This window comes from Mesoplodon densirostris, chromosome 3 (genome assembly GCF_025265405.1).
Source record: "Mesoplodon densirostris isolate mMesDen1 chromosome 3, mMesDen1 primary haplotype, whole genome shotgun sequence".
NCBI classification, from domain to species: domain Eukaryota; kingdom Metazoa; phylum Chordata; class Mammalia; order Artiodactyla; family Ziphiidae; genus Mesoplodon; species Mesoplodon densirostris.
This window is the reverse complement of record NC_082663.1, coordinates 138,651,091-138,723,179: the sequence shown is the minus strand read 5'-3', so window position 1 is coordinate 138,723,179 and position 72,089 is coordinate 138,651,091. Positions and strand designations below refer to the sequence as shown.

General features: G+C 44.8%; 1 protein-coding gene and 1 pseudogene across 5 annotated transcripts; both read right to left on the bottom strand.

Moving 5' to 3' along the window:
* Positions 1-16,610: 16,610 nt before the first annotated feature.
* Positions 16,611-57,745, bottom strand: ZNF496 (zinc finger protein 496). 5 transcript variants are annotated; one of them, XM_060093760.1, is made up of 12 exons: positions 57,499-57,745; positions 57,156-57,381; positions 55,599-55,715; positions 54,824-55,250; positions 54,214-54,397; positions 48,029-48,105; positions 28,728-28,860; positions 28,075-28,182; positions 26,862-26,975; positions 24,272-24,322; positions 23,927-24,006; positions 19,944-20,027 (listed from the first exon to the last, which is right to left on the bottom strand). In XM_060093760.1, exons 4-11 carry the CDS (start codon positions 55,211-55,213, stop codon positions 23,939-23,941), a joined length of 1,125 nt encoding a protein of 374 aa, XP_059949743.1. In that variant the 5' UTR covers positions 55,214-55,250; positions 55,599-55,715; positions 57,156-57,381; positions 57,499-57,745; the 3' UTR covers positions 19,944-20,027; positions 23,927-23,938. The 5 variants fall into 5 exon arrangements, with proteins under 5 accessions (XP_059949740.1, XP_059949742.1, XP_059949741.1 ...); XM_060093761.1 differs by lacking the exon at positions 24,272-24,322; XM_060093757.1 differs by lacking the exons at positions 23,927-24,006; positions 24,272-24,322 and having other exon boundaries at positions 16,611-20,027.
* A 10,943-nt stretch (positions 57,746-68,688) lies between these two features.
* Positions 68,689-69,072, bottom strand: LOC132486504 (nuclear transport factor 2-like; annotated as a pseudogene).
* Positions 69,073-72,089: the final 3,017 nt, after the last annotated feature.

The following is a 72,089-nucleotide window of genomic DNA, read 5'->3' as shown; positions in this document are numbered from 1 at the left end:
TATAATGATAAATGGGTCAATACATCAAAAAGATACAAGAGGGGCCTCCCTGGTGGCGCAAGTGGTTGAGAGTCCGCCTGCCGATGCAGGGGATACGGGTTCGTGCCCCGGTCTGGGAGGATCCCATATGCCGCGGAGCGGCTGGGCCCGTGAGCCATGGCCGCTGAGCCTGCGCGTCCGGAGCCTGTGCGTCCGGAGCCTGTGCTCCGCAACGGGGGAGGCCACAACAGTGAGAGGCCCGCATACCACAAAAAAAAAAAAAAAAAAAAAAAAGATACAAGAGTTATGAATACATACACACCCTATCTGAAGGGAGAAATGGACAACAATACAGTAATAGCAGAGGGCTTCAATACCCCACTATCGACTGGATAGATCATGAGACAGAAAATCAACAAGGAAACATTGGAATTGAACCCTCCTTTAGACCAAATAGGATCAACAGACATATATAGAATATTCCATCCAACAGCAACAGAATATACATTCTTATCAAGTCCACATGGAATATTCTCCAGGATAGATCGTATGATAGGACATAAAACAAGACTCAGCAAATTTAAGAAAATTGAAATCATACCAACAATCTTTTCTGACTACAATAGTATGAAGCTAGACATCAAAAACAAGAGGAAAGAAGGAAAAAATCTACAAATATATGGAAATTAAACAACACAATATTGAACAACATATGAGTCAAAGAATTCAAATAGAAAAAAATTTAAATATCTTGGAAAAACACAAAGGAAGCACAGTATATCAAAATATATGGGATGCAGCAAAAGCAATTCTAAGAGGAAAGTTTATAGTGATAAAGATCTTCCTTAAGAAAAAAGAAAGATCTCAAATAACCTAACTTTACACTTCAAGGAACTAGAAAAACAAGAAAAAGTAAGACCAAAGTTAGCTGAAGGAAAGAGATAACAAAGATCAAAGCAGAAATAAATGAAAAGAGGGGAGAAAGCAATAGAAAATATCAATCTAATTATGAGTTGGTTTTTTTTTTAAAAGAAAGTATCAGAAGTTTAGCTAGACTTACCAAGAAGAAAAAGAGAGAGAGAGAGAGAGAGAGAGAAGACTCAGATGAAATCAGAAATGAGAGAGGAGACACTCCAACTGACACCAAAGAAATACAAAGGATCACAAGAAACTACTGTAAACAATTATACACCAACAACAGGACAACCTAGAAGAAATGGATAAATTCCTAGAATCATACAACCTACCAAGACGTAAGCATGATTTTTAAAGTTGGGTATTCATAAACAGACACAGCATAGTTAATAGGAACACCAATGCTTAGAGAAAAAATGAATTTAGTCAAAACAAAGGAAAGCAAGCTACCTAAAAAAATATCGTGAGTTTCAGTACAACTTACAAAATCTCTAATGGAAGCCAAGAGAAAAGAAAATATTATCTTAAAACTGTAAGAAATTTTAAACATAAAACTATATATAGGGCTTCCCTGGTGGTGCAGTGGTTGAGAGTCCGCCTGCTGATGCAGGGAACACGGGTTTGTGCCCTGGTCCGGGAGGATCCCACGTGGCGTGGAGCGGCTGGGCCCATGAGCCATGGCCGCTGAGCCTGTGAGTCCGCAACGGGAGAGGCCACAACAGTGAGAGGCCCGTGTGCCGCAAAGGAGAAAAAAAAAAAAAAAACTATATATAGCAAACCTCTTTAACTGTGTATTCATATTTGTAATTTTACTTATTAAAATTTATTTATAACCCCCAAAACAATATTCACAGTATTTCCGTAATGACTCAGAAATGTGCATAGAAAAGCAAAAAACTTGAGCCATCTGATATGCACATTCCCCACAAAAGTCAACAAGGCAATGCTCCGTCTTCTTGTTTCAGCTTTTATACAGTAAACAAGGTCATTTTTGTGAAATATTTAGAGCCACAATTTTGCATTTTGGTGATTTTCCTGTTTAAGATCACCCCCAAGTGTAGTGCTGATGTGCTGTCTAGTGTGACTAAGCATGGAAGTCTGTGATGTGCCTTACCAAAAACATTGTATGTTACACTCACCCTGAGGCATGAGTTACAGTGCTGTTGGCCATGAGTTCAATGTTAATTAATAATAAATATTAAATAATAAAGAAAATAAATACAAAAAATAAACATATTAAAGACAATAAGTTGTCTTTAAACAGAAATACACATAAAACAGGTTATGTATTAATCAATTGATAAAAATGTTGTGACTCCAGGACCACACTAACGTAACCTTGCATTTTTTCTAGGAACAATGAATCAGTATCTTCTAATTCAGTGGTTTAAGTAACATTGTAGAACATAACTTCCACAAATAATGAGAATCAACTATACTTTTTGACTTTAAAAAATCAAGAAAAGAGACTTCCCTGGAGGTCCAGTGTTTAAGACTCTGCACTTCCACTGCAGGGGGCATGGGCTCGACCCCTGGTGGGTGAAATAAGATCCTCCATGCTGCAGTTCCCCATGCTGCGTGACATGGCCAAAAAAAACCAAAAACCAAAACCAAAAACAAAAACAAAAAACCAAGAAAAGTTAGACACTTTAGATCAAGAGGGAGCATTTATCTGTAATCAATGTTTAATAAAATACTTTCCAATAATTTAATTGAAGAAAAAGACAAAGGTTCCAGAAGTCTAGTCTGAGATGCAGAAATGAATGAAAAGCAAAAAATTAAAAGCCTATAGATATAATTGGTGTGTACAATTGACTCAATTGTATTTGCCAACCACATTACAAAGGTTAATATAACAAATATAACAGAGAATTTGTAATAATTCTCAACGAATTTATTCAGAAAAATAACCTGTAAAATTATCTGGGGACTGCAAATTATATTAGTTGTAAATTTCCATTAATTTTTTTAAAATTTTATTACTTCTTCCCCCAAAGAGTTTGCAAAATCTTTTTTTATCTTTAATTTTATTTATTTTTTTATACAGCATGTTCTTATCAGTCATCAGTTTTATATACATCAGTGTATACATGTCAATCCCAATCGCCCAATTCATCACCCCCCCACCCCCCCATGGCTTTCTCCACTTGGTGTGCATACATATGTTCTCTACATCTGTGTCTCAATTTCTGCCCTGAAAACTGATTCATCTGTACCATTTTTCTAGGTTCTAAATACCTGGGTTAACGTACGATATTTGTTTTTCTCTTTCTGACTTACTTCACTCTGTATGACAGTCTCTAGATCTATCCACGTCTCAACAAATGACCCAATTTTGTTCCTTTTTATGGCTGGGTAATATTCCATTGTATATATGTACAACATCTTCTTTATCCATTCATCTGTCAATGGGCATTTAGGTTGCTTCCATGACCTGGCTATTGTAAATAGTGCTGCAATGAACACTGGGGTGCATGTGTCTTTTTTTTTTTTTTTTACATCTTTATTGGCATATAATTGCTTTACAATGGTGTGTTAGTTTCTGCTTTATAACAAAGTGAATTAATTATACATATACATATGTTCCCATATCTCTTCTCTCTTGTGTCTCCCTCCCTCCTGCCCTCCCTATCCCACCCCTCTAGGTGGTCACAAAGCACCGAGCTTATCTCCCTGTGCTATGTGGCTGCTTCCCACTAGCTATCTATTTTACGTTTGGTAGTGTATATATGTCCATGCCTCTCTCTTGCTTTGTCACAGCTTACCCTTCCCCCTCCCCATATCCTCAAGTCTATGCTCTAGTAGGTCTGTGTCTTTATTCCTGTCTTACCCCTAGGTTCTTCATGACATTTTTTTTCTTAAATTCCATATATATGTGTTAGCATATGGTATTTGTCTTTCTCTTTCTGACTTACTTCACTCTGTATGACAGACTCTAGGTCTATCCACCTCATTACAAATAGCTCAATTTCTTTTCTTTTTATGGCTGAGTAATATTCCATTGTATATATGTGCCACATCTTCTTCATCCATTCATCCGATGATGGACATTTAGGTTGTTTCCATCTCTGGTCTATTGTAAATAGAGCTGCAATGAACATTTTGGAACATGACTCTTTTTGAATTATGGTTTTCTCAGGGTATATGCCCAGTAGTGGGATTGTTGGATCATATGGTAATTCTATTTTTAGTTTTTTAAGGAACCTCCATACTGTTCTCCATAGTGGCTGTATCAGTTTACATTCCCACCAACAGTGCAAGAGGGTTCCCTTTTCTCCACACCCTCTCCAGCATTTATTGTTTGTAGATTTTCTGATGAAGTCCATTCTAACTGGTGTGAGGTGATACCTCATTGTAGTTTTGATGTGCATTTCTCTAATAATTAGTGATGTTGAGCAGCTTTTCATGTGTTTCTTGGCCATCTGTATATCTTCTTTGGAGAAATGTCATTTAGGTCTTCTGCCCATTTTTGGATTAGGTTGTTTGTTTTTTAATATTGAGCTGCATGAGCTGTTTATATATTTTGGAGATTAATCCTTTGCCCATTGATTCATTTGTAAATATTTTCTCCCATTCTGAGGGCTGTCTTTTCATTTTGTTTATGGTTTCCTTTGCTGTGCAAAAGCTTTTAAGTGTCATTAGGTCCCACTTGTTTATTTTTGTTTTTATTTCCATTACTCTACGGGGTGGATCATAAAAGATCTTGCTGTGGTTTATGTCAAAGAGTGTTCTTCCTATATTTCCCCTAAGGGTTTTATAGTGTTCAGTCTTACGTTTAGGTGTCTAATCATCTTGAGTTTATTTTTGTGTATGGTGTTAGGGAGTGTTTGGATTTCACTCTTTAGCTGTCCAGTTTTCCCAGCACCACTTATTGAAGAGACTGTCTTTTCTCCATTGTATATCCTTGTCTCCTTTGTCATAGATTAGTTGACCATAGGTGCGTGGGTTTACCTCTGGGCTTTCTATTTTGTTCCATTGATCTATGTTTCTGTTTCTGTGCCAGTACCATATTGTCTTTTTTTTTGTGTGTGTGGTACGTGGACCTCTCACTGTTGTGGCCTCTCCCGTTGTGGTGCACAGGCTCCGGACGTGCAGGCTCAGCAGCCCACGGGCCCAGCCGCTCCGCGGCATGTGGGATCTTCCCAGACCAGGGCACGAACCCGTGTCCCCTGCATTGGCAGGCAGACTCTCAACCACTGCGCCACCAGGGAAGCCCCCATATTGTCTTGATTACTGTAGCTTTGTAGTATAGTTTGAAGTCAGGGAGTCTGATTCCTATAACTCCGTTTTTTTCCCCTCAAGACTGCTTTGGCTATTCTGGGTCTTTTGTGTCTCCATACAAGTTTTAAGATTTATTGTTCTAGCTCTGTAAAAAATGCCATTGGTAATTTGATAGGGATTGCATTGAATCTGTAGATTGCTTTGGGTAGTATAGTCATTTTCACAATATTGATTCTTCCAATCCAAGAACATGGTATATCTCTCCATCTGTTGGTGTCATCTTTAATTTCTTTCATCAGTGTCTTATAGTGTTCTGCACACAGTTCTTTTGCCTCCCTAGGTAGGTTTATTCCTAGGTATTCTTTTTGTTGCAATGGTAAATGGGAGTGTTTCCTTAATTTCTCTTTCAGATTTTTCATTATTAGTGTATAGGAATGCAAGAGATTTCTGTGCATTAATTTTGTATCCTGCAACTTTACTAAACTCACTGAGTAGCTCTAGTAGTTTTCTGGTGGCATCTTTAGGATTCTCTATGTATAGTATCATGTCATCTGCAAACAGTGACAGCTTTACTTCTTCTTTTCTGACTTGGATTCCTTTTATTTCTTTTTCTTCTCTGATTGCTATGGCTAGGACTTCCAAAACTATGTTGAATAATAGTGGTGAGAGTGGACATCCTTGTCTTGTTCCTGATCTTAGAGGAAATGCTTTCAGTTTTCCACCATTGAGAATGATGTTTGCTGTGGGTTTGTCATATATAGCCTTTATTATGTTGAGGGAGGCTCCCTCTATGCCCACTTTCCAGAGAGTTTTTATCATAAATGGATGTTGAATTTTGTCAAAAGTTTTTTCTGTATGTATTGAGATGATCATATGGTTTTTATTCTTCAGTTTGTTAATATGGTGTATCACATTGATTGATTTGCGTATACTGAAGAATCCTTGCATCCCTGGGATAAATCCCACTTTATCATGGTGTATGATCCTTTTAATGTGCTGTTAGATTCTGTTTGCTAGTATTTTGTTGAGGATTTTTGCATCTATATTCATCAGTGATATTGGTCTGTAATTTTCTTTTTTGTAGTATCTTTGTCTGGGTTTGGTATCAGGGAGATGGTGGCCTCATAGAATGAGCTTGGGAGTGTTCCTTCCTCTGCAATGTTTTGGAAGAGTTTGAGAAGGATGGGTGTTAGCTCTTCTCTAAATGTTTGATAGAATTCACCTGTGAAGCCATCTGGTCCTGGACTTTTCTTTGCTGGAAGATTTTTAACCACAGTTTCAATTTCATCTCTTGTGATTGGTCTGTTCATATTTTCTATTTCTTCCTGGTTCAGTCATGGAAATTTATACCTTTCTAAGAATTTGTCCATTTCTTCCCGGTTGTCCATTTTATTGGCATAGAGTTGCTTGTAGTAGTCTCTTAGGATGCTTTGTATTTCTGCAGTGTCTGTTGTCTCCTTTTCCATTTCTAATTTTAGTGTTTTGAGTCCTCTCCCTCTTTTTCTTGATGAGTCTGGCTAATGGTTTATCAATTTTGTTTATCTCCTCAAAGAACTAGCTTTTAGTTTTATTGATCTTTGTTATTGTTTTCTTTGTTTCTATTTCATTTATTTCTGCTCTGATCTTTATGATTTCTTTCCTTCTGCTAACTTTGGGTTTTGTTTGTTCTTCTTTCTCTAGTTCCTTTAGGTGTAAGGTTAGGTTGTTTATTTGAGATTTTTCTTGTTTCTCGAGGTAGGCATGTATAGCTATAAACTTCCCTCTTAGAACTGCTTTTGCTAAATTCCATAGGTTTTGGCTTGTCGTGTTTTCATTGTCATTTGTCTCTACGTATTTTTTGATTCCCCTTTGATTTCTTCAGTGATCTCTTGGTTATTTAGTAACGTAGAGTTTAGCCTCCATGTGTCTCTGTTTTTTATGTTTTTCCCCTGTAATTCATTTCTAATCTCATAGTGTTGTGGTCAGAAAAGATACTTGATATGATTTCAATTTTTTAAAATTTACTGAGGCTTGATTTGTGACCCAAGATATGATCTATCCTGGAGAATATTCTGTGCGCACTTGAGGAGAAAGTGTAATCTGCTGCTTTTGGATGGAATGTCCTATAAATATCAGTTAAATCTATCTGGTCTATTGTGCCATTTAAACCTTCTGTTTCCTTATTTATTTTCATTTTGGATGATCTGTCCATTGGTGTAAGTGAGATGTTAAAGTCCCCCACTATTATTGTGTTGCTGTCAATTTCCTCTTTTACAGCTGTTTGCAGTTGCCTTATGTATTGAGGTGCTCCTATATTGGGTGCATATATATTTATAATTGTTAAATCATCTTCTTGGATTGATCTTTTGATCACTATGTAGTGTCCTTCCTTGTCTCTTGTAACAGTCTTTATTTTAAAGTCTATTTTATCTGATATGAGAATTGCTACCCTAGCTTCCTTTTGATTTCCATTTACATGGAATATCTTTTTCCATCCCCTAACTTTCAGTCTGTATGTGTCCCTAAGTCTGAAGTGGACCTCTTGTAGACAATATATATATGGGTCTTGCTTTTGTGTCCATTCAGCAAGCCTGTGTCTTTTGGTTGGAGCATTTAATCCATTCACGTTTAAGGTAATTATCGATATGTATGTTCCTATGACCATTTTCTTAATTGTTTTGGGTTTGTTTTTGTAGGTCCTTTTCTTTTCTTGTGTTTCCCACTTAGAGAAGTTCCTTTAGCATTTGTTGTAGAGCTGATTTGGTGGTGCTGAATCCTCTTAGTTTTTGCTTGTCTGTAAAGCTTTTGATTTCTCCATCGAATCTGAATGAGATCCTTGCTGGGTAGAGTAATCTCGGTTGTAGGTTTTTCCCTTTCATCATTTTAAATATAACCTGCCACTCCCTTCTAGGCTGCAGAGTTTCTGCTGAATAATCAGCTGATAACCTTATGGGAGTTCCCTTGTATGTTATTTGTCATTTTTCCCTTGTTGCTTTTAATATTTTTTCTTTGTCTTTAATTTTTGTCAATTTGATTACTGTCTGTCTTGGTGTGTTCCTTCTTGGCTTTATCATGCCTGGGACTCTCTGGGTGACTGTTTCCTTTCCCATATTAGGGAAGTTTTCAGCTATTATTTCTTCAAATATTTTCTCAGGTCCTTTCTCTGTGTCTTCTCCTTTTGGGACCCCTATAATGTGAATGTTGGTGCATTTAATGTTGTTCCAGAGGTCTCTTAGACTGTTTTCATTTCTTTTCATTCTTTTGTCTTTATTCTGTTCAATGGCAGTGTTTTCCACCATTCTGTCTTCCAGGTCACTTATCCATTCTTCTGCCTCAGTTATTCTGCTATTGATTCCTTCTAGTGTATTTTTCATTTCATTTATTGTACTGTTCATCTCTCTTTGCTCTTTAGTACTTCTAGGTCTTTGTGAAACATTTTTTGCATTTTCTCAATCCTTGCCTCCATTCTTTTTCTGAGATCCTGGATCATCTTCATTATCAGTATTCTGAATTCTTTTTCCAGAGAGTTGCCTACCTTCACTTCACTTAGTTGCTTTTCTGGGGTTTTATCTTGTTCCTTCATCTGGTACATAACCCTCTGCTGTTTCATTTTGTCTAACTTTCTGTGATTGTGGTTTTCATTCCACAGACTGAAGGATTGTAGTTCTTACTTCTGGTGTTCACCCTTTGGTGGATGTGGCTATCTAAGAAGCTTGTGCAAGCTTCCTGATGGGAGGGACTAGTGGTGGGTAGAGCTGGGTCTTGTCCCTCTGGTGGGCAATGCCATGCTCAGTAAAGCATTAATCTACTTCTCTGATGATGGGTGGGGCTGCGTTCCCTCCCTGTTGGTTGTTTGACCTAAGGCTACATAGCTCTGGAGCCTATAGGCTGTTTTGTGGGGCTAATGGCAGTCTCCAGGAAGGCTCACACCAATGAGTACTTCCCAGAATTGTTGTTCCCAGTGTCTTTGTCCCTGCAGTGAGCCACAGCCCCCCACACCCCCACACCCCGCCTCTGCAGGAGACCCTCCAATACTAGCAGGTAGGTCTGGCCAGTCACTTGTGGGGTCACTTCTTTTTTCCCCTGGGTCCTGGTGCTCACAAGACTTTGTGTGTGCCCCCCCAAGAGTTGAGTTTTTGTCTCCCCCAGTCCTGTGGAAGTCTTGCAAATGAATCCCACTGGCCTTCAAAGCCAGATTCTCTGGGGATTCCTCCTTCTATTGCCAGACCCCCAGGCTGGGAAGCCTGACATGGGCCTCAGAACTTCCACTCTAGTGGGAGAATTTCTGTTGTATAATTGTTTTCCAGTCTGTGTGTCACCCACCTGGCGGGTATGTGATTATACCATGATTGTGCCCCTCCTACCTCCTCATTGTGGCTTCTCCTTTGTCTTTGAATGTAGGGTGTCTTTTTTGGTAGGTTCCAGTTTTTGTTTTTGTTTTTGTTTTTATGGTTGTTCAGCCATTAGTTGTGATTCGGGTGTTTTCATAAGAGGTGGTGAGCACATGTCCTTCTACTCCACCATCTTTAGCTAACCCATCAAATATTTTCTTTCTTGTATCAGAGTTAATCATAATTCTTACCAGACAACTTTAACAGCTCTGTGGCTTTTGCCTTTATAAGCCACTGACTCTTTCTTTTCCAGAAAATTATTTGGGTTTTACCTGAATCTGTCTCCTGAATTGCAATTTCTAAGACTCCAAATAAACTCTTTTCTAATTTGCAGCCTTCTGCATTTTTCTTGGTTGATGGTATGGACTGAGGTTTTTAAATATAGATGTTTCCTAGGACTCTCCATCCAGGGTCTCTTGCCCTTATGTGCTTTCTCCCATGGCCATCTCATTTACTCTCACACCTTTAATTACAGTGACAAGTGTTTCCCCTGCAGCCTGAGGTTCTCCCTGATTTCCAGATGTTCATATCCTGCTGCCCCTTCCTGTGGCTACCCTGAGACTCAGCAAGTCTCACACCGAACTCATGCAGAAATATTCCTTCCTCCTCAAAATATCACCCTTCTGTTCAAGTCAGAAACTGGGAAGTTCTCCCCTGCTTACTTCCCACATATTTCTCAGATCTCTGTACTTCTCTGCACCCTCTGTTGCTGTTACCAGCTCCTGATTGGTATCTCAGTTGTCCTAGCTCAACAGCTTTGAAACTCACCTCCCCCAAATCCCCAGCACTGCCCGCTTCCCCTGACTTCACTGTCCTTACCGTAAATAAAACTCACTGCCCCTACAACGTACCCCACTGCCCCTCCTCTGCACCCCACTGCCCCACTGTTTCTCTCCTAAATCTCACTACCACTCCTCTGCACTCCTAAAACTCACTGCCCTTCCTGTGTACTGTCCTGCCTTACACTGATGCACTGCCCCTCCCCTATACCTCACTATCTCCCCTGTACCTGCTGTCCCTCTCCAGTAGCCCCAGTACTCCTTCCCCTTCACCCCACTGCAGCAGAAACATCTTAGAAAACACATCCTTGTCCAAATGGACTCTCAAAGTAAAGTACAAGGTCTGGTGCTACTCTGGCCTATTCCCCTCTGTCCTACCAGATGTGGAAATTCCTGTCCCCTCCCTTTTTCCTGCTACTTTTTATTCATCTGCCACATCTCACTTTCAAAGTTACTTCTCATGGAAGCCTTTCCTGACTTCATAGACTAAGGAATACCTCCCTGTATCTTCTCTCTGCATTTCTTGTCTGTAGCCTTTATCACAGCAGTAATTTAAAAATCATTTGTGGAATTTGTTGCTTAATGCCTTAGTGAGCAGTAACTCAGCACACTATGAAAAGCCCAGACTACCTATACAGGCTGCCTGAATTGGAATCTTGGGTCAGCTGTGTGTCCCTAATCAAATTCCTTAACCACTCCATGCCTCATCCATAAAATGAGGGTAATAATTGTGCCTATTTTGCTAAATAATTGTGAAGATTAAATGAGTTAACATGGGCAAAGCTCTTCCAAGCTCTTCCAATTGCCATAAGAGGTAAATACACAAGTTTCTTCCAGTTATAGGGAAATTCCTGAGCCTTTTTTCCTGCTTCTTGGGTTACCATCTACCAAAGGGAGGGGCATGTCAAGGTTCATATAAAATCTTGCACAACTTATGTGTGTACCTTTCCCTTTCTAGGTCAGATGATGCAGGGGTGAGCTCAGGTTACAAGCTTGGCAGGCACAGCTGTGCCTCTGCCCATGCAGGTCAAGGGGACTGTCACTGAGCAGACTCCTGAGGCTCAGAGCAGTTAAAAGACTCCCAGGAAAATGCTCAGGGTTATGCAGAATGGTGAGACCAGAATCCAGTCAGGTCTCCTCCCTAGGTCTCTCTGTTGCACTCACATGCCTTTCTGGAAAACAGACAGACAAGACAGAAAGACAGACAGAGGTTAGGGAGGGGCAGGAGATTATAGTTGGGAGAGCTGGGTACCTCCAAGATATCAGTGTTTCCATGGCTGTTGGAGGTTTGGTCTGATCATCAAGACAAAAATGCACTAGGATACACAATACCCAGAAATGGACCACCCCTGCCTCCACCCCACCCCACCATGGAGCTTCTGCTGTAGCCTTGTTGGAATAAACCAGTCCCCAAAGTGATACTTTGGGGTCCCAAAGAGAGTTGCCCCTCTGAGGAATAGATAGGTGGCACCCAAGAATTAATGTCATCTATTGCCCACAGCTGCCAAGCCAAAGGCATCTGGACTTTTATAAGTCCCTCACAGCCACCAAGGGAGCAAAGGAGAGGGATGAGCAGTGAAGGCAACTCCTAGGTGTTTCCAGGTAAAAGAAGTCCTCTTCTCATGAAGTCTCTTCCCCATGTTCTAGGAAAAATGGGACACAAGAAAATGGTCATGTCCCTGGTCTCGAGTGAGTCCCTGGGACGGGTCACCAAGTGAGAGTCCTTGGCTTCACACAGGAAAGAATTCAGGAGGGAGCCAAAGTAAAGTTAAAGCAGGTTTATTTAGAGAGATACGCACTCCATAGACAGAGTATGGGCCATCTCAGAAGGCAAGAGAGGTGACCCCAGGGCATGAGGTCAGGGTCTTGGAAAGTGAGAGTGGCCCCGAGATGTGGGAGTGGTTAGCTTTTATGAGTTGGGTAATTTCATAGGCTAATGAGTGGGAGGATTATTCCAACTATTTTGGGGAAAGGGCAGAGATTCCCAGGAGCTGGGCCACCACCCACGTTTTGGCCTTTTATGGTCGGCCTCTTATGGTCAGCCTCGGAACTGTCATGGTACCGGTGGGTGTGTCATTTAGATGCTAATGTATTACAATGAGCATATAATGAGGCTCAAGGTCTACTGGAAGTTGAATCTTCCGCCATCTTGGACCTAGTAAGTTCTAACCTGTTTTTGTGGTATCCTGTTCTTCTTAATGGTTGTGTCATTCTTTTAATGGTTGTGCCATGCCCCCTTCCTTTATGTGTCACCCTTAACCTATTTCAAAGCCAACCAGCACCTTTTCATTAAAAATGATTTTTTTTTCTTCCCTGGATTTATCATGACTTTGTTACTGAACAAAGTTTGTGTGCCTGATGCACACTGACGCCAAATAAACTGAAACATCAGTTTGGAGCAGAGAAAGGTTTATTGCACGGTCAAGCAAAGAGAATGGGTAGCCTATGCTCAAAAACCTTGAGCTCCTCAATGGTTTAGGAGGAAAAGTTGTTTTGTCTTTTTTTGTTTTCTGTTTTTTTCTGGGGGGGGGGATGTTTTCATAGGCAAAATTTGGGGTGAGGGCTGCAGGGTGTGTGACTTTCTTCTGATTGATTGGTGCTGAGGAAACTGGGCAGTATTCCAGGAATCTTGTGCTCAGCATGAACTTACCATCCTCCACCTGGGTTGGAGCCTTAGCTCCAGCAGAAGAACTCAAAGATATTGTTATGTATATTCCTTGAGGAGGAACTAGAACCCTGCCCCAACACTGCACTATTGTTTATTGACAGCTCCTTCCTTGTTTCGGCATTCTTCTCCTTTCCCTTGATTAGCAACTGTTTAGATCTACCCTTTTGACTCAGGGAAGGTCAAGGAGGCTGAATGAAGCCTATTTCCTACAAACAAGAAACGGGGGGCACAGAAAGGCTTTTGTGCCCAGGAGGGACCCACAGGGTCCTGCTCAGTTTCAACTTCACCTTTGCTATCCAGAGCCTGAAACTCAGCCAGGGTTGTGGTTATGTCTTCTTCAGCCACATCTTGTGGCTCAAACATGGGTGGGGAAGGGGTGTGGAGCACATGGGCTAGAGCACTGATATCCCCTGGAGGGCCCTTTCTCAAGGCTGAAGGAGATCAGCTCAGGTTTAGGGAGAAAGAGTCTGTCTGGCTTCAGACAATCTTTTGTCTCAGACTTCTCTTTCCCAAGTGACCAAGAAAAGTTGCAAAAAAGGAATTTGCTTCCCTCTGCCACTTAAAACCCAGCTCAGAAAAATCTCACCTTCGCCCAAAAGAGTAACAAAACCAAAAATCATGTGTTCCATATTCTCAGATTGTCCGTCCTAGTGGGAGAGTGACTGCATTTATTACTGCTAATCACAAAAACAGACACCTCAAGTTAATGATTTTAGCACTTTTCTCTGTAAGGGAAGATGCAAGAATCTGGTCATTGAAATTATTCCTTAGATAAGCATCTTAACTATATAGGGCCAGTATCCAAAGCACATAATGCTTCCTGTTTTTCTCTGTCCTTGGCATGTGGGATTCTAGCTCCCCAACCAGGGATCAAACCCACACCCCCTGTGTTGGAAGTGCGGAGTCTTAACCACTGGACTGCCAGGGAAGTCCCTGTTTTTCTCTATCCTGTATTCCCCTCGGGGTGCACAGTCGGGGAGGGAGGGGCAGGGCTGCCGTGGCTGATGGCTTGATCCTTGTTTACTGGAATGGCAGGCAACATTCCCTGTCCACAGAGAACAACCAGTTGGCATCAGAGAATTGGCGTTATGATAGCAGCAGGCTCTTCTCAGCACCTGGAAAAGCTGGTTTCCAAGCTCCTGCTCCAATAGGAGTCCAGTCTCTCTTGGGAGGGCAGAATTGACAAGGTGCACCTTATACCACACATTATCAATATCCCATTTTGATTCAGATACTGAGCTGACAACGTAAACAGGTAAACACAATGAGGTCTCAGTTCTTGGTGGGTGATTAGCAGTGGAGAAAACATTGAGAGAATATACCAGTGTCTGTCCACCCTCTCCTTCCCAACTACAGTGTGGGTCTATGCCTACCCTCTCCGAACCCCAAGACTGCCCACCTGCCTAGCACCTTCTCAAAGGACAGAGAGTGTGCCTGAGCCAAAGTTCTCTGCTGTCACCAAAGGCAGCTACATGAAAATCTCCACAGGTACAGGAGGCAGCCTTAAGGATGCTGAGGCCCCTGGATCTCTCATCTCAGTGGCCATCTTTGCTGGTGCACCTGGTTCTCCTTCTATAAGTTTGGTGAGTGCACATCTGTTAGACTTTGGGCTTCTTGAGCAGATGGTTAAAGAAAGTTGCTAGTGAAATTTTTAGATCACGACCACAGAATATCATCTGGACATCAGCCAAGCCATTTTAGAAAAATATGAGTTGTAAAAAAGGAGACCAAGATAAATTTGGTCCAGCCACTCTTAGCAACCCCACCCGCTACCTGCAACTTGAGGAGTCATTGTTTGCTGAAGATGCTGTGTTGATATGATTTCAATATGAGCTTATACTCTTTTCCACTCCAAATCTTCTTTTTCAAAATATTTACTCAGAGAAACACTTAAAAATATCTAGGGCTTCCCTGCTGGCACAGTGGTTAAGAATCTGCCTGTCAGTGCAGGGGACACGGGTTTGAGCCCTGGTCCGGGAAGATCCCACATGCCGCGGAGCAACTAAGCCCGTGCACCACAGCTACTGAGCCTGTGCTCTAGAGCCCGCGAGCCACAACTACTGAGGCCCGGGCACCTAGACTCCGTGCTCAGCAACAACGAGAAGCCACCACAATGAGAAGCCCGCACACCGCAACGAAGAGTAGCCCCCACTCACTGAAACAAGAGAAAGCCCGCGTGCAGCAACGAAGACCCAACACAGCCAAAAAAAAATAAATAAAATAAATAAAAAATAAATAAATTTATTTTTAAAAAATCTAGAAATCACTCTGAATTTACCTTCAGTGGGTTGGAAGCAGGCCCCCATCTCTTCTCAGAGCACACAGACACTTTCAAAGGTGATCCAGCTTGATTTGGGTGGGATTGATTTACCCCGACTATTAAGTCTGCACCTTTTCTGACCTGCAACGTTTTCAGAGCAGGTATCCTGGCCCCTTTACATTTTGACAAGATGTAGCAAGATCTGTACATAATAGGCTAGTACAGACATGACTTGTACCAAACCGTTTTTTAGCGGGTGATGGGAAAAGGGCAATCCCCTGCCATTTATTTGTGTGCTGAGGAGACAGCCCTTTGTCTTGAGGGGGTTACCAATCTGCTTGTGATCTCCTTGGCTACAGCCAAGATACACGAGTGAAGACTGGCCCTTCCCATTAATGTGTTTCTCTTCCATTTCTTAAAAGAGTTCTGCATCTTATGGGGAATTGATAATACTGCAGTGTACTTTGGTGATTATATGCACATTAATCATGGTGCTCTGGTGGTTGGCTATGGTTTAGAGGGAGGACAAAATTCCTAATCTGTATGGGATGGTCAAAAAGTATGGATGGAACCCCAGGGCTTTGCCCTTGATGAACTTAGGATCCCTAATAACCAGCCTGCAGATGCTGGGTCCCTTAGGTGTGGGGCAGGGCTGCAGGAGAGCCTGGTCATCCAGTCTTCCTCCCAATGCTCCTTTGCCGGCTAAGCTGCCTTCTTATTCATGTTACCTAATCTGTAGACTTGTTTGCATTGGAGCACTGGTAGGCATTGACCATTCCTTATAAGACAAAACAGTATCAACTTTTGTTACTAATAGAAAATGCACCTGGGTTTATTTGATGGAACTGGGGGGTTGACAAAAATGTCATCAAATTCCCTCCATTATGCTGCAAGCAGAAGTGTTTGTGCCTGATCAAAACTCTGCTTTTGGTAGAGAAGGGAAACTATCTCATAGGAGAAAAGCAACCAGGACCAATCTCCAAGTCCAAGGTAGGCACAGACTGGTGTCTTCTCTTCCACTTGTGCCATGATTTGACTTAAGAATAGCAAAGGACCTTCCCACCACTGGCTTTATCTTTGTTTTTCCCAGCTGTGGCAAGAGTTCAGGAGACAGAGGCTATATGAAAATGGCAGAGGTTGGGTGAAACAGCTATGGTGTTACCAGGAGTTCATCCCATCCCTGGTGTAAAGAAGCAGTTACTTCCTCTCTCCTCTAGAGCAGTCAGATCAGGTGACCAGAACTATCTATCTGAGGCCCAGAAGTTTCACAAGGTGATGCCTGACAGCCAGAGGGCCATTTTCAGCATCCTCCCACCTCAACTTGTCTTTGTCAGGCCAACTGACCATTTCTCTCAGCTGTGCTACTTGTTACTTTTTAAACTAAAATGAAAAGTCAAACGAAAATATTAATTCAGTGAGTCGAATTTTATTATGCACCTGTGAATTCATGGGGACAATGCCAAGGGATCAGATGAACAGGGAGGACAGATGTTCTTCAGATGTGGGGTCTCTGAACATCCATGGCAAGGTAGAAACATAGCTCACCTGTCTGCCCAGCTACCCAGGGAGGGTGGGAAGGGACTAAGTCGGTCAGTTCTCCCATCTTCTGGAGGAGCTTTCTCCAGAGCAGGTAACCGCATTGGTTCTTCTGCATGGAAAGAACCTGGGATTTGAGTTGCATCACCCAGTAGGGTGTCTGAATCCAGGGGGAAGGTAACCTTCTGATTAGCTAAGTACCTTGGTCAGGTTTGCGTAAGTGAATGGGGGACTCCCTCACAATATTTGATGGGTACTGAACAGATGCACAGCATCCCCAAAGGTTTCAATTCTGTCACATTCCCTTTCTTTCTTACTTAAGATTTTCAGATAAAATACACTGAGTAGTGTTCCTCTTGGGATCATAACCTCCCCTCTTAATGGAATCCTTGGGCAAGACCGCACAGGTGGGTGGGGTAAATGTACACAGAATCTGGGTTCTATTTGGAATTTTCCCCTCCCTTGGCCTTCAAGATTCACATTTTTCCCTTCTCCTGGCAGATCAATCCAAGAGGCAAACTATGTAGAAAACAAAGAGCCTCAATAGTTTATTTCTTGTTCAGGGTACGACCAAATTATTTTATTGCATTTACTGTTCCTGGGTATGTAGATGAATCTACACAGGCACAGTAACCATAACTATAAAACCTTGTAACTCTTTCACTGAGTTTGTGGTAGCAGTGTCTCTCAACATGACAATGAAGTGGCTGACAAGGAACAAAGGGCCTTGCATTCATTTGCCCAGCCTTACTGCCTGCTAATGGGACCTGACATACAAATACGAAACACATGCCTGATGGCTGGCTTTCTGATTTAGTCACTGATACTCTATAGCCTCTGTGCTTTCTCATCACTGAGCTGAGCCAACCTGGTCAGTCTGCCAGGAACATGACCATGGTTTTCATTGCTTGCGGTTTCACTACCAGTGGTCACTCCCAGCCCAGAACCCCAGGCAATGAAATTTAAAGGCTATATGCAGAGGACATCCACCCTGGGAGCAGAAGCTTGGATCTGAATCCTGCTTCCAATAGGACTGAGAGCAAGCTAACCCAAGTTTGTATTGACTCACCTGTCATTGACTCAGCAATGACAGCAGAACCTCAGGATTATCTAGTTTTATGGGTTAAACTGTGTCTCCCCATCCCCCCCAAATTCATGTTGAAGTCCTAACCCCAGTACCTCAGAATGTGACCCTATTTAGAAATAGGGTCATTGCAGATACAATGAGTTAAGATGGGAACATACTGGAAACAGTAGGGTAGGCCCTAATCCGATATGACTAGTGTCTTTATAAAAAGGGAAAATTTGGAGACAGACACATACACAGGAACACCATGTAAAGATGAAGGTAGAGATGGGGTGATGCTTCAACAAGACAAAGAATATCAACAATTGTCAGTAACCATTGAAGCTAGAGGAGAGGCATGGAGCAGATCCTTCCTTTACAAGAAACCAACCCTGCTGACACCCTGATCTTGGACTTCTGGCCTCCAGAACTGAGATGATGAATTTCTGTTGTTCTAAGCCATCCAGTTTTTGGTGCTTTGTTACAGCAGCCCTAATGAACTAATACAACTGGAACACTAAGTTAATACATATGTAGAGAATGACTTCACCAAAGGTTCTGTTGTTTCCCCTGCTCAACTCACCCAGTCAAAGAACCTCTCATTCACTGGAGCTGAGCTCCCCTTTCCTAGACACGACCCAATGGGAAAGGAAACTTATGTGCCTTTCAAATGATGATGACTTCACTTCTAACCCCCAGGCATATACCAAGGACCTTCAGGGTACAAAGAAAGGACACTTTGGGGAGAGTGTGCCAACATACAATTTAAAATGTGGGCTTTGCCTTAAATGAGCTCACAATCCCTAATAACCAGCCACCATCACAAATAAAAGGTTTCCATTTGGCAAGAAGCTATAAAGCCCCCCATCAAGGTTTCTGAGCCTGAAAGGGCCATCTCCTAATTTTGAGTGTTCTTGTGGACCAGATGGTGACCAGGACTCAGCCTTCTGATGACATGGCATGGTTTGGTGTGCTTGGCCCTACTGCCCTTGTGCCCACGGGTCCCACCCCACCTTCCTGCCTTCCTCCTAACCCATCACCTCATCTGCAGCTTCTTGCTGTCAGGTAGAAAGTACAGTTACCTCCAGACCTCAGGATGGGGTGGGCATTCAGACAGCACAGGATGGGAGTATATTGAAAGTTAGTTGGTAAGGGACAGACACCCCCCCCCACAAGGGGTCACTGCAGTAGGGGGCGCCCCAGTCCCTCCACCGCTTGGGAAGCACTGGACAGGGTTCCCCTAGACCCGAAAACACTGGGCAAGTCAAAGCTGGTGGTGACACGCCCTCCCGGCTTCTGGCACAGCAGAGACAGAACAAATGCTCAACTGGCCACGATCTCATTTGTACCTGAGAGTAAAGGTCGGGAGGATGTGGTCTCTGTCCTGGGGAAGAGTCTGGAAACAGTCAGTACCGAGCATGAGCGGGATGTGCTCTACCCAGGCTGGAGCTGCACCCAACAACGTGTGCGCCCTTGACTCAGTAGGAGTTCAGCGCCTGCTTGGACCGGCGCTTCATGTGCAGGCGCTGGTGGCGGAGAAGGTCAGAGTTCTGGGAAAAGCTTTTGACGCAGTACCGGCACTGAAAGGGCCGGGACTTGTCCGCGTGAATGCTACTGCGGTGCCGGGCCAGGTGGTCGGGACGCTGGAACACCTTCCCGCAGTCACAGCACTGGAAGCGCAGCTTGGCCTTGCCCTCTGCCAGTAGGGCGTCGGAAGCCCCGCCCACAGCCCCCGATGCCTCCTGCTCTCTCTTCTTCAGTAGCTCGAGTCTGTCTGGCTGCAAGTGTATCCGCCTGTGGGAGAGCAGGTGGGAGTTGAGGCGGAAGCTCTTCCCACAGGCACCGCACCTAAAAGGTTTCTGGACCTCGTGGGTCTCCAGGTGCCCGTCTAGGTCCTCGCTGTCACTGAACAGCTCCCCGCACACCGAGCATTCGTGTGGCTTCTGCTCCCTGCGACTCCGCAGGTGCCGGATGAAGTTGACCCTCCAGCGGAAGATTTTGCCACAGTTCGGGCACACATAGGACTTTTTGGAGGAGGTCTGCACCTCGCCCCCTGACTCAGGGCCGCTCCGGTGGGAGGTAGGGAGGCTGTGCTGCTTCTCCGTGGGGCTCTGCAGCTCGTCTGTGCAGTAGGGGCCGAGCTGGGAGTCCTCGTCCCCAGAGCTGGAAAGAACAATCTCGATGGTCACCTCCTCATCCAGGCTGTTGTCGGGAAATGGTGCATCACCTCCGGCTACCAGAAAGCAACATGGAGGTCAGCGGTGCTGCCCAGGCCACACTCTAGCCCCTACGAGCCCTACCCAGGAAGGTTCAGCGTGGGTCCAGGAACCCACATTTTTGCAAGGGATCTTCCGGTTGCAGATACCTCTGGTGTATCTAGGGGCAAGGAAACCCTTAGCCACACTGTGCCAACATATCCTCGGTACCTCTTTCTTCTCTCTCCCGCTTCCCTACCTTTTTCTCCTAAGCCCCCAGACCCAATCTTTTTTTTTTTTTTTCCTAGCCACTGAGACCCCCTCCAAGCTCTAAGAGTTTGTATCTATCCATGTAAGTCTTGAGCATTTACACATCACTTAACCTTGACTTCCTTAACCAGGCATGGGGAAAAATCTGTCAGGGTACATTAAAAGCCTTGAGAGAGAGGAAGACCCTATATTCTATAAACAGACTGCCAGGAAGCTGCCAGCTACCATACTCTGAGCACTTAAATGACCCAGGGATTGCGCAAGACTTCTGACGTGCCCAGTCCCGTCCCGTTTGCTCCCAGACACACCCAGTGATACCTGATTTGCCACATTATAAACATAGGCAAACTCGGGTGATGTGCCCAAGGGCTCAGGGCTGAAGGGGAATTGAGCCCTGCTGGGATGTCAGAGCTGTTCAATGGTCCCAGACCGCCCAAGATCACCTCTCCCTCTCAGTGTCGTATCAGAGGCCCACCAACAGCCACTAGTGGTGATGCGTAGAGATGTCCTGGACTTTACAAACTGAGTAGAAGCAGCTCGTTCAATGGATCCCAAGCCTGTGATGTTGGAAAGCTGTACCGTGGGGAGGAAGTGGGTGGGTACTGGGGAACCTGGTATGAAGTCCTGGCCTGCAGCCCAGAGCCCACTGCGCAGCTCCCCTCAGGACTGTTTCCTCACTTTTGTGCAATGTGGGGCTCAGGTCTAAAACAGAGGTGGGGGGCAGTGGTGCCAGGCCCTTCAAGATATTAGTAGGAATATGGTTATTCTGGACTTAATTGCTGGAGTGAGTAGAGTTCTGGCAGCTTAGGGAAAGTGAGAACAGGTGAAACCGGACAGAGCACAGCAGGAAGACCCAAAGCCACAGAGAGCAGGAGAGACAATGGGAGGGGCAGAGTCCACGGGGATATCTGTCCATACATCCTAAGACAAGTGTGAGGGGGACTGGGTAGAACGTGAGACTGGGGAGTGGGAAGGGAAGACTTGAAGATTTAGAAAATTTTCCGTCTACCTGTACTGCAAAAAATGAGAAAGTATATTCTGGGGAGAACACCGAGGGTGTGGCCGGACAACCTTGGATCCAATCAACCTTCTCGGAAGCCAGGAATGGAGGTGAGATAATCCAGGAATGGTCTGTAGAGGACCCTCTTGTCTGACGGTCTGAACTACTGTCAATTGCATGGGAGGCCTACAGTGTTTCTAAGAACATTATATGAGCCGAAACACTGCCACCGTGGAGTAAAAAGGAAGGAGACAGGATGAACTGAAGGAAGGCTCTCAGACTTCTAGAGCAAACGAATAGAGCTATCTGGCTGCAAACATGCATCAACCTTGAAGGAAAAGGAAGACCAGCCCCAAAGGCAGTTCAGAGGTCGACAGGACTGCCACTGCATCCACAGGCCCCGAGTGTGGACACAGCCCTGAGCCAAAGATGACTCTCAAGCCCGAAAATCTAACGGAATTTGCCCTGCTAGGATTCAGACTTGCTTGGGAGCCATCAGCCTTTCTTCTTTTCGATCTCTCCCTTTAGGAATGAGAGTGTCTGCTCTCTGGCTGACTTACCATTGCATTTTGGAAGGCACATAACTTGATGTTTGGATTCACAGGTTCACAGCTGGAAGTGAGTACACCTTGAATTTCACCCAAACCTGATTTAGATTAAATCTTGATGATGCTGGAATAGGTTAAGGAATGTTGGGATAGGGTGAATGTATTTTGCATATGAGAAGCATCATTCATGGGGGAACAGAGGGTGAAGTGTTATAGGCTGAACTGCAGCCTCTTCCTCTTAAAAATACGTTATGTTGAAGTCTTAACCCCTAGCACCTCAGAATGTGACTATATTTGGAGATAAGGTCTTTCAAGAGGTAATTAAGTGGGGGCTTCCCTGGTGGCGCAGTGGTTAAGAATCTGCCTGCCAATGTGGGGGACATGGGATCGAGCCCTGGTCTGGGAAGATCCCACATGCCGTGGAGCAACTAAGCCCGTGTGTCACAACTACCGAGCCTGCGCTCTAGATCCTGTGAGCCACAACTACTGGGCCCGCATGCTGCAACAAAGAGTAGCCCCCACTCTCAGCAACTAGAGAAAACCCGCATGCAGCAGCGAAGACCCAATGCAGCCAAATATTAAATAAATGAATAAATAATTAAAAAAAAAGAGGTAATTAAGTTAAAATGAAGTCAACAGGGCAGGACTTAATCCAACAGGTATCCTTGTAAGAAGAGGAGGTTAGGACACAGACATGCAGAGAGATGAGCATGTGAAAACACAGGGAGAAAACAGCTATCTACAAGCCAAGAAGAGAGGCCTCAGGAGAAGCCTACTCTACTGAAACCTTGATCTCAATCTTCTAAGCTGCCAGAATGTTGAGAAAACCAATTTCTGTTGTTCAAGCCTCCCAGTCTGTGGTACTTTATTACAGCTGTCCTAGGAGACTAATACAGTGCATATAGGATGACATCCCCTTAAATCAGATGAAGTGACCAAAAATAGATGCACAGTTTCTAAAAAGGGGGAAATAAATCAACAATAGTGCTGTGTGCCATTGACACAACAGTGTAAAGAATTCCTAGCAGATGAGATGAAACTCATAGATGTGCTGCCCAAAACACCACAGAGAAAGAGTAACACCAGGGTTGTCTCAGCTCAGCACTGATGAATGCAAGGGGTGTGCGGGGCGGAGAGAAGGGGAGATGGAGGCTGAATTGGCTGTGAGGATAATGGTAGAGAAAACAGGGAAGTTATTGGTGTAAGTGCTTTTACATGTATTAAATCATTTAATCCTGGGCTTCCCTGGTGGCGCAGTGGTTGAGAGTCCGCCTGCTGATGCAGGGGACATGGGTTCGTGCCCCGGTCTGGGAAGATCCCACATGCCACGGAGCGGCTGGGCCCGTGAGCCATGGCTGAGCCTGTGCGTCCGGAGCCTGTGCTCCGCAACGGGAGAGGCCACAACAGTGAGAGGCCCGCGTAACGCAAAAAAAAAAAAAAAAGAAAAAGAAAAATCATTTAATCCTCAACAATAACAACTCCACAAGGTAGCTATGACTATTATCTCTGTCTTACAGAAGAAAAATTTAAAACCGAGAGATAAAGTAGACCAAGGTTCAGGGGAACTGAGCTCAGCTGGGGGTGGGGGTGGGTGTGCTGCATACCAAAGCCTCTGGCTATGCTGTTCCATGGCCAGGGAACAACCAGGCTGCTGTGTGTTTTCAGGGGGAAAAAGCCCATGACCAGGTTGATGGCTAACTCCTCAAGAAGGGCAATCTGTGGCCTGGGAACGAATCATTCCCTGTCAGCTGGGGGTGCTAAGGAGAGAAGCAGGGAGGACAGGAAGCTAGATTTTAAAAAATAAATAAATAAACGCATTATAACTAATATATTCTTATAATGTTAGGATGGGAGGCTTTCTTAAGACACAAAATCAAAAAAGAGACGAATAGCTGCATTTACATATTAAGAACGTTTTTAGAAAACCATTTATGTCCTAAAAGACACATAAACAAAGTTAAAAAACAGGAGGAATTATGTACAAATACTAAGAGGCAACAGGTTGAGACCCACAATTTTGAGTTTCTACTAATTCATGGAAAAGGCAAGTGAATGTGGAATTAAGAGCACGGGCCTGGAGCCCTATAACATGGGTTCAGATCCTCAGCCTGATACTCACAGCCTGTGAGTGTCAGATGCTGCCTGGGCAAGAGACTTCAGCTTGGGGGTCCCAGCTGCAGAATGGAGACATCACAGTACCTGTTACGGGCCAAGAGTTTGTGTCACCCCCAGAATTTGTATGTTGAAGCACTAACTCCCAATGTGATGGTATGGGAGGTGGGGCCTTTGGAAGGTAATTAGGTTTATATGAGGTCTCGAAGGTGGGACCTTTGTGATGGGATTAGTACCTTTATAAGAAGAGGAAGAGACAAGAGTTCTGTCTCCATGAGCATGCACCAAGGAAAGGGCATACAAGCACACAGGGAGAAGGCAGTCAACCACAACCCAGGAAGAGAGCCCTCACCATACAATGAATCTGCTGTTGACTTGATCTCAGACTTCTCAATCTCCAGAACTGTGAGAAATAAATTTCTGTTGTTTAATAGAAAATAGCTCTATGGTATTTTGCTATAGTAGCCTGTGCTGGCTGAGACAGTATCTATCTCAGAAGGTTCGGTAAGGATATAATGCACAAATCATGTAAAGACCTTACACTGGTGCAGTGCTTTGGACATAAAGACATAGAGCTTACCAAATGTGAAGGGGGAAGGGGCAAAAAAGAAAAAAAGGACTAAAGAATATCAACTAGGCAATTCACAGAGAAAACACAATAAACAAGAAAAGATATTCTGAGCTTCCTGGTGGCGCAGTGGTTAAGAATCCACCTGCCAATGTAGGGGACATGGGTTCGAGCCCTGGTCTGGGAAGATCCCACATGCCGCGGAGCAACTAAGCCCGTGCGTCACAACTACTGGGCCTGCATGCCACAACTACTGAGCCCGTGTGCCACAACTACTGAAGCCCGCGCGCCTAGAGCCCGTGCTCCGCAACAAGAGAAGCCGCTGCAGTGGGAAGCCCGCGCACCAAAATGAAGAGTAGCCCCTGCTCGCCGCAACTAGAGAAAGCCCGTGTGCAGCAACGAAGACCCAATGCAGTACCCACCCCCCAAAAAAGAATAAAATAAATAAATTAAAAAAAAGATATTCCATCACAGTGGCAGCTTTACAATGTGCTGGTTGGACTGACACGAATGGAACCAGTTGGGAGGGTCCCTCATGAGCATGGATGTGGGGATGTGGACCCTTCACCTGCTGTCCAAAGTGTGGGAAAGGCTACCAAAATAAAAATGGTGCCTATTCTTTGCAATCTATCATCTCTCACTGATCTCAGATAGCAACCCTTAGCTTCTTGCCATTTCAAAGTATATTCTGTGTCAGAGCCCAGCAAAGGGGGAGTGGAGCTAAAAAACTCCTCTGGGGATTAATGACTATCCACATTCTATAAGGATGCTGCCAGGGCTGAGACATGCTGTGGGCAGGAAGAAGCTGAAGAGGATTCAAAATGTATCTCGAGGGACTTCCCTGGCATTCTGGTGGTTAAGACTTCGCCTTCCAAGGCAGGGGGTGCAGGTTCACTCCTCGGTCGGGGAGCTAAGATCCCACATGCCTCACGGCCAAAAAAACAAAACATAAAACAAAATGTATCTCGAGAATCAAGCTTTCATCAGGCAGAACTGAGAATGGGCTACACATGAATAAACATCCTCAGCATACAGAAGCAAGCTCCTTAGAAAACCAGGGGTGAGCATCAAAGCTTGTGGGGAGGGCTTCCCTGGTGGCATAGCGGTTGGGAGTCCACCTGACGATGCAGGGGACACGGGTTCGTGCCCCGGTCTGGGAAGATCCCACGTGCTGCAGAGCGGCTGGGCTCGTGGGCCATGGCCGCTGGGCCTGCGCGTCCGGAGCCTGTGCTCCATGGCGGGAGGGGCCACAACGGTGAGAGGCCTGCGTACCGCAAAAAAAAAAAAAAAAAAAAAAAGGAAAAAAGAAAAAAGCTTGTGGGGAGGGAGTACTGTCCATGTAGATCTACTGTAGATTTACATAAACATAAAATCCCTTTTGTCTACATAGGATAGGGGGCGAACACAAATGGTTGTGAACCCTGCACAATGGTAGGTGGAAATACCAAAATATCATGCAAGTCTTGCTTCCAAAAGGCATCACAGATTGTGCATGAGTCAGTCTTCATAGCTGCAAAAAGTCCTCCATGACACAGTGGATTTAAGTAAGGACCGGAGACTTGGGTGTGATATTTGGAAGAATGGCTGAACACTGAGGACATTAAATATGGCGGGATTTTAGTCTTCGCCTCTGGAGGTGGCAACTCGTACCAGCATTACTTGGAGTCTAAATGCTGCTGAGAGCAGTTGGAGCACATTCTCCAGAGGTCCCCCTTTCAGCATTCTGCAAACCTGTTCTTTAATTCCAACACTTTGTCCAGGGAGTCTGGTCTTCCTTGCTCAGGGAAGAAATACACAAACTAGGTGGTCAACACACTACATCAGCACCCTGACTCAACCCACAAGAGAAAGGAAAGGAGGGGAGGGTCTCATATTGCGAGTGAGCTGGGAGAGAACCTAGCAAAACAAAACTAGGGCAGGCAGTTGGCAAGGAACTGTCAGCAGGAATTTCAGAAAGTTCAATTCCTGAACCTACCACCAGCACAAATGTATACACATACACAACACGCATGCACGCACACACACACCATGCACGCAAACATTCACACGGACGTTATGCACACACCACACCCACACCACATACATAAATACCACACTCACACGTGTATGCCCACACACATGCAGACATGCTCACATGCATACCACACAATGCCACAAACCATACACACCACACATGTACGCTCACACACGCAACACACCAGACACACTATACATACATCACACATGCCATCACATGCCATATCACAGCCCCACGCTACACGCACACACAAGCTCACATACACACCACACACCATATACACACATATGCACACTCAAGCCACACATCACACACCCAGGGGCACACTCCCCCACACCCTCTCAGGCATTCCTTTACCTGGGCAGGTGCTTTGAGGGAGCACTGTCTGCTGGCAGATTTGGAACTCTGGCCCCTGCGGCTCATCCCATTTTCTTCTTTCTTCTGTCTGGAATGGCTGGAGACTTGGAAAGTCTTTCCAGAGAAGAAAATGAAAACATTGATTTTCCCTGCAGCTGCAGCACCACCCGGGGGGGGTGCATCTTAACAGATGCCAGGCTGTGATCCAAGAGTAGGCCTAGGCTCCCTCTCAGGGCAGCCACTCAGTAAATGTCTGTTGAGCAAATGAATCTGCAGGCAAAATGGGCCAACACCACGAACGTGGGTTTTGAAGCTAGATAGGAGGAATGTGGATCCTGGTTCTGCCCCTTCCACTTGACTGTGGACAAGTAACTGCCATCCCTGCTGTCATTTCCATTTTCTGTGCTGGGATTTCCAGTACTCCACGCAGATGCTGCATAAATGCAGCCTGGACAGGGCCTGCTGGGGTAGAGATGGGATGGGAAGCTAGCCACACCAGAGGCCCTGGATGCTTGTTCCAGGTGGGGACAGTGAGTGAAATACAGATCTGCTCGGTGCCAGCTTTAGGTCCCAAAGGGGAAGGGGTCAAGGGCCTGCTGACGACACCGTACAGAACTTTTTCCCCCGAAGGAGCAGACATCTTGAGGCATTACAGCACAGTGGTTATAAACACAAGCTCTGGTGACACAGAAAGCTGGGGGTGGGGAGGGGGCTGGGAGATGCTGCTGCTGAACTGTGTCATGTCAACCAAGCCCCAGCACCACCCCCTGCCTCACTTTCCTCACACCACCTGCAGTATGTGGCTGGGAGGAGTAGACAGGTGAAGCGGCCAGAGGCACTGTGCCCAGTGCCCGGCCAAGAGGTGGCACACCCTCCTCCTCCCCTACCTGACCTTTGGAGAGTATCTGACCTCACTGGTAGAGGGACCACTGGGTTGTCAGCATAAGCCAGGTGTCACTTATAGTAGAGGAGAAAGATATTCATATTACATCCTAGTTCCTAGTTGATGAAGTGCAATCCCCACACCTGGCAAAATTTAAATCCCCATATTCTTTCTGTAAGGAATGAGGGACGAGGCAAGACTTGTCCTACCAAGACATGGTCCAGTGGTGACGGAGGGCTGCAGAAAATTGGCAGAGGGAGCAGGTCTGCCTCTGGCTGGCAGCGGCCTTCCATCCCGCTCTATTCACCAAGTTCTGGTATCACTACTCACCTGAGTAGGAGACCTGAGACACATCCTTCCCCTGGAGGTCCTGCAACTCTGGAACACGTGGCTCATTCTCCTCTCCTTGGGAGAGATCCAGCTGGGCAGCTGGGTCATCTATTCACAGAAAAGGGAAAGATACACATTCATCAGTGACCTGCTCCCATAGGAAACCAGGGTGGGAGGAGAGAGAAGTTGCCTGTCCCAGGCAACTCTGGGACAGGTAGAGAAGAGAGAAGTTGGAGGGACACACGACAGGCCATGACACCAACAGGAGCCACACAGGGCCACAGAGAAGTGGAAAGACCAGAGCAAGCAGGGAGAGGGTGGGGGAAGGAGGACACTAAAGGGGAAGCTGTGGGCCTGGGGCAACTCTTTCAGGCCTATCAGTTAGAAAAACAGCAATGAAGAGATCCGTAGGACAAGAATGACAGAAGAAAAGCAAATGCGAGGGATACAAGTTATATTTGGTTTTCTATGCAAAACAGCCAGCTAACAAGCCTAACTTACATGTCACAGCAGCAGGCAATGGTCAACCTGCGAAGTGGCCTTGGGGCCACTGTGTAGAGGTGACCTCCCATCAGGGTTTGGGGGTGAACAGTGAGGTCAGATATGCGCCCCCTAGATCCCTGGTCTCAGGAGAGAGGAGAGTTAAGTCTTACTTGGAGGCAGTGAGACACCGTAGTCCTCCCCAATGATGAACTCTCCGTAGAAGCCAGTCTGGGCAGGGTCTAGAAGGGACCAGTCCTCTTCTGAGAAGCAGAAGATCATATCCTTGAAAGAAGAAACCCGATTCTGAAACCACAGGAGAACAGGTACACACACCTCAATCCGGGGACAAGCTAGGGGAGGGATGCTACAAACAAGTGGGAAGGAAGACGGGGTTGAGGCAGAGCCCCCGTGCAGATGGGAGAAAGAAAAAGCAGACAGGCTGCTCCAGAGCTCACACCGATTCCCTAGTTCTAGCCTGAGATCCACCTTGGATGCATCTGGTTTGGCAGAATCCAAACAGTGGATGCCTCACAGGGTGGCCAAGGATGTACAGAACAGGCCTTCCTACACAGTGCTGGGGAGGCTGCAACCCACAACTCACAGGCTGGCAAACGTCCACCAGATTACCCACGTGTTCATCCTTTGATGCAGAGATTCCATTTCTATAGTTTATTTTGCACATGTGCAGCATGAGGTCTGTATGAGCGCCTTCGCTGCAGCACTGATGATAACAGATGATAGTTAAAGCTGAAAACAAGGTCTATGCTCATCAACAAAGAACTGTTTAAGTAAGCTACAGGACATCCTGTAAGGCCTGATCACACCCCCGTTAGAAAGAATAAGGGCTTCTCTGTACCACGTAGGAAGCCCTCCAAGGTGTACTGTTACATGAAAAAAGCACCCGCGCAGAGGTTGTCTAGATTGTCCCTGTGTGCCCAGCACCTAAGAGTCTTGACCGTCGGCTGCTTCTGCAAAAGGTGCTAGGACCCCCAGGGTTATGCACAGGAGGGAGACTTTTCTTACACTTTGTGTTATAAACCATGAGAATGTGTCAAAAATTAATTTTAATTTCTGAAATGATGGCATGTCCACATAATACCGGGAGTCCATAAAACTAAAGAAGTCATTTACAAAATGGAAATGTAATTCTTAGTCAGTTAGAGCATGAAGCTAGGTTCTCAAATTTCCTCTAAATACTAATATGACAATTGGTGGTATATGTAAATGTCATTGAAAAATTATTTGTTTTGTTTGTAATAATCTGGAACCTTGATCATTTGATAGAATATTTGAGAGAAGTAAAATGTGAAAGATGAACAACTACTGGTCTAGTTGACATTTCTATTTGTACCTTCTAATCCCAGAAGAACAGAAATACATACATGTATTATTTCTACTAAGCATGTCATTATATATTGGCTTAACAAGCACAGGTTTTTGCAAAGTGTTTCAATCACACAGCATTTAAAATAAAATTCCATTTGGGTTTAAAAAAACTGTTTATACAGTTAATTGAAAAGGACTTCAAAATAAAATTTGGGGGATAAAATTTGGGGGTAAAAATGCAACCCACAGTACTTCTGTATAATATACTAACATCTTTTTTTTTTTTAAAGAAAAAGAATTCACAATATTTTAAACACATGTCCTTGCATCTAAATCTCTGGAATATTACCAGTTACTGCCATACGGTTGCCCGGGGGCCAGGTGCCAGGTGCGGGGGTTGGTGGGTAGACAGGTGGGTGGGGACCTGGGTAAGGAGAATTTTCAATGCATCTCCTCTGGTACCTCTGGACCCTTCCTCCCCGACATACGTGCTTTTTAATTTTTAAATTAAACCTAGAGAGTAATACAATGAACGTGAAGGATACACCACTGTTCAACTAGAGTCAATAAATGAACATTTGGCCCTTTTGTCACATTTCCCCCTCTCACATATATGGTGATTGGGTATGTTCACTTGTTCTCCTGGATATCTGGGGAGTTGCAGGTACCACAGGTCGTTACCCCAATATGCGACAGAGTGTATCTCCTAAGAAAGATGTTACTCTCCTACATCAGCACAATTCTTTTAGCACAGTGGCTCTCAACCAAGCGGATTGATTCTGCACCCAGAGGATATCAGGCAAAGTCTGGAGACATTTTCGTCACCACTGAGGGGTGGGCACCACTAGCATCGAGCGGGTGGAGGCCAAGGATGCTGCTCAACACCACCCCTACGGCCCGACTCGACAAAGAACTACCCAGCCAAAACGTCAAGAGAGCCATGGTCAAGAAACTGCTCTACAAGGCAAAAAATGTACAAATCAATTTTCACTGCAAAGTAAAGGAGCTGTTACAGTGGAGGATTACTGGCCTGAATGTCAGTATTATGACACAGTATGAGTGTGTTTCATGTTTGGTAATTGCAATCATTGTTGTTTTTGTTGTGGTCATCCATTTACAATGCTTGGTGTCAGTGTATTTATCTCTTGTAAAAATAAAACACAGTATGTGTGTGTGAAAAAATAATAATAATAGCACTGCTCACTGATAATAATAGTACTGCTAACAATAGATAGATAGATGGTATTATTGGGGGGTTTTTTTTTGTTTTTTTTTGGGGGTTTTTGTTGTTGCTGTTGTTGTTTTGCAGTACGCGGGCCTCTCACTGTTGTGGCCTCTCCCGTTGCGGAGCACAGGCTCCGGACGCGTACGCTCAGCGGCCATGGCTCACGGGCCCAGCCGCTCCGCGGCATGTGGGATCTTGCCGGACCAGGGCATGAACCCGTGTCCCCTGCATCGGCAGGCAGACTTTCAACCACTGCGCCACTAGGGAAGCCCGATGGTATTATTATGAGGGCTAAGAGATAATGTATGTTGAATGCCCAACACAATATCTGGCACAGAACAGATTTCAATAAATGTTTCTTAAATGAATAAATAAATGAATATATTAAAAAAAGAAAAAAAACTGCTCTACAGCCGAGAAATTTAATATTGGTTCAGTAATATCACCTAGTGTCTTCTGAATTATGAAAGAGCATTACCCTTTCAAGGAAAAATATTTTGAAGAGTTTCATGGGTGACTGTGACAAGAGGTCAAGATTGGGAATTACTGGGTTAAAACTTTCTAATGGGCCCCTAGAAATCTTGCTAAACATACATTGTCTTAAAATGTCAGTCATCTGGGATATAAATAAAATTCAACAGTCATATGTTTATGTTACTACAGGCATATGTTTACAATTACTTATTTATACTTTTCTTTGCCCAAGTCCATTCGATCAGAAAAGATTAAAAGTGTGATACTCCCCTGGGTACTTAGGGATGTAGGAAAACAGGCCTTTATACACGGTTGGAAATAACTGCACATTTCTGAACAATATTTGGTAGAATGTGGCAGAAGCATACACTGTGATCCAGTAATTCTATTTCTAGGAAATGTTCCTAAGGAAATCATTAGAGATGTATGCAAAAATGTGTGTAAAGAACGTAGAACACAATCTTTTGCAGAATCATATGTGAGGTTTCTTTTCTTCTTTATGCTTTTCTCTAGTGTCTGAAGACCTACCTAAGCACGTATCATTTATATTTTAATATTATTAAAAACTGGGGAATTCCCTGGTGGTCCAGTGGTTAGGACCTCAGCGCTTTCACTGCGGTGGCCCAGATTCAATCCCTGGTCGGGGAACTAAGATCCTGCAAGCTGAGTGGTACGGCCAAAAAAACAACAAAAAAAACCCTGAAATAAAATACCCATGTACCCACTAGTAAGATGTATAAACTATTAATAGGTAACAGTCTTTGCTTCAGGTTTTCTTTGAAAGGGTGTGGTGGGATTATGGTCTCCTCTGGGCTTCTCCCGATCCCAGTCCCACCCCCAGACCTTCCTAGAGGGAAGCTGCACTCTGGATTTGGTGTTTAATATTCTGTGCATGGCTTTTAAACTCCCACTACATCCAAATATAGCCTGAAATGACAGCACTGTTTTGTAAGTATTTAAATGTTAAACTTGCCTTATATATACCATTCTAGTTAAGATTTATTCACGTTGATATAATGTAGGCCTTTAAGGTATACAATTTCATAGAATTATTCTTCTGTCATAATGTTTAGGTCTTTCCCAGCTCAATGAACTCTCTCTTCTGTCACCCCATCCATGTGTAACAGTGTCTCCAGAGTAGATGTGTAGAGGGAACATTGGGAACATACATCTTGACCGACATTAAGTATTTCCACATCTTTCTTCAAGTGGAGTACCTAAAGTACACTCCCACTGGCAGTACATCAGCACGCCTATTTCCATACACCTTTGCCAACAACATTGGGTAATGTCAAATATCTAAGGTTCTAGCAACACTGTGGGTATGAAGCAATCACAGCAGCATAACTCCCTTTACCTTGATGAACATCTCTTCATGAATTTATTGGTCAGTTGGGTTCTGTCTTAAGATGCTCGCTTATTTTCTTTGCCTATTTTTCTATTTTCTAATGAGTTGCTCTTCCTATTTTTTTTTAAACCAGCTTGTTATCAACTGTGGATATACTTCACTATCATTAAAGAAAAGATAACACTATTTCAATTTTTAAAAAATCTAAGTGTTTCAATCACTTTATGGTGATACGAGTAATCAGTAATATTAATGACATATAAAGAACTACAAGAAAATGTTTAACAAATTAGTAAGGTGACCATTTGAGAAAAGAGCTTCAAAATCAGAAATGTGGCTTTGGAACAAAAACAGGCCAATAAAGAAGAGAAGAAAAAGTCCAGAAACAAAATTTGGTATACCTAAAACTTTAATCTACAAGAAAAAACAGAACCCTAATCAATGGGGAAAAAGAAAGATGACTTTCATCTGATGTGCCTGATACAGTTGGCTAACTACTTAGAAAGAAAACTAGATTCTGATCCTTGATCATAAAGAATATAAAAATAAAAAACTTGAAGCCTCCCCACCCCCACAAAGGCTTTCAGGCACTAAAAATAGAGGCCATATGAAGAAGTAACTGGCAGATACTCCATATAAAAATTATAAATATCCACAGTAATGAAAAAGCACGAATGAAATTAAAAGACAAATGGCAAACTGGGAATAAAGGCACACCATTTATGAAAGGCAAAGAGTACTTAAAATATATGGAGTCCTTACACCACAATTGGAAAAGCTTTCCAACCCAATAAAAAAAGGTGAGGGAACCAAGAAAGTAAATATTTTAAAACATGAAAAAAAGTTCACCTTTACTAGTACATGAAAAAATGTATATAAAATACTATTATCAATCTTCACTTTGGGGATTTCCCTGGTGGTACAGTGGTTGAGAATCCGCCTGCCAATGCAGGGGACATGGGTTCTAGCCCTGGTCCAGGAGGATCCCACATGCCGCAGAGCAGCTAAGCCCATGCACCACAACTACTAAGCCTGCGCTCTAGGGCCCGTGAGCCACAACCACTGAGCCCACGCACTCTAGGGCCCACGCTCTGCAACAATGAGGAGCCCGTGCACCACAACAAAGAGTAGCCCCCACTCGCCGCAACTAGAGAAAGCCTGTGCACAGCAATGAAGACCCAACGCAGCCAAAAATAAATTTATATATATATAAAAAATCTTCACTTTGATGAAGTTTCAAAAAGAAAGGTGATGAATTTCACCCGAGCCTAGATGCCAAAATTCTTACAATCCAATCATAGAAATCCTCTGGAATCTTCAAAGAAGCTTCTATACTAATAAGTAAAATTAACAAGGTTGCTGGTTAGAAGGTCAGTATACAAAAATCAGTTGTATTTCTATATATGAACAAGTGGAAGATGAAATATTAAAAAACTATACCACTTACAGTAGCATCAAAAGTCATGAAATTCTTAAGGAAAATGTTTACCAAATATGTACCCCATCCAAACACTGAAGAACTAAGTAAATGGAAGGATTTAACATGTTCCTAGATGGGAAGACTTCAAAATGTTAAGATGTTAATTTGCCCCACAATGATCTATAAATTCAGTTCAATTCCACATAAAAACTCCAGGAGACTTTATTTATTTTTAATTGATGTGTTGATTCTAAAATTTATAAGGATATACAAAGCACTTAGAGTAGCCAAAAGAACTTTGAAAAACAAAAGTCAAATTGGAGGACTCACTACCAATTGCAAAACTAAGTATAAAGTTATAGTGTTCTTGGCATAAAGGATCAAAACATAAATCAGGGTACTAGGTAGAGCCCAGATGTCCAGACATATGTGGACAACCAATTTTTGACAAAGGTGCCAAGGCAATTCAATGGGAGAAAGGGAAATCTTTTCAGTGAATGGTGATAAACAACTAAATATCAACATTAAAAAAAAAAAAACCGTACACCTCATACCATACACAAAATATAATTTTAAAAGGAACCAAAGGGGAGCAGTGGTTAAGAATCCGCCTGCCAATGCAGGGGACACAGGTTCAATCCTTGGTCAGGGAAGATCCCACCATGCCACAGAGCAACTAAGCCCGTGCACCTAGAGCCCGTGCTCCACAACAGGAGAAGCCATAACTCGCTGCAACTAGAGAAAGCCCGTGCACAGCAATGAAGACCCAACACAGTCAAAAAAAAAGAACCAAAGCGACTTTCCTGGCAGTCCAGTGGTTAAGACCCCGTGCTTCCACTGCAGGGGCACGGGTTCGATCCCTGGCTGCAGAACAAAGATCCCATGTGCTACGCAGCACAACCGAAAAAAACAAAAAAGAACCAAAGACCTAAATGTAAAACCTAGAACTATAAAACACACAGTAGGAAAATCTCTGTGGCCTGGGGGTAGACAAAGATTTGTTAGACAGGACACAAAAGCATTAAATGATAAAAGAAAAAATTGATAAATTCAATCTCATTAAATTTGAAGATATCCAATCTTCAAAAGACATCATTAAAACAATGAAAAAGCAAGCTGTAGAGTGGTAGAAAATATTCCTAATACTTATATCTGACAAAGGACTTTATCCAGAATATATTTTTTTTTTTTTTTTTTTTTTCTTTTTGCGGTATGCGGGCCTCTCACTGTTGTGGCCTCTCCCGTTGCGGAGCACAGGCTCCGGATGCGCAGGCCCAGCGGCCATGGCTCACGGGCCCAGCCGCTCCGCGGCATATGGGATCCTCCCAGATCGGGGCACGAACCCGTATCCCCTGCATCGGCAGGCGGACTCTCAACCACTGCGCCACCAGGGAGGCCCCAGAATATATATGTTTTTAAAAGCTCTTAAAACACAATAAGATAAGCAAACCAAAAAGCAGGGAAAATGTTGGACACCTCACAAAAGATGTAGAAATGATACCCAAGCACATGAAAAGATACCCAACTTCATTAGTCAACAGACAAATGCAAACCAAAACCATATTGAGATATCCACCTCAATAGCCAAAATGTTTTTTAAAATAACAATGTCAGGATATGGTAAAGATGTGTAAAAACTGAAACTTTCATTCATTGCAGGTAGGAGTCTAAGTGGTCAAATCATTATAGAAAACAGCCAATTCTCCTATAATTAATTATATACACTTCCCCATGACAATTTCACTCCTAGGTAATTGCCCAAGAGAAAGGAAAACATACATCCACAAAAAGACTTGTATATGAATGCTCATACACGCTTCATTCATAACAGCCAAAAGTGGAAGTGACCCAAATATTCACCAACAGGTCAATGGATAAACCAAGTGTGTGTGTGTGTGTGTGTGTGTGTGTGTTCACCAACAGGTCAATGGATAAACCAAGTGTGTGTGTGTGTGTGTGTGTGTGTGTGTGTGTGTGTGTGTTGGCTGCCCTGCGTGACTTACGGGATTTTAGTTCCCTAACCAGGGATTGAAGCCAGCCCTCGGCAGTGAGAGCGTGGAGTCCTAACCACTGGACCACCAGGGAACTGCCCTGGATAAACCAACTGTGACGTAGTTATACAATGGAATACTACTCAGCAATAAAAAGGGACAAACTACTGATACTGGGCTCAGTAAGAGAAGCCTAACACCAAGGACCACATACTATATGATCCCACTTACGTAAAATTTTAAAACAAGAACAAATCTATTGTGACAAAAAGGAGATCAGTGCTGACCTGGGCAGGAAAGCACAGCTTTACTGCAAAAGGGCACAAGGGAACTTCTGAGGTGATGGAGATGTTTTGTATCTTGACTGGGTAATGGTTACATGTGTAGACACTTGTCAAAAACTCTCTAAACTTTGCACTTAAAATAGGTAGATGCAAATTATAGCTCAAAAAACAGATTAAAAGAAGTAAAAATATAGAGACCATTTTCGGTCATCATTATGGTGAAGATTAAAAAAACAATGTTAATATAAAAAATAAACAAATATGGAACAATTATACATAACTTATATATGTATATATGTCATATTAAAATACCACCTGAGAGGGACTTCCCTGGTGGTGCAGTGGTTAAGAATCCGCCTACCAATGCAGGGGACACGGATTCGAACCCTGGTCCAGGAAGATCCCACGTGCCACAGAGCAACTAAGCCCGTGTGCCACAACTACTGAGCCCACGTGCCACAACTACTGAAGCCCGCGTGCCTAGAGCCCATGCCCCTCAACAAGAGAAGCCACTGCAATGAGAAGCCTGCACACCGCAACGAAGAGTAGCCCCCGCTCACTGCAACTAGAGAATGCCCTCATACAGCAACGAAGACCCAACGCAGCCAATAATAAATAAATAAATAAATAAATTTATTTAAAAACAGACAAACAAACAAACAAAAAACCCACCTGAGACCCTTACCCCAGAGATCAGAGCTTACATGACCCATATGGGGAACACCACTTCAGTGCCCTCGACGTGACACATGGGGAAAGACAACCCAGCCTGGCACTCTCACCAGAACGTGTAACCTGAATCTCATCGTGAGTTAGAACCTATCTGAGCAGTCTGCCATTTCAACTAGTCTTCACTCTTCAGAACTACTGATGCCGCGACAAACACTGAAATTCCAAGGAGAAAATGTTGGACATAGGACAACTAATAATTGGGAAGCATGATGCTCTATGACTATTATTTTAATGTTGAATTTCCAGAATGTAGTAACTGTATTATGGTTATGTAAGCAAATGCCCTTGCTTTTAGGAAATATGCCCCCTCGGCATGAACAAAGAGATAAAAGGGGAAGAATGTCTGCATATAACTCCCTAAAGATTCAGGAAAAAAAAAAGGCGGGGGGGCGTTGGGGCTGAGACAGAGACAGAGTAAGAGAGAGAGAGGGAGGAGGGAGAGGGAGAGAGATAGTGACAGAGAATGGGGGAATTAAAGTGAAGAGTATTTGCAAGTCTTTTCTATTCTGGCAGTCTTCCCCAAGCTTGATATTAATGCCAAAGCAAAAGTTAAAAATAAATATAATATTTAAAAAATTTCTAAAGATGAATCCGTTTGGAACTGAGCTTCTCAAATTTGGATGTACATATCAATCACTCAAGCATCCTGGTAAAAATGCACATTATGCCCCTGCGGGTCTGGGGTGGAGCCTGAGAGCCTACAGTTATCAGCCCTTAAGTGGCTTTACTGCTAGCCAGAGGCCAGTGTGGGGGAAGTCTGTCCAAGACAAGTTCCACAGAGTGGAAGACAAGCCTCAGGAAGCCACAGGCTCTCCTCACAAGGGCTTGCAGCAAAGAACTTGATGTTGGTCTTGAAGCGGGTAAGAATACACCACCCCAAAATATGCCACTTTGGCCTAAGGGCTGTTTTGAGCTGTAGGCAATGGAGAAACAGAAAGACTGCAGAAGTACCCTCCCCCTACTTGCCTAAAGGCAGGGCGTAAATATTCCTTTGTGAAGGACTCCTCCCCTCCTACCAGGGTGGGCAATGTGACTCTTAATAACCAGACAGAACTCCAGACTCTTTATCAGCCCAGAGACAGCATAACAAATTTAACTAAATAACCTTTATCTTCCATTAGTTTCCACAAATAGCTACCTTCCCACAACTTACCAGCCCTTGAAGCTCAAAATCCTCTTTGTCTTGTCATTTCTCCATAAATGTATTGCCTGTAGTTAAAATGGTATAATTCTCTGGGTCTGACTGCCTTCTAGTTTTCCTTTCATTTCTGTGAGGCATCCCATGGCCATATAAAATAAATATTTTTCACCTGTTAATCTGTCTTTTATCAGCTCAATTTGCAGTTTCCCAGCCACTGAACCTTAGAGAGTAGAAGAAAACATTTTTTTCCTCCCTGACAAGTCTCTTAATGAGAAAAAGATAGTAATTGCCACTATTGGTGAAATATGAAGGAAGTCAGTGCTCTAAGACAGCACTGCAGAGGTGCCTGGTTCTGAAGATTCTGAAGAAAAAACTGGCAGTTACGTATTTTTCAAAACAGATATGGATGTTTTTCCCCTGTAAGCCTTGGATAGGTGTCTGTGAATCTACCCCAAACTGCAATAGGAACAAAACACGGTGGGCACGGATGTTCACGGCATCATGTAAGCAAACCCAAGTCCCAGGTCCCGGTAAATGGATCAATGATGCTCCAATCACTGACAATCTGACACAGCCACTTAGCAGGATACCCAGGGAGCTTTTATATCATATGAAGAAATGCTTACATACACACTGGAGACAAAGCATAAAAACAGGACTCAATACAGCATAATCCCAGAAAGGCACAAACAAAACAGCAGAGAAAAGAAGGAAGTTCATCAAAACACTCAGAGATCTTCTCAGATAACTGGAAACATGTAATATCCTTTCACTTTCTAAATCTTGCCAATTTTTATAACAAGAATGGGTAGGGGAAATAAATATGTCCATTTAAAATTAAATTTTCTGAGGAGACTTCTGCTGCCTTCTCGAAGATGGAGCAGACATACACTCCTTTAATTCCCCCCACTAAGTACAACTAAAACCCCAGGAAATTATATATTAAAAAAACACAGCAAACTCTCTCTGAAAGGTGGAGAGAGGAAGGCACACCAGCTAGGGACCTCAGACAACACAGCGAGGAACAACAGAGTGGTGAGTACCCTGGTTTTTCTTTCTGCCTCATACATCAAAACTTGAAGCTGAAGGAGCAGGTGACCCCAAAATACCAACAGGCACAGATAAAAATACAACCCTAACAAAAGCCTGTTCTCTCAGCCACAGGACCAGGAAAGTAGCTAGACAGACAATAACCGCTCTAGTCCAGCAAGCACCACAAAAAAACATGGCCCCCCTGGGCTTCCCTGGTGGCGCAGTGGTTGAGAGTCCGCCTGCCGCAGGGAACACGGGTTCGTGCCCCGGTCCGGGAAGATCCCACATGCCGCGGAGCGGCTGGGCCCGTGAGCCATGGCCGCTGAGCCTGCGCGTCCGGAGCCTGTGCTCCGCAACGGGAGAGGCCACAACAGTGAGAGGCCCGCGTACTGCAAAAACAAAACAAAACAAAACAAAACATGGCCCCCAACCTCGCTCATGCTAGCAGAGAATGAGTGGGAGCCTAGATTTCCACCCTCACCAGGCTGCAATGAAGTGCCCCAACACCCCCACTGGTGGTCTCAGTGAAGGCCAAGGCCAAGCAGAGAGCTGGGATTTCCATCCTGCTGACTAATAACAGTCCTTCCCCCACACAACCCCAACACACACTGTATCAGTGGAGACCACATGGGGAGCTGGAACTCCCAACCTCCCTCAGAAGCCCAAGACATTTTCAAATGAATCAAATAAAGGTACATTTGTGGACTTCCCTGATGGCACAGTGGTTAAGAAGCCACCTGCCAACGCAGGGGACACGGGTTCGACCCCTGTCCGGGAAGATCCCACATGCCGCGGAACAACTAAGCCCGTACGCCACAGCTATTGAGCCTGCGCCCTGGGGCTCGCGTGCCACAACTACTGAAGCCCGAATGCCTAGAGCCCGTGCTCCGCAACAAGAGAAGCCACCGCAATGAGAAGCCCACGCACCACAACGAAGAGTAGCCCCCGCTCGAGGCAACTAGAGAAAACCCGTGCACAGCAATGAAGACCCAACGCTGCCAAAAAAATAAAAAAGGTACATTTGCCACCAGCGGACTTATCCTAAAAGAATGGCTAAAGAAAATTCTCTAAACAGAAAGGAAACAATAAAAGAAGGAACTATGGAACATAAGAAAGGAAGAAAGGAAAAAGTTAAGTCAAAATATGAGCAAAGGCGATAGGCTGTCCTTCTCCTTTTTAAGTTTTCTAAATAAATATCTGATAGTTGAAGCACCAGTTATAACATTGTCTGACATGGTTGGAAATGTCTGATGTGGTTCTATATGTATGTAGAGAAACTATTTAAATCAACTGTATCATAAAAGGAGGAGGGGAAAGGGATGTAAAATTTTGTGATAAGTTATGTATATTTAATACCTAGAGCAACTGAGACAGGAAGGAAGGGGGAAGGGCACAACCATTAAAAAAATGACACAACCATTAAGAAGAACAGGATACCATAAAACCCGGTTAGAACTTACGAGGCCCAAGATGGTGGAAGATCTGACTTCCAGTGGACCTTGAGCCTCATTACACGCTCCTTGTAATACATCAGCATATGCTAAATGACACACCCACGGGCACGTAACAGTTCTGAGGCCAACCATAAAAGGCCAAAATACGGGGCGGTGGCGCAATTCCTGGAAATCTCTGTCCCTTCCCCAAAATAACTGGAATAATCCTCCCACTCGTTAGCCTGTGAAATTACCCAGCCCATAAAAACTAACCACCCCATATTTCAGTGCCGCCTCTTGCCCTCTGAGAAGGCCTACACTGTCTGCGGAGCGTGTATCTCTTTAAATAAACCGCTTTCATACTACTATGGCTCGCTCTTGAATTCTTTCCTGTGCGAAGCCAAGGACCCTCACTTAGTGGCTGTCCCAGGAACTCCCCCAAGACCTGGGACATGACCATCCTCTCGTGCCCCATTTTTCCTGCAACACAATCACTAAAAAGCTATATTGACAAAGATTCTTTGCTTGACCAAACTTTAGTCAGGCTCCTGAACCTTCCCCTGGGCCCATCTGTGCACTTCCTTGAAAAACTCAATTTTAGCATAAGTCAGTTTAACCAGAACGTCCTGTCTTCCACATCTGATTGGCTTCCTCATCCTAGGTGATGTCTGGTCACCCTGGCCTGTCTGCAGCAAGAAACCTGTCAGGTTGGTCTAGCCAGAATCCCTTCTATCCCTGATGCTTTCTCTTAGTAATTTTCCATCCACTGACCCCACCCTGCTCCTTGGCTATAAGCTATAAGTTCCCATTTGCCCATGCTGTATTTGGAATTAAGCCCCACCTCTCTCCTCCACTGTAAAATTCTGTTACAGTGGTCCCTATACCTGTCAAGATGGTCCTGAATAAAGTCTGCCTTACCATCTGTAACAAGCATCATTGAATATTTTTTTAACAATATAAAGATATACACTTGACAATGCACTAGGCAAACAGAAATGGAATTCTTCGAAATGTTCAAGTAACCCACAGGAAGTCAAGAAAAAGAAAACGAAGAAACAAAAAACAGAATAGAAAAAAAAAAACAGAACAGACTTAAGCCCTAACGTGCCAATAATTACATTAAATACAAATGGTCTATGTACATCAGTTAAAACACAGTGATTGGCAGAATGGATTAAAAAACATAACCCAACTATATGCTATCTAAAAGAAACTCACTTCAAACATAATGATACAGACAGGTTGGAAGTGAAAGGGTGGAAAATATTTAATATGCAATTATTAATCAAAAGAAAGAGTAGTTATATTTATATCAGATAAGGTATGTCAGAATAAAGAAAATTATCAGAGAGAGGGGGACATTACATATAATAATAAAAGGGTCAATCCAACAAGAAGGCATAGCAATCCTATATGTGTATGTCTCAAACAAAAGAGCTGCAAAATATGTGAAGCAAAAACTGACAGAACGGAAAAGAGAAATAGACAAATCAACACTATAGTTGACAAATCAGCTACTATAGTTGGAGACTTCGGCATCCCTCTCTCAAAAACTAATACAACAATCAATTAGAAAATAAGGATACAGAAGAACTCAATAGCACCATCAACAAATAGGAGCCAATCAGCATTTATAGAACACTTCACTAGACAACAGCAAAATGTTTTGTTATTCAAATGGCCACAGAATATATACCAAGACAGACCATACACTGGGGTCATCGAAATCCTGGAAGGAGAGGAGAAACTCCCAACAAATTTGAAGGAGTTGAAATAATACAGTGTGTTCTCTGAAAACAATGGAATTGAACTAGATATTAATCAATAATAGAAAGGTAAGGGGAAAATCTCCAAACCCTTGGACATTTAACATTACACTTCTAAAGTGTGATAAAGAAGTCTCAAGGGAAATTTAAAAATACATTGAAGTGACTAAAAACAAAAATACATTGTATTATAATCTGTGGGACCTTGTTAAAGCAGTAAGTAGCTAAACCAGGGAAATTTATAGCACTAAAATGCTTAAATCAGAAATGCTTACATTTGAGTCTCAAATCAATTATCTAAGCTCCCACCTCAAGAATCCAGAAAGGGAACAGTAAAACAAACCCAAACATGCTAAATGAAGAAAATAATATGAGAGCAGAAATCAGTGAAATTGAAAACAGAAAAATAATAGAGAAAAATCAATGAAATAAAGAACTAGTTCTTTGAAAATATCAATAAAATTGAAAACCTCTGAAATGACTGACAAAGAAAAAGGCACAAATTTTCAATATCAGGAATGAAACAGGGATATCACAGACCCTGCTGATAACAGAAAGGATGATAAAGGAAAACTACAAATCACTCCACACACAAAAATTTAACAACTTAGATGAAATGAAACAATTCTTTGAAAAATACATACTATCACAACTCATCCACTATGAAACAGATAGTATGAATAGCCCTATAACCACTAAGGAAGTTTAATATATAATTAAAATATCACACACAACCCACCCCACCCCCAAACCTTCAGGTTCTTATAGTTTCAGCAGATAGTATGAATAGCCTTATAACCACTAAGGAAGTTTAATATATAATTAAAATACCACATACAACCCACCCCACCCCCAAACTTTCAGGTTCTTATAGTTTCACTAGAGTATCCTACCAAATTTTCAAAGAACGAACACTAATTCTATACAATCTCTCTTAGAAAACAAGAAGAGGGGACACTTCCCAATTCATCTTCTGAAGCTAGTATTACCCTGAACAAAACTAGGCAAAGACAGTAAAGAAAACAAACAAACAAAACCCACTGACAGGTATCTCTCATCAACATAGATATAAAAATCCTTAACAAAATAATAGCTAATAAAATTCAGCAATATATAAATAGAATTTTATATCATGACAAGAAGGCGTTTATTCCAGGGAAGCAAGGCTGGTTCAATATTCAAAAGTCAATCAATACAATCCGTAATATTAACAGCCTAAAGAAAATTCACATGATCATATCAACTGAAGTAGAAAAGGTTTTGACAAACTCAACAATCACACATAATAAAAACTCCAGAAAAACAGGAATTAAGAAACTTACTCAGCTTGATAATTTATTTAAAATTTACAGCTAACATTATACTTGATCGTGACAGACTGAATACATTCCCCCTAATATTGGGAACAAGGCAAGGATGGATGTCTGTCCCCGCTGCTGCTATTCAACATTGTGCTGGGAGTTCTAGCCAGTGGAATGAGGCAAGAAAAGGAAATAAAAGCATTAAAACTAGAAAGAAAGAAAGAAAACTGCCTTTATTTGCAGATGACACGATTGTCTACACAGAAAATCCAGGAACTGTTTAAAATAAAATAAAAACCCAAAACTCTCCTTAAACTGATGTATGAATCCAGCAAGGTCACAGAATAGAAAATAAACATACAAAAATCAATTGTGTTTCTTATACTATAAATGGATGTGTTATCATCAAAATTAAAAATAAAATTTAAAATTGCTCAAAAAATGAAGTACCTACATATAAATCTAACAAAACACATACAAAATTTATATCTAAGAACTACATAACAGTGATGAAAGAAATCAAAAAAATAAGTAAATGGAGAAGCATTCTGCATTCACAGACTGAAAGATCCGGATGATAAAAATGTCAGTGCTCCCCAAATTGTTATATAGGTTTAACAAAATTCCTATCAAAATCTCAGTTATACCCTTAATAGATATGGACAAGATTATTCTAAAATTCACAGAGAAAGGCAAAGGGACTAAAATAGCTAAAATAATTTTGAGAAAAAAAAATTAAAAAGGAGGAATCAATCTACCTAATTTCAAGACTTAGTATATAGGTACAGTAATCAAAATTATGTACTATTAGTAGAGAGAGAGACAAATAGATCAACGGAACAAAACAGAGAACCTGGGAAAAGACCCACACAAATATGCTCAATGGATTTTTGATAAAGGAGCAAAAGCAATTCAGTGGGGGAAAGAAAACGTATTCAACAAATGGTGCTGGAGCAACTGGACGTCCACCGGCAAAAAAACATGAACCTTGACCTAAGTCTCACACCTTATACAAAACTTAGAGATCATGGACTTAAATGTAAATGGATTACAGATCATGGATTAAATGTATCATGGACTTAAACATAAAATGCGTACAAAACTATATAACTTTTAGGAAAAAACAGGAGAAAATCTTTGGGATCTAAAACTAAGCAAAGAGTTCTTAGACTTTACACCAAAAGCATGATCCTTAAAAGGAAAAACTCACAATCTAGACTTAATCCAAATTTAACACCTTTGCTCTGCTAAAAACTCTGTTAAAGGGATGGAAAGACAAGTTCCAGAGTGAGAGGATATATTTGCAAAACACATCCAACAAAGGACAAGTATCTAGAATATATACTGAGCTCTTGAAACAACAGTGAAAAAGTAAATGGTCCAATTAGAACACAGGCAAAAGTCATGAAGAAGCACTTCACATAAGAGGATATTCACATGGCAGATAAGCACATGAAAAGATGTACAACATTATTAGTCACTAGGGAAATGCAAATTTAAACCATAATGAGATATCACTTATCAGAATGGCTAAAATTTAAAAAGTGACAACAAATGGTGGGAGGATGTGAAAAATGTAGATCAGTCATACATTGTTCATAGGAATGCAAAATGGTACAGTCACTCTGGAAAAGGATATAGTAGTTCCCTGAAAAACTAAATATGCACTTGCCATTCAACCCAACAACTGAATGCCTGAGCATTTACCCCAAAGAAATGAAGACCGATGTTCACACAAAACCTGTACACAAATGTTTACAGCAGCTTTATGCAAAATGGCCCCAAACTGGAAACAACCTAGACGTCCTTCAATGGGTAACGGGTTAAACAAACTGTGGTATATCCAAACCAAGGAATTCTACTCGGCACTAAAAAAGGAATGGACTACTGATACGTGTAAAACCCTGGCTGAAGCTCCACAGAATTAGCTGACAGTCAATTCCCAAATGTTACGTATTGTATAAATCCACTTATATAATTTTTTTGAAATGACAACATTACAGAGATGTAAAACAGATTAGTGGTTGTCAGAGAAGGATGAGAGCATGGGATAAAAGAGAAGTGGGCTTGGCTATAAAAGGCAACATGAAGGATCCTCCAGTGAAGCAAGTGATCTGTATCCTATATGTATCAATGTCAATATGCTAGCTGTGATACTGTATTATATTTTTACAAGATGTTACCATTTAGTGTAAAAGTACAAGGGATCTCTTGTTATTTCTTACAACTACATGTGAATCTACAATTGTGTAAAAAAATAAAAAATATATAAACTTTATGTGCAGCCATGATCATAGCAGCATTATTTATAATAAAAGGTGTGTCCATCAATGAATGAACAGATAAACAAAATGCATTACATACATACCATGGATTATTCGGCCTTAAAAAAGAAGGAGATTCTGACACGTTACGTCATGGATGAACCTTGAGGACATTACGCTAAATGAAATAAGTCAGTCAGAAAAAGACAAATACCGTGGGATTCCACTTATATGAGCTGTCTAGCATAGTCAAATCATAGAAAAAGTAGAATGGTGGTTTCAAGGGGCTGGGGGTATGAGGGAATGGAGGGGAATTAATTACTTAATTTGTGAGGAATTTCAACTTGGCAAAATGAAAAAATACTGGAGATTGGCTACACAACAATGTGAATATGTTTAACATTACTGAACACTTAAAAACACTACTGTACATTAGAAATGGTTAAGATACTAAATTTTATGTTATACACATTCTACCACAAATGAATTTTTTTTAAAAACTAAAAAAAAAAAAAAAGACCTTCACAATGGTGATTTCTAGTGCACTAGGCAGAAACTATCCTCAGTAGAGTGATAAAACAGCATTGTTTATCAAAATCTACATTTTCCTTTCACAAGATGAATACCAAAGCTCATTAGATATTAAATTCACAGTATCTCCTTGTGTGTCATACTAGTCAAAGGTATCAAGTTTTAATAAGAAATATGAGTTTCATCTCCTTTGGGTCATTTGTGTTCAACAACTATCACAGTACACAGTAGATGCTGAAACAGGTGTGCTGAGCACTAGGGCCCACGAGTACAGCGCTGAGGGAATAAAGACACCCCATCCCATGTACCCTGGTTAATTCCTTCCTATCCTGAGCCCTCTCTACTCCCCAAGTTTAAAGTCTTATCGAATGCACTGTGCGGACAGCAAACTTGAGATGTGTTTCCTGTGCATCTACTCTCCTTCAGTCTTCCAGCTGCCAGGGAACCAGAAACAAAACAAAGTCCATACCTTCACACAGCCCATTCTTGTGGGAGGAGATGACTCTGTGGTACAGTAACTAGATTTTATGCCAGCCAATGGAAAGCGTTAGAAATAAAAATGAAGGGGTATGGTGGGAAACCAAGGCCGAAGGCAGAAACTGGGCTGAAAAGAGGTGGTTGAGAGCACCTGCCAGACCAACACCAGCCCCTATCCTGTGAGGACAACTGAGAAAGTAAAAAGTAAGCCTCGTGAGGGAACATGGAAGGGGAAAATGCAGAGGAGATTCCGTAACAACTCACTGCACGGTTGTGTGACGGTGCTGAAATAATCTGTGCTTTTTTCCTCCATTTCCTAATATTTCTGAAATAGCTACTACCGTGATTATTATTAAATTTAAAAAAATACCCTATGAAGTAAAAGAGTGAAGAGGTCTCTCTTTTTTCACAGGAAAGGAACTCTAAGATGCCGAGAGGACAACAGACAAGGACTCCAGGGCATTTGTTTTCCACCATCTTTGTCTGCACAAAGGCTCCCGAAGATGACAAACAAGCCAGCATGGTGAACAGCCAGGACTACACAGGCAGGAGGGATGCAAAAGAGCATTTTACAAACTCATGCCCTTCCTGTATTAGTTTTTCTCTGCTAGGGCTGAACAACCTGTGGGGCAGACAGCAAGCTGACTGAGATCCTGGAAAAGCTGCCATGCAGCTTAGAAAGAGGCAAATATGGGGTTCTCAAAGGCCCTTGAAGAAATCACTCACCGGGGGCAGCTGGAGGGCAGTCACCTGCTGTGCGTCCCTCAAACTCGCTTCCTGAAGAAGGGAGGTGTCTTGCAGGACTGAAAGAGATCAGAAATGGATAGCTCATAAAATCCTGGGTCTCTTTTTTCACCTGTAGAAAGAGGATTACCAGATGATGCACATAAAAAGCACCTGTGGGACTTCCCTGGTGGTGCAGTGGTTAAGAATCCGCCTGCCAATGCAGGGAACCCGGGTTTGATCCCTGGTCCAGGAAGATCCCACATGCCGCGGGGCAACTAAACCCATGCACCGCAACTACTAAGCCTGCACTCTAGAACCGACAAGCCACAACTACTGAAGCCCGCGCACCTAGAGCCTGTGCTCCGCAACAAGAGAAGCCACCGCAAATCACAATGAAGAGTAGCCCCCGCTCGCTGCAACTAGAGAAAGACTGCACGCAACAACAAAGACCTAACATAGCCAATAAATAAATAAATAATTTAAGTTTAAAAAAAAAAAAAAAGCACTTGCAAAATAAGGATTTCTGTCACTTTGCTTTCAGACATGTCAGTGGGGGCAGTAACAGGGAGTGCCTGGGTTCCAGTTGGCTCTGCCACCAACTAGCTATGTGACTCCCTGCAGGTCCAGGGACCTCAGCTGTATCATCCACAATACAAGGGAAAAGAAGGTTAAAGCTCCATGGAGTAAAAGGGGTAAGAGCTGTTAGCAATGAAGATTACTGTGGGACTCCAGTGTCATATAAATTTATACCTTTATAAGTTTATAAATTGCAAAGCTCTTTAAGAAAGACTATTATCTCTAACAGATGCTCCTGGAAGAGCACTTCCCACAGTGCCCAACCACCATCACTCAAAATGTGTACACATTGTAGTACTGGGATCATCTCACTCTCCCTTATCAAGGGCCTCTGCTACATTCTCGTATGATTTCTCTCCCCTGACCAGCACATGCCCAGGCTTCTGCAAGAAGTGAGCCACACACCTGGCCCACGGTGCAGCCATGTCAAAATGAGCTGTGTTTCAAAAGGTACTCCTTTCACAGAATAAGCTGCACTATCATCTCTCAGTTTGGAGAAAATCTGGGAGGTTAACTGCAGCTCATAGTGTGAAATCAGTGTCAAAGCTAACATCAGAAGCCAGTGTTCCTCACCTTTCACACCTGGGACATAAAGCTTTCGGCCAACAGCAGGGGCAGGTGTGGCTATTGGGAACAACAGCCTGAGATAGGAGCCAGCTCAGACCAGCAGTGACATTTGGGGGTGGGTGTGAGGAGAATTCCCCACGGAAGGCAGCCTTATCACTCTGCTGCCAGAAGCTCAGGCTAGGTGGGCATGGATTTGAGGAAGGCATGTTTTAATTCTGCTCTCATACCTACCACCTTCTGGGGTGTAAACCACAGCCCTACCCTATCTTTCACCAAGATAAATGAGCACATCGACGCTTTAAAGATTACTTTGGGGCTTCCCTGGTGCCGCAGTGGTTCAGAGTCCGCCTGCCGATGCAGGGGACATGGATTCGTGCCGCGGTCCGGGAAGATCCCACATGCCGCGGAGCGGCTGGGCCCGTGAGCCATGGCCGCTGAGCCTGCGCGTCCGGAGCCTGTGCTCCGCAACGGGAGAGGCCACAACAGGGAGAGGCCCGCGTACCGCAAAAAAAAAAAAAAAAAGATTACTATGGACAGCTTTCAGCCTCTAAACAAAATCTATATTTTGGGGAAACGCTTCAAGATTAGGAACTATATGGCTTTTACTGGAAGTGCTTCACAATGATAAATCACCTGAATATTTAAGGTGTCCTTAATAGCTAACTCTCATCATGCCTACTTTGTCCATTCATTATTGCTCAAGGAAATGGAAGCACTGACCCTTTTGACCCAAAGCCCATCCATGGTAGCTGGATTATCTCAGAACTTCACCAGGAAGTGAGTAGGCTGCTACAGTTCCTGAAGCACCTCCTCCTCCTGAGGGTCCTGTCATGGCCATCATCAACCTGCATAACCCAGGCTGCTTGCACATGCGTTGTTTATTTGGGCAAATGGTTGTTTCTCATGCCCGTGGTTATGGGCTGAATTGCATCCCTGCCAAATTCATATGTTGAAGTCTCAACCCCCAGTACCTCAGAATGGGACTAGATTTGGACATAGGGCTTTTCAAGAGATAATTAAGTTACAATGAGGTAATTGGGGTGAGCCCTAATCCAATATACCTGATGCTCTTATAATAAGAGATTAGGACACAGACACACAGAGGGAAGACCATGTGAGGAAACAGGGAGAAGATGGCTGCCTAGAAGCCAAGGAGAATCAGGTCTTAGGAGAAACCAACTCTGCTGATACCTTGATCTAGGATTTCCAGCTTTCAGAACCGGGAGACAATAAATTTGTTGTTTAAGCTGCCCAGTCTGTGGGACTTTATTATGGCAGCCCAAACAAACTAGCACATCTGTCTTGACTTTTAACCAAGGAGAGGCTGGAGAGTTAATTTGATTTGTACAGAAATCAGTATAGTTTCACACATAAAGAAATGTAATATGTAACTTTTAAAAACTGAAAACCTTATTACAATGACAAGGACAACTTCTGTGAATCATAATAACGCATTCCTGCTCTCATCATACTTTCTTTTTCCATCTATAACTGTAGCACAACTGTAGCACAAGTCTGCCCAAACTAACCCTCACACCCTACAGGTCACTTCCTTCAAGCTGAGAGCACCACTTCTTTCCATGATGATTAATTAATTCAACTAGAAATCATGGGCAGGAACTCCCTTGTTGTCCAGTGGTTAGGACTCCATGATTCCACTGCAGGGGGTACGAGTTTGATCCCTGGTCAGGGAACTAAGATCTCGCATGCTGCATGATGCAGCAAAAAGAAAATCAAAAAAAAAAAAAAAAAAATCATGGACAGCTCAGGCCCCCTGTTCAGTATTTTATGGGTATCCAGGCATACCTCATTTTATTGCACTCTGCAGATATTACTTTTTAAAAAAACTGAAGGTTTGTGGCAACCTTGCATCAAACAAGCCTACTGGCACCATTTTCCCAACAGAATTTGCTCACTTCATGTTTCTGTGTCACATTTTGGTAATTCTTATAATATTTCAAACTTTTCCATTATTGTATTCGTTACGGTGATCTGTGATCAGTGATCTTTAATGTTACTATTGTAATTGTTTTGGGGTGCCGTAAACCATGCCCATGTAAGACAACAAACTTAACTGATAAATGTTGTGTGTGTTCCAATGGCTCCCACACTTCTCTCCCTCTCCTCGGGCCTCTCTATTCTGTGAGACACAACAATACTGAAATTAGGCCAATTAATAACCCTACAATAGCCTCTAAGTGTTCACATGAAAGGAAGAGCCGCATACCTCTCACTTTAAATCAAAAGAAGAAATAATTAAACTTAGTGAGGAAGGCATGTCAAAAGCTGAGATAGGCTGAAAGCTAGGCCTCTTGCACCAAACAGCCAAGCTGCAAATGCAAACAAAAAGTTATTGAAAGAAATTAAAAGTGCTACTCCAATGAACACACAAGAAAGCGAAACAGCCTTCTTGCTGATATGGTGAAAGTTTTAGTGGTCTGGAGAGATCAAACCAGCCACAACATTCCCTTAAGCGAAAACCTAATCCATAACAAAGCCCTAGTTCTCTTCAATCTATTAAGGTTGAGAGAGGTGAGGAGGCTGAAAAAGAAAAGTTTGAAGCTAGCAGAGGTTGGTTCACGAGGTTTAAGGGGAAAAGCCGGTCTCTATAACATAAAAGTCCAAGGTAAAGCAGCCATCCAGAAGATTTAGCCAAGATCATTAAATGAAGGTGGCTACACTGCACAACAGACTTTCAGTTTAGACAAAATAGCCTTATATTGGAAGAAGATGCCACCTATAGGACTATCAGAGCTAGAGAGAAGGCAATGCCTGGCTTCAAAGCTTCCAAGGTCAGGCTGACTCTCTTGTTAGGTGCTAATGCATTTGGTGATTTTAAGTTGAAACCAGTGCTCATTTACAATTCCAAAACTCCTAAAACTTCCCTTAAGAATTATGCTAAATCTACTCTGTCTGTGCTCTATAAATGGAACAAAGCCTAGACGACAGCACATCTGGTTACAACATGGTTTACTGAATATTTTAAGCCCACTGTTGAGATCTACTGCTCAGAAAAAAAGATTCCTTTCAAAATAGTACTGCTTTTTGACTAGTCACCCAAGAGCTCCCTGATGAGATGTACGAGATTAACATTGTTTTCATGCCTGCTAACATAACATCCATTCTGAAGCCCACAGGTCAAAGAGTAGTTTCAAGTTTCAAGTCTTATCATTTAAGAAATACATTTCACATGGCAATAGCTGCCATACACAGTGATTCTTCTGATGGATCTGGACAAAGTTAACTGAAAATCTCCTGGAAAGGATTCACCGTTCTAGATGCCAGTAAGAACATTCACGGGAATTCCCTGGCAGTCCACTGGTTAGGACTCAGTGCTTTCACTGCTGGGGCCCAGGTTCAATCTCTGGTTGGGGAACTAAGATCCCACAAGCTGCGTGGCACAGCCAGAAAAAAAAGAAAAAAAAGGGCCTCCCTGGTGGCGCAAGTGGTTGAGAGTCCGCCTGCCGATGCAGGGGATACGGGTTCGTGCCCCGGTCTGGGAGGATCCCATATGCCGCGGAGCGGCTGGGCCCGTGAGCCATGGCCGCTGAGCCTGCGCGTCCGGAGCCTGTGCTCCGCAACGGGGGAGGCCACAACAGTGAGAGGCCCGCATACCGCAAAAAAAAAAAAAAAAAAAAAAAAAAAAGAAAAAAAAAAAAAGAACATTCATGGGAAGAGATCAAAATATCAACATTAACAGAAATCTGAAAGAAGGTGATACCCATCCTCATGGATAACTTTGAGAGGTTCAAGACTTGAGTGGAGGAAGAAACTGCAGGTGTGGTGGAAACAGCAAAGAGAACCAGAATTGGAAGTGGAGCTTGAAGATGTGACTGAATTGCGACAATCTCATGATAAAACTTGAATGGATGAGGAGTTGCTTCTTATGGACGAGTAAAGAAAGTGGTTTCTTGAGATGGAATCTACTCCTGGTGAAGATGCTGTGAAGACTACTGAAATAACAACAAAGGATTTAGAATATTATATGAACTTAGTTGATAAAGCAATGGCAGAGTTTGAGAGGACTGACTCCAATTTTAAAAGGAAAGAAGTTCTGTGGGTAAAATGCTATAAAACAGCATTACATGCTACAGAGAAATTGTTCGTGAAAGGAACGATTCAATCGATGAGGCAAACTTCATTGTGGTCTTATTTTAAGAAATTGCCAGTCACCCCAACCTTCAGCAACCACCATCCTGATCAGTCAGCAGCCATCAGCATGGAGGCAAGACCCTTCACCAGCAAAAAGATTTCATTGTGCTGAAGGCTCAGCAATAAAATATTTTCAATTAACGTATGTACATTGATTTTTTAGATATAATGCTATTGGACACTTAATAGACTAAAGTGTAAATACAAATTTTATATGTACTGGGAAACCAAAATTTCATGTGACTCACTTTATTGAGATTATCTCCACTGGACAGACCAGGAAACTGAGGTTTGCAGAGTTTAGAAGCATGCCCCGGGTCATACCTGGAGGATTCAAAGCCAAGTGTATCTGCTGCCAAAGCCACCTGACTGTGGCCATTAGTGCATTTTGTACAGATATTCAGACACATCTAGCCAACATCCATGCTCCAAGTCCTGAAGATATCACCCTATCCCCTAGGAAGCATTTTTATATTTCTTTGCAATATTATAACAATCCTGAGAGCAGAAGTTGTTTGGCTGGGGAAAGAGAGGTTCAGAGAGACAAGAGGACATGGCCATGCTCAGCTCCCCACACAGGCCCTACTGGGACAGCGACGGTGCCCAGCTGTCCCCAGACCAACAAAGCCCAGAGGTGCGTCCTCAAAGAGACAAGATGATGCAGCCTCAAAAACACCTACCCATAGTAGAGGTCCCTCTGGGCAGACCTGGCACCCATGAAGAGGATACTCTCATGAGATTCTGGTTGAATTGCTCTAGGGAAGGACCAGATGCTGAAAATGGTTCCAGGATACTTAGGGGGAAGGAGAGAACTAAAAATGTCAAGAGCTACTTCCAAGTGCACAGGACTAGGTACAAACACCCCTTCCCCACTCCCTTGGGCTTCCTACCTGGGTCCCCGCTGAGCTGGCCCGAGAGTCTGCTTGGAAGCCCGGGGCCCTGAGCCAGGGCCATGGGCTGGGCGTCCTGGCTCTTTGCAAGGTCACTCTGGGGTTCTGCTGGAAGCCGCTCCTGCTCCTGGTCTGGAGGGCTGTCCCCATCGTCAATCACCACGGGGTCTTCACAGTGCTTGAGCTGCAATCCCAGAGAGGGCTTTTCAGAGCTCGGTGGAGAGGTCCCTGGCCAGATGAGGGCCAGCAACTGTGCCAGGGACTGGCAAACCCCTCCCTCCCTGGGCCTGCTGACTGTTGACTCTACCACTAGCAGCTCAGTCCCAGGCTTGTACGTGGCTATAAAGGGGGGGTGGGTAACATAACCATGCCACCAATTAGGGCCTTTAGGGAATGGAATCTGCTTTTTTAGGAAACCAAACTTCAATGTGGGCATTACCGAAGCACACAGCTCTAGATGGAATTCCTCATCCCTGGCCAGGGGATGCGTGACCCCACCAAACCATCAAAGCACAAGGCGGCCCCCCTTTCCACATCTGCTGCCCAGCCCCACTCTCTCCCTCTCCCTTCCCATCCTCCCAGCCAGCCCAGCCCAGCTCCCTCTGCTCACCCATTGCCAGGGTCTCCCCGGCTCTCGTTCCAGTGCCTCCACAGCAGCCACAGCCTGATCGCCACTCTCAGGTTCCTGGGCCCGCACCCAGCCCTGGATCTCCCGGGGCAGGATGGCCAGAAACTGCTCCAGCACCAGCAGCTCCAGAATTTGCTCCTTGGTGTGCCTTTCAGGCCGCAGCCAGCCCCGGCACAGGTCCCAGAGGCGGTGCAGGGCTTCCCGGGGGCCCGCCGCCTCCTGGTAGCAGAAACGTCGGAAGAGGCGGCGGGAGGACTCGGGGCTGGGAAGCTCACCCTGGGGGCTAGGGTTCTCTCCCGGCGGGCTCCTCATTTTCCTGGGCTCCTCACTTTCCTTCGGAGCCAAGACTCGGGGGCACAGGGCTGTGGGCATGATGGGATTTGATGGGGGTCAGCAGCAGAAGACGACCCTATTTCCAAACAGAAATCACTGGCTTCAATGTTCTGGTCTTCTGCAGTAGTTTTTTGGGGGTGGTGATGGGAAAAGTGAAAGAGCCCACAGAGACCAGCCCTTGGGAGAAGCCCTGGGACATGTGAGAAGTGTCAGTGTGGATGATCCTTACACAAAGGGAGAGAAGGAATGACCCCATTCCCAAAAGCATCATTTTGTGATTCCCCTAACTGGGTGACTGGACAAACAAGGCGGGGAGTCCAGGAGAAAATCAGTGGCATTTCAACGTGGCACTGGCGTTCCAAGCATCCCAGGAGACCAACAGGGCCGCATGCAGGAGAGAGATGTAATTAACGCTCTGTGGTACCTTCGGTGTCCAGGTCCTCCTGGAAAGGACCTGAAATGGATGAGCTGAGAAGGCCGCTATCTTGAGGCTTCAGAGCCAAAGGCACCGTCCTTGCCCTTGAGACCTTTACAAAATGAGCTAGAAGGACAAAGACAGACATGCACAGGAAAAGTCTTCAAAGCTGATCCAGGAAATTCATCCTGCTGGTGGCTAGGGCTGACAATCAGTGCTAGACACAGACTGAGAATCAGCCTTGCTCAGTGGAATATGCACTGGGAAGCAGGGAATAAAGCAGACAGCCTAGAAGATCCCCAGACAAGAGATGGAGAAAGTCAAAAGAGGCAGCCACGTCCTGAGTTTCTTACAGAAAAATAACATATGTATTTAAAAACATCAGTGCTTTCTGATGAACCTCTACCCAACTCACTAAAGTCTGAATAGTAAACTTTAGCATATACTTAACGATGTCTGGACCTTCCACCTGGCCTCCACCCATCTTGCCTTCTCTTCTCTTCAAACCACAATGAAGAAAACCACACACACCTCACAGACCTTTCTCAGGCAGAACAGAGGTTGGGCACTCATGGCACAGCCTCCACATCTGCAGGGTGGGGCTCAGGGGCCCTTGCACCTCCCCAGTGAACACATACAGAGCGACATCAGAGAGTAGCGGCCGCTACTCAAAACTATGGGACCCAGGGAAAATGAATGGCACATGGGGTCGCACACAGTCCCCCCCCCACCACCATAAGGCCTCTGAGATCCTTGGACATGGTCACTTGCCCTCCTCACCAGGTTTATGAGGCTCCCCAGCATGCTAGCACCTTAATCTTAACAGCTCAGTGCCCCCACCCCCAAGGGTTCCATGCAAAACGCAGGCCTCATTCCCATTCCACAGGAAGACAAGTGTTCTTCACAGAAGAACAACAAAGCCACTGAATGGCAATCAGAAAACCCCAAAGCTCCATACCCCTTTGCTTTCCAACATAAAAACAAATACAGACTGGCAATAAAAGGACTCTGAGGGTATCTGGCTGGACACACTACAGCTTGCCCCGCCTCCGGATTTCCTCCAGTGTCTGCTCCTGCATCTGACACCCAATCTCAGCCTTACTCACTTGCCACGTCCCATGAACTCAGCCATCACACACCTGCAGGGCCTCTAGGTTCCTCAGGTCTGCACCCAACCTGTGCCCCACCCTCAGTCCGTACTCAGATACCAGCTCTCGGGCATCTGGCTCTAGGCTCTGCCCATCATCTCTGCCCATCATCCCTAACCAGACAGCCGTGTTCCTGTCACCCTAGCACCTGGCACATAGGAGTCTCGGAAATGATGTGTGATGAATGAATTAACGTTGGTCCCAAGAGGATCCCACAGGGGGGCGGGGCATGCTTAAAGAAGCTCTAGGCGGAGGAACAGAACTGGATCAGCAGAAAGAGGAGGGGATGGGCATTTTATGCCAGGAAAAAGGGCAAGCCTTTCCTCGCTCCAGATCTCTCTCCCTTTTCCCTCTCTCCCTTTCCCTCCCTACACATACACACAACCACCTCCACTTTACCCAGTTCCCGGATCCTCACCTCACAGCCTGCAACTCCTTCCCTGCGTCTAACTCAAATCCCTCCTGCGGCGGAAGTCTTCGGCAGCAGCTCCTCATCCTTCCAGCCCGGTCCCCCGGGTGTGCTTCCTGAGGCGGGTTCTCTGCAGAGGCCACTCCGTCCCTGGCTAGCCGAGCCCCCGTCTCCTGCTCATCCAGAAAACCACGGCTCCGCTTAGGAGGGAAGAAATGGTAGCAAATGGAGGCGCCTGAAAAACAACATTTGTGTTGTCTAATCCCCCTCCCCGGAGACCCACCGCACGGCTCCTGGAAGCGAGGCAGGGCGCGCGGGCCACAGAAGCCTGAGCCGCCTGGGCCGCACTCACCGCCGCGCCGCGTCCCAGTTGGCGGGCCGTGCAGGCCTGACCGCCTCCGGAGCCCGCCGGACGCGGAGGAAAGGAAAGGCCGAAGCCCTCCGGCTCCCTCCCCTGGGACACTTCCTGCTCCGCTCTAGGACCGGGGAGGTCTTCGCATCTCAGTGGTTCGCTCCTCCGCCCCCCGGCCGAGGTGTGCGCTGGGGGTGACATCCGACACCCCCGGCCCGGCCCGGCCCGGCCCGGCCGGCGCGCCCCGCCCTGCCACGCCCCGCTCAGCTCCGCTCGCGCCCCGGCCTAGGAGCTTGGCCGGGGGCTTTGTGGATCAACCACACCGCCTCTGCCCTGCCTCCCGGCGGGCTCGCGCGGGGGCCGCGCGTCGAGGCGGGGCGGGAGGCCGGGGCGTCGAAGGCTCAGCTGGGACCGCGCCTGGAGGCGGGTGGCAGAGCGGGAGGGGCAGAGAACACGGTCAGCAGGAGGGCTCGCGCGGGTGCGCCCTGCCGTGGACGGCCGCTGGTGTGGGAAGGTTGGCCTGGGGGCTCCTCTCTTCGTTGTTCTGCCCCTTCGGACTCCCACACGGGCTTGGGGACGCCCGGAAGGGACGATCCTGGAGCCGAGGCTGAATGCTGGAATTGGGAGGGGGAGCGGAGGAAGAAGGCTGCCGCGCACAGTGGGCCGCTACATTTCAGAATCCCGGTGTGACCACCCCGCACCCCGCGCCCTGTCAGGTCCAACCCCCCTTCCAGCCAAAACCTCTCCTCTAGGTCCGGCCCGCGGCCGCTGAAGAGACGAGGAGGACTGGAGAAAGTAAGACTCACCTCCCCGATTCGTCGTCTATCGGATGCCCAAGGTGTAAGCTCCGGCTTTTGGGGGGTTTGCGGACTTTCACAGCGGCCCTAACACATCCCTTCTGAGCATCAGGACAACTCTGGGGAGTGCGCAGAGGGACTTTGGTCAATCCCGGCCCCCAGTGGGTGGTCGGAGTGCTTATTGCTCCCTTAAGTGTAGGGTGTGCCTAGCTGTTCACACTGAGGCCGAGGGACAGGTTAAGGGACTTTGACTTGAAGTCGAGGGCCCGTGAGGGGCAAGAAGAATTAGGGCCTCTGGACCTCTGGATAGGGCTCCTTGCCACTGCCCTATGCTGAACATAGCTCAAAGGCTCAGAGGGGTCTTCCTGGGGTCATCCTTAATCTTCCAGGTTCTTGGGTTTGGGAGCAAGCATGTACCGGGTCCCTGAGCAGGCCTGATGCCCACCAACCCTTCTCTTTCTTCATCTGCCTGGCACTGAAGTTGGACTCCCCCACGGAAGAAGGCAAAGAAATGTCTACGTCTACTAGAGGTGATACACTATTACAGATAAATGATTTTTCTCAGATCAAGTAGGACAATACCAGTTCCCTGAAAGAAAGTGGCCTGGTTGAGCAGGTGGGAAAGAGGTGGATGCACTGAGGAACGGGATTTCTTAGCAGTGTTGCTTTCCTTATTCCTTGGACTTGGGAGCCTTTTGTTTCTTCCTCTCAATTATGAATAATCACTCCTGAGTAGGGGAGTTACTGGGAGCCACTATTTGCCGTATGCTTGGATTCTGTGACTTTTGCAGGAGATGGATCGAAGCAAAGGAGTAAAGCTCATTTTTATGTAAAGTGATTGTTCCCCCAAATACAGCCAGATGCAGGCAGGGCCACCCAGAGTTCTTACCTGGAACCTACAGATACAAGTGGGAACCACCCCCTTCAGATTTGACTCAGCGTTAACAGGATTCATGTGCACCCCCTTCTCAGGAATACCAGCCAGGCACCATGGCCTGGAGGAGAAGCTGGGGAAGAACCAAGGATTCGCCAAGGCAGGTCCGACTAAGGTACTTTGGCAAATAGCGCAGCCTGCTCTAAAAGTCCAGATCCTCTGCCTGGGTTCCCAGCCCTGTGACTGGGCAGGGAACTACCTGTTGAGTGTTGGTAATTTGTGCTCACAGTTCTGCCCACTGCAGTTCTAAAGCAGATAAAATGCAGGGCCCAGAAATTCCTAGCACACAGCATCAGATCAATCCTCCCTGCCCTGTCCAGTTCCTTCCCCTGAACTGACACCTCCCTGTACACTGTTATCTCTTTGAAGCTTTGTGTTTATTCTGCATTTCGCTTAGCACAGGGGTTATGAGTCAGAGCACCTGGGTTAAAACCTGCCTCATCAATTCCTAACCAGGTGATCTCAGGTATACTTAACCTTTCTGCGCCTCAGTTTCCTCATCCAGAAAAAGGATGATGCTGTCTACCTCGTTAAATGCACGGGACCATTCGATCGTTTACCAAATGTGTACTGAGTACCTACTAGGCATTCATTATGCTAGGCTCCATTCCAGGTTCTCAGGGTGCATCTGTGAACACAATTGGCTGAGGGGATGGGTGAGAGGGGCAGGGCGGGCAGTTAGCAAAATCAATAACATGATCTGCTATGTTGATCCATGCTGCAGAGGAAAAAGAAAGTGGAGCAGCATCAGGTAACGGGTGCTGGGGATGAGCTCGTGACAGTCACAGTATTAAAGAAGAGGTCAGGGCAGATTCCACTGTGATTGTGACATCTGAGATGAGGGAGTTGATCAAGCCCAAGCCTGGGTGAGATCAGGGTCCCAGGTAGAAGCCACCATGAGAGCAAAGGCCCTAAAGTTGTGGAAGCACAGTGAGGCAGCCAGTGAGCAAGTGCAGTAGGGTGTCAGCTCAGGGTGGAGGTGGGCAGGCAACTGGAGGCCATGGGAAGGAGTTTTCCTTGACACAAGATGGGATTGTGACAGATACCACTAGTGAAGCAACAGAAAGGGAACCCTGAATGTCAATGCTGCTCAAGGACCATCGAGCCATCTCACACTTAATGTATACATTTCATTTGGTTTATATTATGTTGCCTTATGAAAGGCTTGCTGTGTGCCACCATTTGTTTTAACCTTGGGGAGACCATAGTGGACAGAAGATCCTGGCTTTTAGAAGCTGGAAGGGGAATCAGATGGTAGTTGGCATGAAAAAAATAAAACAGGCTAAGAAGGATCCTGCTGGGGCAGTCAGGTAGAACCTTCATGAAAAGGTAACATTTGAGGAGAGAGCAGGTGGAGGGCAAACTGAACAGAGGTGTGTAGAAAGAACATTCCAGCAGAGGGAACAGCATATGCAAAGGCCATAAAGCAGGAGGCTTGTCCCCCCACCCTGGAGAAATGGGAGGCTGGAATGGAGTGAATGTGGATTTTACACTTAGAGGGTTTCAAGTGAAGGCATGGCCTGATGGGACTTTGATTTTACGTGATCACTGTGCAGAACAGATTGGAGCTGGATGGAGGAGGCAGAGGCCATGTTGGAAGCAGCCACAGAAATGCAGGCAGGACACGGTCCATTCCAGAATCAGCTGGTGAACAGTGGTGATTTCCCCCATGGTGTGCTGCTGGGTGTCAAAGGAGTGAGAAACGGCTGTAGTTTTGGCCCCAATTGGGTGATTGGAGGGTCTGCCTAGGAGACTGCAAAGCAGGTTTCTGGGAAGGGTTTAGGAGATGAGTTTTGGACTTGCTGGGTCTGAAATGCTCAAAAGACAAATAGTTATGACTGTCCAGGGAGAAAGCCAAGGCGGGAGGTGGAAATCTGTTGTCACAGCATGGAGCAGGAATTGAGACCCTGGGATGGACAAGTGCAGGTTGAGAGGCTGCCTTGGAGAGGGTGGATCTGCCACACCAGCTTTGGAGACTAGGAAGAGAGGAGGGAGATCCAGAGGGGGAGAAGAAGAAAGGGGGAAGCGGGGAAAGGGAAAGGAGAAGGTGCAGCCACCATGAGCTGGAGAGAAATCTGGGCAGTGCCGAGCCTTGGAATCCCAGGCAGGCAAATGTGTTTCAAGAAAGAGGGATAGTCTGTGAAGATAAGTGCTGCTGGAAGAACAAATTAGATGAGGAAAAACACCGATAAGAATACTGACCCTAGTATTTGGTATAGAGGGCCCCTGAGCAGAGCAGAGGTGGTAGAGCTGCTGGGATGGAGTAGTTTGGAGAGAGAAAGGAGGTGAGGGAGTGGAGACAATTGGGCAAGAAAAAGTGGCAGTGGCCAAGGGAGCATGGGTCCCATCTTAAGGATGGGAGAATTACAGTGTGTGGCTTAAAAGAAAGAGGGGCTGGGCAGGAGCCAACGGGAGCAGTGAAGGGAGAGGAGAAGGCAAAGTGACCTCTGGGCCCTGAGGCTGATGGGGAGCAGGTGAGTGGAAGTCCATGGTGGACTTCTGAATACTCAGACACTTTGGCAAAATAAGAAACAGGGTGTGATGATTTATTTTATGCATCAACTTGGCAAGGTCAGTGTGCCCAAGTATTTGATAAACACTAGTCTAGATTTGCTGTGAAGATATTTTTTAGATGAGATTAACATTTAAATTAGTAGACTCTGGGGCATCCCTTGTGGTGCAGTGGTTAAGAATCCGCCTGCCAATGCAGGCGACGTGGGTTCGAGCCCTGGCCTGGGAAGATCCCACCTGCTGCAGAGCAGCTAAGCTCGTGCGCCACAACTACTGAGCCTGAGCTCTAGAACCCGTGAGCCACAACTACTGAGCCCGTGAGCCACAACTACTGAAGCCCACGCGTCTAGAGCCTGTGCTCCGCAACAAGAGAAGCCACCTCAATGAGAAGCCCGTGCACCGTAACGAAGAGTAGCCCCCACTCACTGCAACTAGAGAAAGCCCGAACGCAGCAACGAAGACCCAATGCAGCCAAAAATAAATAAATAAATAAATAAATTTTAAAATAAATAAATTAGTAGACTTTTAAGTAAAGCAGATTATCCTCCATAATGTTGGTGGGCCTCAACCAATCAGTCTTTAAGGGTAAAGACTGAGGTTTACACACACACACACACACACATCCTATTGGTCTTGTTTTCCTGGAGAACCCTGACTGATCCATGGGGCCCTTGGCTAACAGGGAGGAGCAGGAGATGGTAGAGGTGTGAGGGCAGGAAGAAGACATGACACGCTCACCCTGCAGAGTGGAAAGTGAATGGGCTGTAGGAAAGGAAACCATAAATTATACCAAACGTGGAAAGTCAACTGTGCACCATGAAGTACCATGTGTATGTAGCTTTCCTAAAACCTAGTATCTACATATGGGAGGGCAGCAATTACATCTTCCCCTGGGGAGGAGGTCATCATTCCACAGAATATGCTTGTGGACCGATGACAAATACAGGTGTATAAGATGTGCCACCTCGCTGTCTGGTTCCTGGACCAGCCACATCTGCCTTACCTGGGAGCTCATTAGAAATAGAACCCTCAGGCCCCAAACACAGCCTGCATGGTTAGCCAGATACAAGGGGACTCTCTAGCTCTTTGAAGTTTTGGGGTTTTTTGCCACGCCTCATAGCATGTGGGATCTTAGTTCCCTGACCAGGAATCAAACCTACGCCCCCTGCAGTGGAAGCGGGGAGTCTTAACTACTGGACCGCCAGGGACGTCCAAGCTCTTTGCAGTTTGATAAGCTCTGTTGTAAAGGGGTCAGCATGGTTCTGGGCATAGTAGATGCTCAATAAACTGTAGCTTAGACTAGCAGTTCTAAGACTAATAGTGCTGAATATTACTGTGACTTATTCACAGGCATCCAGGAAGCAAGGACAGCAGGGCTCTGACCTGGTCCCCAATATCTAGCAGAGGCTATGGCTGGTAAAAAGGGCTCAGTGAGAATCCATTGAGTGAAGGAATTTGGCTTAATTAATTTTCTCGCAATACAGGCCTCCCAGCTGTCACATGAAGGCTGCTCATCTATTTTCATATTTTGTTTTGTTTTGTTCCTTTTGCTGAAGTCAAAAAGACTTTGAGAACTACACAAAAGCCATCATAACCAACTACTTAAGGGCTCCAATGAAAGCACCTAAAATGACCCAGTTGTTCCCTGGAAAAAGGTGCCATCCCTTTCCTCGAAGTCACATGTGGATGCTGTGGTCAAAGAAACAAAGCCAAAGCGCCAAACATCGGTTTGGGGGGCTGTTCATGAGCACTGGGGTGTTAATACTGACTCATCCAGACCACCAGGGACCAGCCTGTAGTTTGGCAAATTCAGTTAACTGAAACAACCAGATTTATTGTACTGGTGCCATGAGGGAGGGGGCATAGAGGATGCTGGAGTGAGGCTTGATAAAGGAAGAAGGAAAGTGTCTTCTTAAGATCTGTTTGCAGCTGAAGGTTGGCTGGTACCAGGACGGTACCAGGGAAGTGGGGTCACTTCTGCTTTGCGTGTTATTTAGAGGTGGGCTCAGGAGGGGTGGGGTTAACTGAGGGTCAGGGGTTGTCAGGAGGTGAGGGTAATTTAGCCGTGGAGTCATAGATGAGTTCAGCAAGCAGATCTGGGGAGTCAGTGGTAAGAAAATAAGAGTCACTCCAAGACGGGTGCATTGTGGCATTTCACAGCTGCTACAAAACCTTAGGGAAAGCACATTTCCTGTGGACACACAGCTGCTTTGCTGTGTGTCTTCTTTCCTGCCTGTTCTTTTCTCTCTCCTCACTGATTTTCACAGTTTTGCTCCTGGACAGGCTTTGACTCTTTTAGGAGGGAAACAACCTTCGTCATTCAAGTTACTTAGATTCTAGGAGGCAGTGGATAAGTTTCTCCACTCATGATAGGATGATACAATACCTGGCTCACATGGATCAAACAAAATTTTTTACATAAGTACCCAAGCACAGAGCCAGAGATCCTTAACAGGTACTTATGCATCATAGTCCCCTTTTCCTCCTCAATTAGCTGCACATGAACTTTTAAACTTTTTAGTGTTCGACACCTCCTATTACAGTGTATCTCAGTTTGCTTTTCTGCTATTGAACACCTGGATGGCACCACATATTTTTGCTCTAGACACAAAGAATTCTGAATTACTCCTTGTTCCTCAAACACTCCAAGTACTTACACTGAATCTTTTAAACATAGCATGATCTATTTCAGGAATTTCGTGACCCTAACTACTGGCTCTCCCAGTTTTGCCAGTCTCCCTTCAGCCCCATTCCCTCAAGCTCAGTTTACTTCATGTGCAGATAGGGATGGTAGTGAGGATCCTGTAATGGGTAGAAATGTGTCCCACAGCATGGTATATCTAAGTCCTAATCGCTTATTACTGTGAAATTAACCTTATTTGGAAATACGGTCTTTGCAGTTGTGAACAAGTTAAAACAAGGTCATACTGAAATAGAGTGAGCCCAAAATCTGATGATGGGTGCCCTTATAAGTAGGCCATGTGAAGATAGACACACAGGATGAAGGCCATGTGACAACAAAGCCAGAGATGGGAGTGGTAGGTCTACAAGGCCAGGAACACCATGGATTGCTCATAATCACCAGCAGCTAGGAGAAGGCAAGAAAGGATTCTTCCATAGAGCATGGTCTTACTGATGCCTAGTTTTCACATTCTGGCCTCTAGAACTATGAGAGAATAAATTCCTGTTTTTTCAGGTTAACCCGTTTGTGCAATTTGTTATGGCAGCCCTAAGAAACTAACACAGGTCTGGATACACCCACCCACACACACCCACTAACTTGGCCTGCAGCATTAGGAAACTTGTTGCAGTCTTACTTCTCTGCTTATTTTATTATTATTTCCAGTTTCTTGTTCCTAGCCTCTTACAGATATCTTTTACAGATTTGAGACCATTCAATGAAACATGAAAGTTGTCACCTTCCGCTTTTCCCTGCCTGTTATCTCCCAGATCTAACTGGTTAAAATAGACAAAGTCCCCCAACCATCTTCTCTTTGGCATTCTGGTTGTCTTTGTTGAAGTCATCTCTCTGGAATATTGAGGTAATTGCCAACAGATCTGCTGTCCTAATCTCTCTCTTCTTTGAGTTAATTTAATTTAGCATTTACTGGGTATCAACTCAGAGCAGCCCAGCTCAAGGGTGAGCAAGTGGGGCTTATTCTGGAAGATGGGAAAATCTCACTGGTACAACATGAAGATGAAATAAGTGAATGAATGACCATGATGCAAAACACTTGCTATTTGGAGGGAGATGTGTGACAAACCTGCAGATGAGGTAAGAGGTCCTCATACACCAGGCTAAAGAACTTGGATTTCACTCTGTAGGCTAGTGTTTCTCATGCTTCTTTGCCTGCAGCCCAGAGAAAGATGCACAAATCATGATTCACTCTGATAATTTCTGCTTTACTCTATTCTGCAGGAAAAAGGCTGGGCTGTTGTTGGCAGATTCTCTCCTCAGCCAAACTGTAATCAGGTTTCCCTGATCATTTTTCTACTAGACCTGACTTTTGGGCTTCCATTCTTGCTTTGCATTGTCCAGTTTTAGCAAGAACCCTGATAAGTCAGTTTGACCAGAAGTCCCCACCCTAGAGATTTCTGATTACCCTTGAGATCGCTGATCAGCTTCCTCAACCCCCACCATCCCTCAGGTGATATCTGATCACCCTGGCCTGCCTTCAGCAAGAATCCCCTCAGGTCAGGTCACTTTAGCCTGAATACCCCTTTACCCCTAATGTTTCCCCTTAGTAATATTCTATCCACTGACTCTTCCACCCTGCTCCTTGGCTATGAATTCCCACTTTTCCTTGTTGTATTTGGAGTTGAGTCCAATCACTCTCCCCCATTGCAAAACCCTGTTTCAGTGGTCCATACACCTATCCCAATAGTCCCCTGAATAAAGATTGCCTTGAGGCAGGAGATAGATGGGCTCCAGGCTAGACATTTACAACTGGCCTCCTGTTCACACTTCCTGGGGTGAGAAGAAGATGGGCTCCACGCCAGACATTCATTACCAGCCCCCTGATTACATTTCCTGAAGCAAGAGACAAACGGGCTCCAGGACTACATATTTATGACTGGACTCCTGTCTATATTTCGAGATCTGCACCTCGATATAAAAACCAGCAAGAGAAATAGGGTAAATAACCAGACATTGGACATTTTTATGGCAGGGACAGAGTGGGACTAAACCTTGTTAAAAGATCAAGAGGTCATACATTTCTCCATCCTTGGGGCTAGGGAAACATTGCACATGCGCAGAAAGGCTCCTTGCGGGTCAAAAAGGAGGGGGCACCACCCCATAATATGTGATGTTAAGGCCGTCTCATAGACCTCTGGGCTGTAATCCATCTTGGAAAAAAGTTGTGCACGCATGTTGGGGAGGGTCCTAAGGCAGGTCAGGTGTGGAAAAAGAAACCAGATAATTGGTCAAAGGTAAACAAAGACCCGGATGCCCACACCCTTTCTCTCCCCGTGTGCATCTCTGCCTTGCTTCTGTCTTAACTAAACAAACTTTCTCTATTTGCTCTCCCACTTGTTGTTGTGCTATGTCTCTAATAATAAACTTTGTACCTGTTTTTACAGTTTTTGCCTCCGTGAGAAATGCATTTTTCACTGGGGGCAAGAGCCAGGGGGTGTGGTGGCTAGGATTCCTGGTTTTCATCCAGGCTACCCAGGTTCAATTCTGGGGCAGGGAATTAAGATCTCACTTCATGCCACCAGTCACCACTGCCTCTCCAAGATCAGCCTTATTGTGCTTTAACCAGTGTCATGAATAATTTTTCTTTAACACTATCATAAGCTGTTATGGGTCTTTTAACAAAATGGAGTGTTGATGAACGGTTCTCATTAGGCTAAGGGGATCTTGACAGGTACTAGAGTTCAGTTAGTATTTTGGGGAAACCCAGGAGACAGGTGTGTGGGCTGCTGGCTTACTGACTTGACAAGAATGTAGACAGTTAATAGTGAGTACAGGGGGCTTCCCTGGTGGCGCAGTGGTTGAGAGTCCGCCTGCCGATGCAGGGGACACGGGTTCGTGCCCCGGTCCGGGAAGATCCCACATGCCGCGGAGCAGCTAGGCCCGTGAGCCATGGCCGCTGAGCCTGTGCCCCGCAACGGGAGAGGCCACAACAGTGAGAGGCCCGTGTACTGCAAAAAAACAAAAAAACAAAACAAAACAAAAAAAATAGTGAGTACAGGAGTTGAAGGCTGGAAAGTTGGCTGCCCCATAACTGTGATGGAATCCAGTCGCTGAAGGGGGCTCTTGTATGTCTCAGTCACCATTAGGTTGTGGAAAGACATTGCCAGGTAAAAATCCTCTCCCAGATCTGTGGAATGTCTGGGAACAAAAACCTCTTGGTTTGTAGTAGCTTGCTGAGAAAGAGCATCCTAAAGCCTGTGCTGTGGGCTTTGGAAATAAGAAAGGTCCGGCTCCTAAACCTCATCCTGAATGGTAAGAGCCAGAATTCTGAACTGTAAGGTGGGCCCTGGGTCTGGCTCATGCTGGTAGCCTTCCTAGGGACTCCCCAGCTCTGCCACGAGGAAGGCTAATGGGACTTAACAAATGAGACAGATGTACCATCTAAAACCAGCTTGATGTGAACATAGCTATCTTCCCTGTGGCTCAGATGATGCAGATTTCCCACTTTAAGAATAGATCATGGGGCTTCCCTGGTGGCGCAGTGGTTGAGAGTCCGCCTGCCGATGCAGGGGACACGGTTTCGTGCCCCGATCCCGGAGGATCCCACATGCCGCGGAGCGGCTGGGCCCGCGAGCCATGGCCGCGGAGCCTGTGTGTCCGGAGCCTGTGCTCCGCAACGGGAGAGGCCACAGCAGTGAGAGGCCCGCGTACAGCAAAAAAAAAAAAAAAAAAAAAAAAGAATAGATCATGTAAATGTTACTTTGTGTTCCTATTTTCTTTCTTTACATTATCTATTCTAGTTGAAAGGTTATCATCTACTTCTATCCTTAGCCTCACTTCCAAAAACATCTGCCTTTACCCCCCACACAACTACTTGGTATAATTTCTTTAAAAAGGTTGTGTGTTTTTTTGTTTTTGTTAAGAAAATTTCCGTGGTTTTATTGTATCATGAGGCATTGAAACATCTGAACAAATCAGTACATCTGGGCAGTGCGGCAGCAGCTTTCTCCTTCCCTTCTCTGGGTCACTAAAACAACTTGTCAGTAGATTAAAAAAAAAAAAAGACAACCTTTTGCATTAACTTGTCTTTCCAAGGCATGCGCTGGTACAACACAAACTTCTCCTGTCAGATGCAACTAGTCTAGCGTCCAAACATCACGCACAATACCTCAGTAGCAGCAGCATATTGCGCTCACTCCCACCGCGGCCCTGCTCATTTGTGTATGATATTCGGAGCATCTGGAGGAGTGTGAATAGTATTGGGAAGAGGGGGGAGGAGGAAAGAGCATGAGTGCCTGGCTGGGAGAGCGTTAGCCCAAGTTGTGCAGGGCAAGCCTGAACCTGTCATTGGTGCAAACCCAAGCATCAGTTGATGTTCTTTAATAGGAGCATCTGGTGGAAGCCCGTGGTAGTGTCTTCACTTGCGTTGAGCTGGGCTACAACCGTGCTGATGATGCAGCTCTCTGGCATGGGCTGATGGTGCTGAGCCGTGATGCTGTGCTGGATTTTGCAGAATGGAAGCTAGACAATTTCTCCACAATGGCAGCTTTCCCCTGAAACTGCTGTCGTTTCCAGGTAAGGCATGGCGCGTCAATATAAATTGCGCCTAGTTGGGTTCTGTCGTTATCAAATAACTGGTAGTAATGTTGAATGAAGCTGGATACAATCTGCTCCCAAACTGGCTTGTCTCCCATTCTGGAGCATCACCGGTCTTGTTGAGACCCAAGGGGCTGCAACGATGGCGACAGAAACCCAGCGCGGTCTGTCTGTTCGTTTGTTTTAAAATTTACTTACTCTAGTAGCACAGAGCTAACACCCTGATAAATCCTCAGAAATTATCCAGCATCAGACTCCTTAACTGAGTCGAAAAAGCCTGGAAAAGTTAACAGCCGCATTTGAGGAATTTCTAGGGACACAACAAGTACATCTGACCCCTGATTTCCAGGACTCTTTACAGGGACCATTGCCTGGTCTCTCTGTTATTACAGAGCTTTCCCATTGCTGGAAGCCGGACACTCCAAGCCCTTGGACTTCTCCCTTGCTTTCTCCACTGAACCCTCACGCCTTGCGTAATTCTTTCTACTCCCACCCCATCTCCACCGGTGGCCCCCGCCCGGGATCCAGAAGTTTCTGGGGGTCAGCCCCGCCAGTGCCACTTTCGTTCTCTGACGCAGGTGGTCGCGCCTTACAAAGGCCCTGAAGCCTAGGGAGGGGCGGGCTGGCCGCAAGGGAGGGTCTAGAACAGCGGCCTCTCTGCCGTCGCTCTACGGGCTGGGAAGGCGAGGATCGGGGAGGTGTGCATCCTGCCAAGTACATAGGCGCCCGCGCGGGAATTTCTAAGGGTGGGCGCTGTATCTCAAACAGGCTACTCCGGCAGACGGCTGGACCCAGGAGCCGCCCGCCACTGTCGGTAACCACCGGTCACCAACTTTGGTTCCGGGACACCGCGGTAAGAAGGGCTCGCGCTGGCCCTATCACCCTTGGAGGGGTGACATTGCGGGGTCTTAGGTAGTTCCTCCCCTCTCCCATAGATAAATGAGAGAGGGCTTGGGGATGAATGTTTATTCCTAAATTGCCATGCAGGTATTTGAAATCAGAATTAACCGGAATTTCAGTTCTCCCATTTCTAGGGCGGAAGGTTGTTCAAAGAAATTTTAAAAGCAAATCGTTTTCCTAGGGAATCTTCTGAAAAAAGAAAGCGAACACGTTTTTGTCTCTCGATTGTTCCGATGCGTCGTTGATGACAAATTGAATAAACAAGAAGAAAAGGCGTGGCACCGCGCTGGCTTTCCTGCACCGCTGCTGTTGCGCACCTGCGGGGATTCCTCACATTCGCAAATGAAAAAGAAAAGCTGGTCTCCCAGAGTTGAGAACCACTGCCGAAGGGCAAATCGCCCCCGGGTCTGAGCTTCCATCTTCTCCTTCGACTACAGCTCCTCACGAGGTTTTACGAATTTACCTTCCCTCTCCTTACACTTCCACCGACATCTCTGATACCAAGCGCTTTTTGCACTCGTCTTTCCTACTGGGGACTTTAAAAAAAAAAAGAAAAAGATCTGCGAGTTCAGTTTCTTTGGACTGTTGTCCGCCCAGGTCCTGAGGGCTCAGTGAATGCCACTCAGAACGGGAACAGGGAGCCCTTTAAACCTGGAACCTCGCAACAAATCCTTTCCCAACAGGTCTTAGACTGGTGTGTTTCACCCTGTGAGTTGTGCATGGCTTAATCAACGTAGTGGTCCAGTATTATTATTTTTTAATGGAAGAGACTAGTGGAGATTAGATGGCCAGAGCACATTGTTCTAGTTTTGGAAATGAGTCCATAGACTCTGGTATGTCTGAAATAGGGCTTTTGTTTTCTCAAGATCTGCGAGAAGTAAGAATGAGGGGAGTATCCACCAGCAAGAAACCACTGGTTACTTCATTACAGTTCCTATCTCCACAAGTTTATGGGGTCTTTTAGAGAACAAAAGGAGACAGCCCCGCCTCCCAAATACTTCGGTTTGGGGATCAACACTGGGAGTCTGGGAAGTCCTCAAAAGTAAACTCACAATCTATGTTTGAAAAGCCATTCAAGCATGTGTTTTTGAAATCTACCAGAAATACCCATAGATGAAGTGGAATTTGCATTTGAAAAGGGATCCAAATATACATTTAAAAGAGGAATCAGAGGAGTCCCGGCTTTATTGGGAACAACAAAGAGAAGCAGGACCTTGAGTGAGGAAAATGAAAGGAGTTTTTTTGTTGTGTTACTTTAACTTTTAGAACACTTGACAAAATTCTGATTATAGAGGGGGCTGTTTTTTCTTATCAGGCTATGTCAGGTAAATATTGTTCCCTAAATTTTGTTCCCATTTTATACATACATGCATATTTACATACACATAAATACATATGTACTAGATACAATGTTAAATATATTTCTTTGGCTTTCAATTTTAAAAAGTGTGAGAGACAGTAACCATATTATTAGATTATGAGTTCTTAAACAGCAGCCTTTGAAACTGTGTGTGTAATGAAAATTCTGATTCCTGGCTCCCTCCAAAACCTTCCAAATTTTAAGTACTAGGTGAAAGTCTTTCCAATTTGCATTTTAGCATCACTGGTCTGTCAGTATTTCTCAAAGAGCAGTGGGAGCCCACCTACATCAAAACTACCTGGGGTATATGTATATATTGTGAAGTAAGTTTAGTTAACACAATTTTAGTTAAATCCATCACCACACAAAGTTACAGTTGTGTGTGTGAATTTTTTAAAAATTTATTTATCTTATTTTATTTTTGGCTGCATTGGGTCTTCATTGCTGCTGCACGCGGTGCTTTCTCTAGTTGCAGTGAGAGGGGTCTACTCTTCCTTGCCATGCCCCGGGCGGCTTCTCTTGTTGCAGAGAACAGACTCTAGGTGCACAGCCTTCAGTAGCTGTGGCTCGCAGGCTCTAGAGCGCAGACTCAGTAGTTGTGGCACGCGGGCACAGTAGTTGTGGCTCACGGGCTCTAGAGCGCAGGCTCGGTAGTCGTGGCACATGGGCTTAGCTGCTCCGCAGCATGTGGGATCTTCCTGGACCACGGCTCGAACCCGTGTCCCCTGCATTGGCAGGCGGATTCTCAACCACTGAGCCACCAGGGAAGCCCATATGTGTGAACTTTTAAGATCTACTTTCTAAGCAACTTTCAAATATAAGATACACTGTGCTTAACTACAGTCACCATGATGT

Excerpts from the sequence above, each read along its gene's own strand:
- ZNF496 (XM_060093757.1), bottom strand. The coding sequence starts at position 55,213 with ATGCCCACAGCCCTGTGCCCCCGAGTCTTGGCTCCGAAGGAAAGTGAG. Across the intron at positions 28,861-48,028 it reads CTGCCCTCCAGCTGCCCCCG|AATCGGGTTTCTTCTTTCAA; the intron begins GTGAGTGATTTC and ends CTGTGGTTTCAG. Across the intron at positions 28,183-28,727 it reads CGGTGTCTCACTGCCTCCAA|ATGACCCAGCTGCCCAGCTG; the intron begins GTAAGACTTAAC and ends TTCTGTGAATAG.